Source organism: Physcomitrium patens, chromosome 22 (assembly GCF_059467195.1).
Source record: "Physcomitrium patens ecotype Gransden chromosome 22, ASM5946719v1, whole genome shotgun sequence".
NCBI lineage: Eukaryota > Viridiplantae > Streptophyta > Bryopsida > Funariales > Funariaceae > Physcomitrium > Physcomitrium patens.
In genome coordinates, this window is record NC_143431.1 from 9,339,440 (window position 1) to 9,400,387 (window position 60,948).

Genomic DNA, 60,948 nt, shown 5'->3' on the forward strand with positions numbered 1-60,948 from the left:
AACTATCTATGATTTTTACATGTATGAATTTAGTTTTTTTGATTAAAAATATTTTTATTTTTAAATAAAAAATTTATTTATAAAACATATTGAGGCTCTTGAATCTAATAATATAAAGACTTTGTAATTTTTAGGTACTAAATATACATCTATTGTAAAGCAAGATGAAAGATTTTATAAAAGAATAGGACCTTTATTTGATATTATACATGATTTCACTCGCACAATCTTTATTGTAGTTGGAAAAACATTTTTTTAATATATTATCTTTTTAAAAACTTGTGCTCTTTATTTTGTGATTGCATTGCTTCTTTGGATAATGTTAAGCAGTGTGCTTAACTTTTCTATAATATAAGCACAAATCTTCTTGATGATGTCAAGTCTTTTCCTACTTAGTGATGAATTTAAAATGTATTGTATCAATTTGAATTGATTTTGACCTTGATGAATAAATTTTTGAAAATTTAAGAGCTTTCATCATTACTTGATTTATTCTTCTCTAGCCAAGTCTTTCTTCTTGATGCCTTTTAAATAATTAATTATCACATGCAATGGCTTAAGTAATAAATTATTTTAAAGATTTTTCTTTTAATATTGTTAATAAAAAAATATTTTATATAATCCTTCAATCCATGTCAAAATTGATTAATAAGAGTTTTTTTATTCTAATCTATGTCACAAGCAAGGTGTTGAAATTCTACAGTATATATGATGGCTAACAATGAATCTTATTATAAAGATAAGAGCTTGGTCTTTGCTATTCATTCTTCATCACTTTCTTTGAATGTGGCTATAAACACCTCTAGAAATGAATTCAAATTATATAAGAGTCACAAATCTTTTTCCATCAAGGTACAAATCAAGAGAGAGCACTTTTGGATGAAAATACGTCTATAAATCTAACTTCAATAAATCCATCATGGTATTAGAAGGGATACAATTTTAGATAGAGCTTTTCTTTCTTATACTTGTAGAAACAAAAATTCATAGATTTGGTTGTGAGGTCAATCTACTTGCTTCTTTCAATTGCACAATTTCTTAATGTAGATTCTAAATTTCTTCCATAGGCATAGAAATAATACTTCCATGATTCATATTGGAAAAATATGAATTTTAGATTCTTAAAATGTTGATAAGCTTGTGAAGATCAACAATAGTTGCAAATCTATTCTCACTTCCGTTGAGAGTAGCATCTATAATCTTTTTTTCTATAGACAACTCAAATAAATCCAAAAAAATAAATTAAAGGAAGGTAATCTATAATCTCTAATATCAAATGAAAATTCTATAAAAAGAGATAATCCACTCTCTTTAAAGCAAAAATTAGTGTTAAAAAATAAGTTTATTTTTTTAAAAGTAGATAGTCTACAACCTTTAAAATACAACAATAGAAGTAGCATGATCCACTCACTTTTAAAATAAGACAAGAATAATAAAATAACACTCTTGTTAAAATATCCAAGATATGAACCTCAAAAAATTAAAATATCAATACACTCTTATATCACTTGAAAAGACTAAAAAATCACTCAAAGATGATATAGTATTAAATTAGAATGGCTATTGCCAAAGATAAGAAGATTAGAAAGTCTTGAAATAAGACTAAGGACTAAAAAGGCATTGATAAGAATAAAGAAGGCTTCAATCTTGCCTTTTTATATAGTCTTAACTATGAGCTACATGGCAATATCCTATAGGACCTCCAAAATATGTTGACTTTGCAAGACACATATATTAACTTATAAGGCAATTTTTTATATGTACGTCACATAGTTAGCTTATTTTGCAAGGTATCAACTCTTGGTTAATTTATTGATTAAGTTCCTAACCTATAAATCAACTACAAACATATATAAAGTCAAAATAACATCTATAAAGCTCTTTGGAAGCTTTTCTAAAAAATGTTATAAAAAAAATCTATTTTTACCTACTTCTACTTAATCATATAGGTAAATATTAGAATAAGTATGTATGTCTATAATATATATATATCCTATCTTTTATTTAAAATCCTATTAGAAGCTCTACTTGAATCTCTACTTACAATTCTATTTAAAGCTCTATTTGAAGTTCTTTCCATAATTCCTTCAAATTTCTTATTTTTTTTATTAAATAAAAATAAAAATAAATAAATTCCAAGACCTCCTATCTCAAGAATTCCTAGTCAATTCACTACTTTTATTGTATTATGTGCATTCTTGCTTGAGAATGTACTAGGCATCTTATTGTGGAAGAAAAATTTTAAAAATGCAATAATAAGATTTTAATAAGTCTAAAAAAATCTTGAATAAATTCAAATTAAATCTTAATAAACCTAATCAAGCTTAAACCAAATTCAAAAGAAGTTTTGAAAGAAATCATTAAAAATATATAAAGAAATTATAAATTAATATTTAAATAATAATAATATATTCTAAATAAATATTAAAAATTAAAAATTTAAAAGTAATTAAGATTATTTTTGAAATATTAAAAATAGAATCACTAAAAATAGAAATATTTAAAAAAATACTAAAAATAAATATCCTACATAAATATTAATTAAATATTAAATAACCATAATAATATTATAATTAAATCTTAATCAAAACTCTGATAAAAACCTAACAAAAACTTAATAAAATCCTGAATAAATCTAAGAAATCTCTAAATAAATCCTAATAAATTCCTATAATTATTTTAAAATTTTAATAATTCTTAAATAAACCATTGATTTTAAATTAAAATTCACATACATTTCAATCTACAAGGTATTAAAAAAAACACAAATTTTGAAGAAAATGGAACTTAGTAATTGAGAAAAAAAAACTACTAAAATACTTAGATATTGACCATCTTCCTTCTTCAACCTCATGTTGATCTTTCAATAGCAATATCTCCTTGTCAAACCATTAAATTGCTTTACAAATTGATACATGTCTAGATACCTAAGTCAAATATATCTTTGTAAAATTTGGCTTCAATCAAATAGGTGGATGTTTTAAGATTACAAAAATTCTTATTGAGCCTAAGTTTAAAATATCTGAGACTTTAATTCAATAAAACTTTCATATCCATATAGTCGTATTACCATACAATAGCATACTCTAAATATTTATTTATGATTCTTTTAATGGTATTTTGATTATTAGATCCTTATACAAAGATATGAATCAAACTTGGCTATAGATTGTATGAATTAAAAAAATAAGGTATGGATTATATTTTTATATTTTTATATCAAATTATATTTTTAGAATAAAAATAAATTAATATAAGATTTATGATTAATGGCTTAAGATTTAGAATTTATGATATAAAGCTTAAATTTGAGGTATTAGATTTAGGATATAACATTTGTACAAGATATATAAATCTTAATTATAAAATTTATATAAATTAAATAAAATTTTAAAAAAACTTATAGTCATATTATTATAAAAAATAAAATATTTTTTAAATATTTAAGTTATAAGATATTCTTTATTAAAATTAGCTAATTAGGATAAATATTTATAAGGAAAATTTGAAATTAAAAATAATTATATATAATAAAGCAATTAGAATTTGTACATACTTGTGATTATTTAGATGAATATTTTTTTAGTACTTTATATTAGTATTAGATTATTTTGATTTTGAATTGAATAATATTATTTTTAATTAATTAAAAAATATTATAATTTATTAGATAGTTACAAAATTCAACTCTACCTTTTACAACAAAAAACTTGGTGCATTTTCAAATAAGTTGACATGCTATCATGGATATACTATATAAGAGATCAAATAAAAAGTTGAATAAAAGAGTTTCAACAAGAAAACTAATAAAAACTTGATTAAATTAGATAAATATAAGAACAATATTAAGAAAAATAAGCTAAAGCTCCAAGAGATGTATTGTCAAGACTGAGGATCCTCTCAGCTTCAACTCCAATATATAATAGGTATTAAGAAGCTTCTTGAGAAGTTTTCATGTTGCTTAAAGATGAAGCAATCTTAGAAAGCTCTTCAAGAAATTTTCATGTTGTTTGAAGACAAACCAACTTTAGGAAGCTTCTTAAGATGTTTCCATATTATTTTAAGATGAAACAATGTTAAGAAGCTTCTCAAATAACTTTTCTAATCTTTTTAGAACTTTCTGGAATTTTCTAAAATATTCTAAAAATATTCTAAAAATATACTTTTGAATATACATGAAAACTAGTAGAAAATCTAGTTAATGTGCTATAAAAGATACAAGAGTTTCATCAATGTTATCTTCAAAAATCTAAATCTATTTTAAGATGACTTTTCTATAAAGCTATTAATAAGATATTGTATATAATATATAATTCTACAAGCTTGAACTTATTATTATAAGGATGCTGCTTGATATTACAAAGTAAAAAATTCTTAGCACATGTTGCATGAATTTATTCAAGAAAACTTAAATCAATAGATATAATCATAGAAATAGCACAAAGATAAAATTATTCTAGTTTCAAGAGAATGACATATTATTAATTAAATACTATCTTTTTAGCCTTTGGAGTAAGATATGATCTTCTTAATAAAGTGTCTAATAGTCCTTGCTGCTATTCTATTCCATATATAATCACAAAATCAAAACAATATAATGACATATTTCAACAAGTTTGGCAGCGATTCAAAATCCAAGCTAACATGAAATATTTCAAACTTTTGTATATATATATATATATATATATATATATATAAGATGTTTAGTGCCTTCTAATAAGTCATATTATTCTTGAAAAGAGTTTACAATTGTAAGAAGCTTTTTATTATGAATATCATAATTAATCTCCATAGCTAAAAACTTTCTAGAATAAAATGCAACTAGATGGAACTTTCTATCTTTTTTCTATTTGTGATAATACAGATTTTAATACAAAGTTGAAAATATTAGTCTCCAAAGAAAAGGCTTTTATAAAATCTAGATGGAATAAGATTGAAGCTATAGTAAAAGCTACTTTCAAATCTTAAAAGCCCTTTGTGTTTGAGATCTTCATTTCAATTTGTCTTTAGATATGAATTGAGTGAAAGAAGCAGAAATTTGAAAGTAATTCTTGATAAGTATACAAAAGAAATTAGAAAATCTAAGGAAACATTATACATCATATATTGTTGTTAGAGTTATCTACTTTTGGCTGAAGGATCAAGCTCTAGTATATCGAACTTTGTGTGGAAGTGATCATAATAAACTTCATTGCAAAAATATTTTTTTCAATGCAATATTGTATTGTAACACAAATGTATGAAAAAAGAAAAAAATATAGGTTTTATTATGGAAGAGCCTAATTGAAAGATATATTAGAAAAATATGGATAAAAGATAAAAAGATAGTAAAAAAATTTAGTATTAATTATACATTTTTATTTTTTTTAAAAAAACTTCATCTTACTTTGTATAGCCATAAAAAAGGTAAAAAAAAAAAATAGATTAAAAAAGTAAATATCATAAGCATCTTAAGAAAAGACTTAAAAATATTTTATGGCAAAAATTATCTTAAAATACAAAGAATTGATATTTGAAGAAGATTAATTGTGAATTGAGGTTAAAATGAGATCCTAAAGCACAAAATTGTACACCTACAGCATTTTTTTGTCTCTTTTTGCTAATGTAAATAAATAAATAAATAAATAAAAATAAAAAACTACAGAGAATTTTTTTAGTATTTTTTAAAAGTGATTTGAAAGATATTGAGTTTTTGAGAGCTTTTTAAAGTGAGATGATTTTAGTAATTTTGGATTTTGGATTTTGAGATATAAAAAGAGGCTTATATAATTAAGAAATTTATAAGTATTATAACAAATGTATATGTGAAATTTCATATTCATCAATGTGCTTGTCTTAAATGTATTTTAAAGATTTGAAGTCAATTTAATAGTTAAATTAAAGGATGCTGATATTTAATTGGATTAAGATCTTAAAATTTTGAATTTTAGGATTAGCAAGATTTTTTATAATCCTGAGAAATCTAATGATTGAAGCAAAAATTTGTGAAAGAATAGTAGATTTGAGTTTCTAAGCAATTGAATGGTTTAACAAGGAGTAATTATTGTTAAAGATCAACTTTTAGATTGGAAAAAGAAGACATCCAATATCCAAGAGTATAATGAGTTTTTTTTTTTTAATAATAAGTTTGACTTTCTCATACTTTGTGTTTTTGTTTTTTTCTTGAAGATTGAAATTTAAAAAAAACTTAATCAAAATCAATAATTTGAATAATTATTATTAAAATTTAAAGCTACTATAGGAATTTGATTAAGACTTATTTAAAATTTACTTAGAATTTATTTAGGATTTTATTAGGATTTTATTAGAATTAATTTATTATTTTATTATTTTATAATTTTTTTTAGGATTTTTATTTTAAAATATTTTTAGTATTTCTTTTTTTATTTCCTTAAAATTTCTTTTTGTGATATTTCTTTAAGTATTATTTATAATCTTTTTATGATTTCTTTCAAAATACTTTTATGATTTCTTTATGATTCTTTATAAAAAAAATTTAAGATTTCTTAAGAATTAATTAAAATATAATTAAGATTATTAAGATTTAATTGGAATTTATTTAAGATTCTATTGGACTTTTTTTGTTGCAATTTCCAATTTACCTTCTATAACAAAGTGCCCAATGAATTCTCAAGTAAGACAACATATAATACAACAACAATATAGAATCTCATCTTTCTTTTCTTTCTTGACAACAGTGCAGCTACAAAATTATCCACTATAACAATTAACAATAAAAATTGTGATACAAAAAATTCTTTGCAAGTGATTCACACAAATATTTAGAAAAACTCAAATGATTGCATTTCCAATGAATTTACTACTTGTCAATAAGAACTTACATAATCTAAAAATCTCTTTTTTATTCAATCACAATTTTCAAATCTACTTATTTATAAGCTAATAAGTCTTGATTTTAAAAAGAAAGATTCACCAACTACTAGTAATTTTAGCAAATGACAATCTATTATAAATAACTTAAGGAGTTAAATAGAAAAGATAAAATGACGTTTTAATTTTTTGTATACATCCTTCTTTATTTTCATTAAAAATGAAATGTTGGAGTTCATATAGCCTTAAAAAAAACATGAAATTTTGGTTGAGCAATATGTTTACTACATGCATCTATCTTTGTTTTCATCAAAAGTATTGAATAATGTGTTCAATTTCTTTGGTGATAGCATCAAAGTGGCAAGAAGGGAATTAAGCAAGAAAAAAGAGCAATGACGTTCATAATTTTGTAATTAATTTTCAAGCTCAAGAATTTCACAATTCTTTTCAAATTTGATTACGTGAAAGTATGCTTGCAATTTGATTATCAATAGGCAATGATTAATCTTTGTTTTAATATTACATTATATAATCACAAGATTTGAAGATATTAAGAATTTTTTTCTTTTTATTATACATTAAATTTCGAATGCTCCAAACAAAGGAAGCAGCATATCTATCTTATAATGAAATATATCTTTAAGATCATAAATTTTATTGAAGTTTTTATTGTTGTCAATTTCTCTAGAATTAATAGAGTAGACTTTTGACACCTACAATTGCATTGACACAGTTACTTTGTGATGTTGTATTCAGGATAATTGATGTACAAATAAGTTTTCTTACATTGAAGTTGAATAGGATCACAACCTCCTCCTGACAAGGCATGAGTTGTGAGGAAGGAGGGATAATAGGCGTTGGATTTTGTGAGGTATACATTTAATTTTAATCACTAATTGGACCAATGAAAATGCAAATGGAGATGAAGAAAGCTCTTGAAGCTACTGCAATGATTTGCTTTAAAACATAAAATCTTAAACTCCTTAGTTACAAACAAAGCTATGATAATAGCAATTTACATAAAATAATACTAAACATAGGGGTTTAGTAGCAATAGCGATCCCGCACATTGTCCTTACAACCTATCTTCATTAAATGAATACAAGAAGAACATTCCAACTTCAATCGCTAGAATTTATTTTAGAGATGCACACTTGAAGTTTGTCTCTCCAAGAACAACTTCAATTGTATTAGTTTTGTATTGTCCACTCAAAATCTAAATGATGTTTTTAGGAGTATTATGTTAGTGTAAAAAGAACTCAACAAAGTAATTTAAAATATTGTAATTTTCTTTTCTATTGATTTGAAAAATTTGAAATATTGTAAAAAGAACCAAGATCCAAGGCATCATCAAAAAACTATTTAAAAATCATAAAAAAAAGAAATGAAATCACTTAATAGAGTGATTTTACTCTATTACATAATTTTTGAGACTTTTATTATTTAGAATAAAAATAAAAATAAACTTTTACTCCTATAACATATCTCATTTAAGCTATAAGTCATTGTATTAAGTTATCAAGTGCACTCTTTTTGTAGAATTTTTTGCAACATAGAAATGTGATTGCAACAACATTATTTTGTATTATAAAAGCTTTTGTTATGTAATCTAATTAAGTCTACAACTGTTCTACTAAGAGAGCTCTAGAAACATTCTTAGGAATTTTGAAGGATAACCTCGAAATTTTAAAGATTTGTTTTTGTATTTTTAATATATTATTATAAAATAAAATGTAATAATTATAAGAATATTGTTACTATCTTTGTGAGGTTGATATGAAGAAACTGTCTTATATATTTATATTATTAAAGTATATAGAAGTGTATAATTCATTTTTTTTAAATGTTAAAAAAATTGTGATGATTAAGCTTTATTTTAATAAATATCTAAGAAGCTTCTATAACACATATTTGATATATAAGAGTTTTTGGATATGCTCCATGGCCACAAGAACAATCAGATACACTTTTGCATTTTAGAAGCCATTACAATGCAAAAACAACCCATAATTTAGACACTTGACCTTCACTCTTCACTGTTTTTAGGTTCACAATTTTTAGGAACTCTCCACATAATTATCTTCTTAATTAGTATAAAGAGTAAGACTTTGGTCATTTGTAGTCTTATTAATGTCTTTCTTACAATCTAATCTTGATTTATGATCCTCAAGTTACTTTGTAATTAGTAATAATAATGATAATACATTCTTTTTGTGTGTGTGTAAACATAGATATATATATATATATATATATATATATACATCTAAGGCAACTAATCAAATTCTTGAGATTCCATGGCCAACGGCACAGGTTTCCACTCATAGCTTCTTATTGGGTATCCTTTCTACCGGTTTTGAAAGTCCGAGCACCTTTAAGTTTGATCGAGCTGCCGCTTGTGAGATCTTTGTCTTCAGATGGTTCTTGGAGGTTCCAGGCTTCAAATTTCCGTGCTTGCAGTAGTGGCAAAAATATGTCACATAATTGCACACATTGTCTGCATTCCTCGACTTTCGCTTTCTCTTGTTTTTTGTTATGCGGACAGAACAATTCACTCCCACCTGCATGATGGACTCACATCTGCAGACAACAGTTCGTCATTAAAATGACAATTGACACCATATTGGCCAGAAACACATGATTTTCGTCCTGCCAGACTGCTGTCAAATTTCCAATCAAGAAATTATCAATTGGAGATGGCAGGATAGGGGAGGGAAAATTGCGGCACTGAATCCGATCAACAAATAATATTTATAGCTCTGGATACGGTGAGACATCTCGGTTAAAAAAATCTCTATCTCTCTCGAAACCCCAATAAAATTATGCTATGATAAAACAGAAATTAGGGTTTAGCGAAGTTGAAAGAGAAAAACCGCCGAACTACTTTATTTGTCCTAGCCATAAGTTGCAGAATCCAGGGCACACACCTTTCACAGATGGAATGAGGAGAATCGGGAAGGAGAGCAGCTGCAGCTTCGCTCAAATGGCCAAGGCGGGCGCCCAAAAGAGCGCCGAGAGAAGGAACATTGGCGCTAGCCCACGTCGCGAGTCGCAGCAGGTGCTCAGCTCGCAAGGTTGAGGGTAGCGCGCTGGGGTTTTGGGTTTGTGCCGACGCTGCTGCTGCTGCACCACCTCCTCTACCCAACTGCTCCCTCAGCGAGACAGGTTTGGCATGGAGAAGCAATCCAGGTTGATTGGGAGGGTTCTTGTTGCTGCCATATCCTCCTCCTCCACCACCGCCTTGACCACCCTTCTTCTTCCCCATGCTCCTTCAACTCCTCCTCTCAATCTCACACTCCGACCCACACAATGCTCTCACCAAAACCCAGCGAGTGCACGTCTGCGCATTGCCTCGCATGCAACCAAACTGAGCGAAAGTTGGAGCAACAGAAGCCGACCTTAGCGAACGAGAAGTCATACTATTCGTCGTTAACCAGAAGATGGTAAAATCGTTCGTCCGTTCTCTCGATGAACCCTCTGGGTGCAGTGCCTGAAGCCCTAGTATATTCAGCCGTATACAAAGAGGAGGTAAGATTGAGGTAAAATTGAGGTTGATTCAAAAACAATACGATTTTCTTCTCTAAATCTGCTTTGGTTTGAGCACAAAACTTTCTTCGGTTACATTTTAAGTTTACGGTGCCTCATTTCTACCTGTAAATGAACTAAGCTATGGCAGACATGCTCTCTGATCTTATAATCTTTCGAATAAAATTGAATGGAAAGGTAAGATTTCAGTGACGTTCTGAACGTAGAGCAACCATTAAAACCATCAACACATTAGAGTTTGCCTGCTAGAATGGACATGTGGTGACTTGGCCGAGCAAAGAAGACAGAAACTATGAGTTCATACAAATGCATAGTTAAAAGTTATTTTTCTCACAGTATTGGTTTTTTTTAACGATACAATGTTATGGGCAACTGGTAGATGCCATACCCTTTGAATTTTAGTGCAATTAAAGTACCGTCCCGGTGATCCAGCAACACTGATCCACCCCATAATGCTTGAATAGAACTATAAACAAGTAACGTTACAAAGAGGGTGAATTATCATATAGCAGGCATGATAAAAAAAAACTGTGTACGACTTGGAAAAGATGAATGCCATTTGAGTCAAGCAATTCATACTATGACAAAGCTTTTAGAGCAAAAAAAACAAAAAGAAAAAAGAAAAACCCCTCTTCGACATTTGCTTCACTACTGCAGCGAAATGCTAATTTGGAACATTCGCTAATTAATATTTGATGGACCGTTTCCAGAGTTGTCGGCCGCATACAAATCACAAGCGTTTGCCTCCACACTACACCTACGTTAGGCTCCACTTAAGGAGCTGGGCAGAGTCTCGTACAACATTTGCAGCAGTTGCCAGCTAGATCGATCAATCTATGTTCAGCTCAAAGCTCATCTAAATCGATCATACTACATGGAGTAGCTGGCTGTTTCTGGCCCTCTCTTGAAAGACTATCCTTGATAAAAACGTATACCAACGATGCTCTTTGCAACTGGGGTGGAGTCACAAAAGCACGTAAAGCACGAATAGTTTGCCAGCAGCAAACGATACTCTTCCAAGTTATCATATTCATGTTGTGGATTTCTGGGTCCTTCGATGGATGTGATGCTCAGAATTGCAGAGAGTGTAGGGAGCTGAACGTTTGGTGCAACGCGGCGGCGACCTCGTCGACGTTTAAGCGGCAATGGAGACTGATTTGCACATGGAACGAGTACAAGACTGTGTGGTGCACGGTGGTGATGTTGGTGTGCATGACGGTGAGTGCCAAGCTCTCCAGGGCCACCACGGTGCGTAGCAGCTGCCCGCTGCGCCGCGGCGCCATGATCTTCACCATAGCTTGGTCGGATCCCACCATTTTCACCTCCACACTTGCCATGTCCGACTTCGCCTCCCCCACAATCTCATTCATGCCCAGTAATGACGATGATGCGGGTGCTAGCAGCGGGATCGGTGGTGCTGGCAGCTGGCTCGGTGGAAAAAACCCCACGAGTTGTGAGTTTCTTGTATTGCTGCCGAGACTTTCTGTGGGCACTCCCAGATGAAATGGGCCTTGATCTATCAGTCTCTGCTGATCATCGGAAGGAAGTCACCATGAATAATTTAGTCAGGGGGATCTGGATGCAGTTCTTTATTCACGTGAAGGGGCATCTAACAACAACGTTCGATGTAGTAGCAGATGTTTGTGCCGCAATCCAAGAGCATTGAAGACTCAAAGGAGTGGCACCGTAGCTGGGATGGAAATAAGTTCAATGGAGGTCTGGAATTACCTGGGGACTTTGGAAAGTGAAAGGAGGCTGAATGGCGCACAGTTGATCAAGACTTGGCATTGCTATACGAGAGCTTGTGGGAATCACGGCTGTTGAAATGTCATTGTAGGCTCGCCGCCGCTTTTGTGCTTGCAGACAGTGCAGAAGATGCTCGAGCTCTTTGACGAATTCAATGGCTCCGCCAACAATGGACGCTTGATCACCCTTTAAAATGCATGACATGAACATCAGAACTATTCTGTACTTCAGATCCAATTCATTTGCAGGTTTTTGTCACACACTAGAGCATTTCGTGCTGAGCGAAATAAGGAAATTGTGCCTTTTTTTTGCTTCTACGCAGCTATTTAGATATTGAGAGTACCTTCTGAACGTAAGAGCCTGGCATGAGAGCACGAAGAGCAGCCAAATGCTCGTTCATCTGCTTTCTGCGGTTCCTTTCAACAGCGATGTGTGTCATCCGTTGGCTCTCCACTTCATCACCTTGTTTCGGCGCTCTCGACCTCTTCCTTTTCGGCCTCAAATGGTTCATGAGGCCACTCGCCTCTTGAGCTCCTAACATCGATTGTGTAGCTCCTTCACACTCAGGAGGCGTCTCCTGAAACTTGACGTTCTTGACCTCCTCGTAAGCTGAAGATGTCGATGGACCGAAGCTTTCCATGTGGTCGCTAGAGACGGGCTCCACCCCTTGTAAGACCTTGGTGATGCCTGAAATGACACTGCAGGGTGAGCCAAGAGACTCTTTGTTGGAGTTTTTCCTTTGGTCGAAAGCCATTTTCGTCTGAAATAGGGTCGATTGCCAAGAAGCTTTGGCATTGAGCTGCTTCGTCACCACTTGGATGCCAGAATCCGGGCGGCTGAAACTCGGTTGTCGCATGAGGGGTTTTAGGAATGCCTGGTAATCAGAGCCATGGCCTAAATCTTGAGCGTTGTGGGTGATGGAACTAGCTTGAGCCGACGAAGAGTTGAGAGTTCCGAATTGGTCTTGACTGTGACCGCCTCCCTGGTGATGGAGCTGAACTCGAACGTCTGCACTGGTGGAGCTCTCGAAAAACTGCGTCTGAAAAGCACTAACCTACAGAGCACCGGAACGAAACTGGGTCAGATATCAAAAACTAGGCAAATCCAAAGAACTCCGTGATGATTACCACATTCATTGCTTCTCGCCCATGTGCATCCATGGGTAAATGATTTCCAAGTATCATGCCATCATGATACACGGCAGTTTGTGGAATCTTGCTGCTTCCCTTTGAACTAGCAATCGAGCGGCTCAACTAGTAACAGGTCAACCCACACGGAGATGTTACACCCGGACAGTTCTCCAGTACTCATGAGTGCGAAGAATAGAAAAGCCTGCCAATTTGCAATGATGAAATATTTTGTATGGAACTCGGAGTACCCCTTGGACGTAGCGATCATGTCAGGACTGATATTGAATACGATGTACTTGTGATCTACGAACAGTACCTCGTCAAAGATGATGCCTACACTTTGCCTCATCTACTGCTGGAGTAGTTGCTGTTGCTGGACAATTGTACTCGGACCGGGAGGACTGTGGGCAACATACGAGTGAATAGCACAAGCTGTGCAAAAAGCTAAGGAGGTCCTCTTCTTTTTTGCTAACATCATAGAACACTTAAGGGACCACTATAGCTAGCCTGTTGACCTTTTTAATGGGCAGTGCTGTTGTACATGCGGCCGCGCAAGACCGGGAGAATGAAGAAGACCCGTTACAAGGACACACTTTAGAGATAATAAGCAAGCAGGCTGATCTTAGGCAGTACCCACTGGGGTTTTCTTGTGTAGTTATTTTTGAATCTTACCCCTTGAGCGCCATGGAAGTGTGGTGAAGATGAAAACCACGAAAACTGTGAAGAGTCGGCCGTACTACCAGCTGGAACATTGATACAATACGACTCTGTAGTTCCTCTCGATTCGCCTCCACCTTCTGGGCTCTCACCGAACATGGTCTGTTGATACGGTCTCTTGAACACCGGACTGTCGCCTCCATTGTCGCATGTGGAGCTTGTCGCTTGGAAAAGGAACGTGGAGCTGCACGAGGCTTCCAGCGGAGCCAAGGTGGAGACCAGAGTTTCGTCAAAGGGGTCAAGAGTTGGATCATGAGAATTCCAAAAAGTTCTTGAGGTTGAAAGTTGCACAGTCTCGGGGTAGTCCATTGCACTGGCTTGGGTTTCTGTCATGTGCATATGAGGACCACCTTTAGCATGTGAAGGCAGCCACAGAAGAGCATGAAGGATAAGCCTCAAGTTTGTGCACGGCCAGCTACGGCTTTTAATACATCTCAGAACACCTCGCTTTGGAAGGCCAAATGTCAATGCAGGACATACATGTGAGTTGCACGTTGAAATTAATTCGCGGGAGTCATAATCCCTACTCCAGTTCTTCGTCGCCGACACGGAGCTGATAGTTGTAATTTTAAGTATCCTGTCTGCTCCTGAAATTTTGATCTGCATTGGCAATGCCATTTGTGAATACCAGAGAGGTCAATTCACGCATATCTTACGGTCCTTATGACTCGCATTAATTCCTAAGGGCTTAGCCAATTATACTGTAGGAACCCCCTCTCATGAAGCAATTGAAAAATGAAAAAAATCACCGTGAACGTTCCTGTGCAAAAATATTTCACGGGTAAAGAAACATCGGAATTTCCTAAAGTGAAAACTTTTATCAACACTCCGGACCCTTTTTTGCTGCGCTGGCAGCAAGTTCTCCGCCGACCAAAGTTTTGATACACACAAGAATTTAATCAATCCAAGCATCGTATGATACAATCCAAACATTGCGAAATGATACGTTTCGTTACCACTGACAGTTTCTTCTGTTACCACTATCCATAGCTACATGGTGTGCTACGGATGTGTTCATGCTCGTCTCTCAATGAATTGATCTGAGTTGGGTTTCAACCTCTACTGGGATTACAACCCACGCTCGAGCTGCTTTAACAAGTTAAGTTCTAAATGCCTGACAAAACTAGAAAGGCCGTCGAGCAACTGCCATTTCCTCCGAATGCAGTAAATACCACATGTTCTCTCGGAGACGGGCCTGTTACCACCAATTTGACGATCGGTGATAGAAAATTGATGATCAGATTCTCTGCCTCAGAAACTAGAGGAACTTAGGATAAACTCGACGTGCCGAGAATGCGCAGGATGACGAGGGGATACATCTTCGTATCGCTTTCTATGAGTCCTCAAATGCTCATTAAACCAAAGGGTCAAGCGAATATTCAACCCAGTGAAAGTACCTCAATTAGGATCTCCTCAGTTGCTGTGGGCCGAAAACCAACTCTGGAATTCCAAGATATCAGACGACGCGTTACCAAGGTGAGGCTGAGAGCTGTGAGCAGTTGTCGCACCCAGGACTCATAATGCAGTCAGATCCTGCAAACTCTACGAAAAGGAGTCCAAGTTGTGTTTCGGCGAGAGCGAAAACGGATACTCACATCAAGGTCGTTAGACGATTCCCTGGAAGGACGATAAGGAGTGTTGGTGCGTCAGACGTCCAGCCTGAGGAGACAAAACGCTGCGGCACCTCTTGTTCTCATGTGCAAGCTGCGCCCACCGACGTGCTACTGTCTGGACAAGACAAGGAGCCCTAGGACCACAGATCACTATGCTAGGTTCCTCAGCTACTGCAGCAGATAGAAATGGACAAGCAACTCTTGAAACTAATGGCATCTGCACAGAGAAGATGGGGACGGGGCGCACGTTGAAGCCTAACGTCTCTTTGATAAAAATCCTGCACCTGCTCACAAGCCTACTTATTCCAAGCTGCCGGAGAGCTATGATATTGACGCAAACCAACAAGCCTAGCCGATAGCTTTTTCTGTGAAATCGATCGCGTACATTAAATTCCTGATGTAAAATACACAACTTGCGCACGGTGAGCTGGGATCCAGTAACTCTCTTGGAGCTTTCTACCGAACAATGGACTTCTTTATGTTAGCTGTTAACAACCAGATGAACGTGGCGAGTTTCACTATCAACCTAGAGAATATCGGCTTCGAGGTGACGGGGAATACCAACGCTTGGAAACTTTTCGATTGTTAATGTAATTAACCACCCGCTTTAAACACTTCTAAACAATATTCTCAACTTGAATATTGTTACTGTCCTTCTCCAACTGCGCGAGCGAAACGATTCTTGTCGCGGTCGTCGAATTATTATGCAAGTATTCTGAATCACGAGTATATTAAGTGCTAGAGATCATCCTGATAGAGTTCCCTCAAAACAGCCAGAGAAAGCAATCTGATCAGCTAGAGCCCTACCATACCGCTAAATGAATCTCTAATTCGCGAAAGATTCTCGTGAGTTCTTGCAGAATGCCCACTTGAACTACGTATTTAACGACGGAAATCAAGGGACTCAACTGTCTTAGTCATACCGAATGTGTGAAACCCTAACCAATCGATGCTCAGAAGAAATTTCACGCCATGTCTGACTTGCTAATGCCCTGCATCCGAATGTCCACACGACCTAGTCTAGCTCGCAAAATTATCCCTCGTCATAGACACTCTTGAGGTAAGTAGCAGTCTGATTACTTCCGGCGAAGCATTCCAGACCAATGCAGTTGATTCCAGATGCTCTGCAAGAGAATACTACGTACTACGGATACCAGCGACGCATTACCCTTCATTTAGCAGATTATGGAAGTGATGCAGCGGAGCTTGAATGTGGTTTATCTAGATGGGGTGATGAGACTTGCCCGGACTGGTCTGAGCTGGCAGGGGTCGCTCCAGTGTAGGTAAGTAGGGCAGAGTTCGAAGTACCGGAGTGTCACTTCGGCGTCTTGTCCATTAGCTCGTTGACATGCCCTTGCAAGGTGGGAACAGGCAGGCTTCAGACAAGCTGTTCCTCTCTGGCTTTCATACCAGGTCCTCTTCTGCAAAGTTACAGAGAAAAGTATCTGGTGTCACTGCCAGTGGAGAACCCAATCACTTACAGATTTGCACGGCTCGCTAACTTTCTGACATTGAGCACAATGGCATCGCCTCCCTGTAGCTTGAGGATTTTCGTGATCATTTACCGCTCTGCTGGAGCCGAGCCTCGGCATATCACACAGAGCTGATCTCATCCTATGGGTATCTGTCGGTTATTTTGAGCACTTGAAACCAGCCCCCACAGCATGTCCGATCTTGAACTTGCCATCTCATGTTTGACACGCAATCAGTGCACAGTTCAACGAAATTGAACAGTTTACGGCACTCATCAAACCCCCAGAGAATGAAGTATTCGCAGGAGATTGTGTTTTAGATCCAAATGATATTTTGGGACCAAGTCGTATTCTCCTACGTAAAGCGATAATACACTTCCCCATCAGCCATGAATTTAAAGGTTTTGGTGCAGTCGGTAGGTCATCTTTTAAGCCACAGAATGCCAAGGGGGGAAAAATTTTAAACCATTGAAGAGTATTAATTTTATAGTGGCTCGGTTGAAGGTGTGCTATGTTCTTTAATCGCAAATTTCAAATGTTGTGTGGTTAAATGCGTGAGCGTAATTCTATTGTTGATCATGAGAATTATTAAAAATTTGACGTGATCATCCCTTAAGATGACAGATGGTCATCTGCAGTCATGGACGTTTCTTCGAAGCAGACACAATAGAGAGAGATACATAGCTTCTAATCTGACTTAACTGGGTTAACCTCCGTACTTTAACTGGATAAAGTGGAGATCCCGCTTAAATCATCAGGCCTGATTGCTGTATGCGATGACAATCATGCAGAGAGGAAGAGTTTGAGAAGAAAAGAGTCAACGGGCAGGGTGACTGGAGGGGGGGGAGGGGGGGGGACGATGCATCTGTGAAGCAGTTTGTGTAGATTCCTGATCAACCAGCTTTTGCAGCAGAAATGGGTAGAAACCATCTTGATGGTAGAAGTCCTCACAATGAAATTGAAAGATCACTAAAGCCATTTCAATGCACCTTTTGCCCTGGAGTGGACTCGTGTCAATGTTGTTCACAAGTTCATTCACGCTCACTATTGAAGTTTGATCTTCAAATTGAAGAGGCCTCTCAGCTTCACCATAAAGAAACGTAGCTTGAGGTAGCTACCAGCATTATTTTGCTCTTTGAACCTGTAGCCCTATATTGACTGTTCACACTCTGTGTAACCAATATCTCAAAAAATTCATTTGTCTTTATCTTATTTGTCTTTCTTTTATTTGTCTTTATTGTTTTGTATTTTGTATTATTTAATTATTTATTTTTCCTTCACTTAGTTCCTTTGGTCCACTCAACCTCTCCATGTGCGCAACCTCAGCTGTCTGCACAACGTTTCATTCCCATCTACCCCCCCCACCCCCCCCAAATGAGACCTCTCTACACTTCAAACCTAACCGTCCGCCTCAGGAACTTTTTTGTTGTGAAACCCTGACTTGCAGTTGTCCATGCACGTCTAAAACAGAAGCTCCCCCCCTGAAATTCCAAATTTACTGCACACAAGCTCTCGTACTTCTACGGCTACAGGACATTTCAATGTCAAACTATTAATAGGTGGGGCTGGTTTGTTAGAAGAAAGGACTCAGTTATCAACATGTACTCATCATCCATGTGCACCGAAGAAAGCCACCCAGTAGAAAAAACCCTCCTCTGACTTACTCACTCACACACACACACACATACACACTCCATATTTCTCCTTCACTTGCTCTTTACATTACTCCCTCTAGGCCCATCCATTTCTGTCACGTAAAACCACGTTAGTTTCAGCGCACTCCTCCTAGCACCGACAAGTCCTGAAGGCTCGAAACAGAGAGAATGCAATGCTGTGCAGTGAAAGCAGGTAAACACTACGATATATTACTTGTAGTATCACAACATTGCAGGCACCATCGATACCTACTTGGGCCAGACCAGGCTGCGGGGTGAGCGAAAACTTGGGGCTAGGGCGGCGACTATGAAGCCCTGCTGATATGTACGTATGAATGTATGTATTAATGTATGTACAACCTTGCTCTGGTCAATGGAACCTTCCATGGTCTTTCCAACACTCCAGTCTGAATGCTGCCCGCCCTCTGCTCCATATGTACGTATTAATGTACGTACGTATATGTGGGAAAATGGTGGTATGGTGCCGATGGATGAGAAATGCGATTGCTACTTTGTGTGTTCATTCGCTGAAATTTCTTTTTTCTTTTATGTCTTTTTCTTTTTCTTTCTGGTACTTTCTCATTGTTTCGCGTGGGGCTCTTCTCTTTTCTTTTCTTTTCTTTTCTGTTTCTTTTTCTTTTTCTACCATCACATTTTCCATGTTTGTAGAATCTTTATTTTTTTGTGATGTTTATGTATGTAAAATAATCCCAAGAAAAATGAGCACATATATGTTGATTTTAGCTCCATTAAAAATCATTAAAAGTATTTAAAACGTACTTAACTAAACATTGCTCACCCATACTATATCATTTTCTGAATTTTTGAAAAAATTTATTATATTTTTATATATTTATGGAGAAATGAGAAAGGGCCCTATTTTATTTAAATTGTATTTGGTTATTTATTTATTAAGTTATTTAGTTATATGATGGCCATGGCCATGGCCATGTCCCTTCCCCAAGTCACTAGATTGCATGGAAGAGTACAAAAGCCTTTGTGGGGGGGGGGGGGGAGGGGGTGGGGGGATCACCATCATGGGGCACTTCCCTCATGAGCAGCATAAAGGAGGATTCCCATGGGATGGGGAACGGTGCTCCCGAAACGCTCCCCAAAAAGAGGGAACAGGATGAACGACGTTCGTCTGCCCCTGGATGTCGCCCTTAATAACCAACTTCACTACCCCTGATTGGATGATGAATCCTGCAGGCTGGTGATGGAAACCCCACCGCTTTCATTCATTGCTGGGAGGCACCCCTGTCCTGATAGCCTCTTTATTCTTTGAATCTTCGATTAAAACTGGCCAATTAATTTTATATTAACCACGATATTCTACGCAGAAAAGTACAACAGACTGAAATTTTTATCAGAAAATTTCTGAAAATTGTTTCATTTAATGTTTTAAAAATGGAGGTTTGGTTTGATTTGATGGTTATTGTCATCTTTAATCCAAAAAGAATAAAAGTTGTGATTGCTGCTTCATTAATATACATGCATCTATATATATATATATATATATATATAAATATATACATACATACAGGAATGTTAAATACACCCAAATTTTAATTACATGGATCCATTCATCCTAATCATCATTGAAATAAAAAAATAATAATAATAATAATAAAATTATAATAAATGATTTCTAAATTCATTTTTCCATTATTAGATTTGCAACCAAATAAAAGCATGGGTCTATTTAATATTCTCCTATATATATATATACACTTTATTTTTAAAGAATGTTGTTCTATTAAACATCCTATTTTAAAAAGTACTCGAGATGGCAATGTTACAAGACAATAAGAATTTTCTTATGAAGTTCCTAAGATTGGAAAAGAATAATCTTTATAAAAAAGTTTATTGAATAAGCTAAATGACTTCAAAAATATAAAGTTGCTTCATTGGAAATCTAACATAGAAATATGCTTCATTTTACAATTATAAAATATATTGTTATTTTTGAAGTTGATTCTATAAGAATTAATGTTAAGAACAAAGCTTCATTCTTAACATATTAATATTTTTTGTAAGAATTATTTTTTATAAATAAATAAATAAATCTTAGTATCAATTATTTCATCAAATATTAAGTTATTTTTATTTATTTTGAAATAATAGTCTAATTCAATAATCTAATTGCAATAAAATCAAGTATTGTGTTGACAATATAAAAATTTGACTATAGCTTATTACCAACTTTAAATGTAGGTTTTTCTTTTTAAATTAAGTTTCTTTTGGTTGCATGTTTATTATTGTGTAAGATTATAATGATTTACTTGCCAAATATTCTACTATCAGATTTCTATCTTTTAAAATATTAAAAGCATATTTTTAAAAGTTATCTTATTGGTATTAAAACCTATTAAATTAGACCATTAAAATTCTTTTAGAATAAAAAATGGCCAAAAAATTCTATATAATTGGTGCTTTATGAGCCTTTATTTAAAAACTTATGTCGTTAGATTTGTACAAATTCTTAAAGAGTTTCTTATATTTAAAGCTACAATTAATCTAAACAAATAACCTCTTAAATTTTATTGTATCCAAAATATAATATTTTTAGAAATTCTTATTATGTTTGAAGTGCAAGTAGATTGTATTTTACTTTTAGAAAGACAAAAAAATTTTAAAAAATAAATATCTCTAAAATCACTTTACTCAATTTTATGACAAAGTCAATGTTCAACTTCAAGTCTACTTCCCTAAAAAATATAAAGTAGAATTTTAATTAATGATATTTCTAACTTTTTAAATTAATATATATTAAATTGATCTACCCATTATGAAGAATATAGTAATCATGATAAATGTGGTTGGTTTTCATTGGTTTTGGATCCAATAGTAGAGAAATGAATCCAGATGTTTTTTTTTTTTTTTTTTTTCTTCTTCATCATTATGGTTAGGATGGGTGGATCAATTTAAGAAAAGCCTTGGTCTATTTAACATTCTCACACTTATATATATATATATATATATATATATTTAAAATTTAATTGTAGATATTTATTATGAATCAATTCTGGAAGCACAACATCAGTTAGTTTTTTAGTTTTCGTAACACTCACTCCCCGCGTTTGATCCACCACAGTACGCAGTCGGAGTTCACCGACACAACATTAGACGCCACAAACAACAACAGCAGCGGACATCGAGGGGCGTCTAGGCTTACGGGTGCACAAACAAAGGGAGCACCCACCCCTTCATGAAATCTAAGTAGGGCTTTACGGTTTCTCAGCCCATGTCGGCACCAGCTCTGCCGGTTCTACGCAGATTACTCGCAATCCCAGCGGTGCCGGATCCAGCGAAGGAGCTCGCACGAGCGGCGCCTGCAAACTGGATGAGAAAGTGGTGGTTGGTTGAGGGGTTTTCTGTGTCTTCTACTGTGAATTTTGCATTCTTGTGTAACGGATTGCAGAAGAATTTTCGTATGGGAATGGTGACGAAACATGTGTGACGGTCGTTAGCATTCAATGCAGGCCATTCCTATCCCGCCCACCGCCGCCGCTCCTGCAACGTGAGGGTATTCCAAAGTTGCACAATGTTCAACAAGCGTCAAAGAATGGACAAGGTCGTTTATGTCTCCAGGGTTAGGATTAGGGTTCTCCAAATTAATATTCTGAATTTTTTCAAGGGCAACAAGAGAGATGGGATATAGGTCTTGACTTGGTTTTCTTAGGTTTCTAAAGGATCATATCAAGGAATATTGTATCAAGGGGAATATATTCTTATTTGATCAATCTACCAATCTTCTTTGTTCATTCAATAGACTCCATTTTTTAGACTGCTATCTAGATGTAAACTTAATACTTTATATCTTGACAATGATCTACTAAAGATAGCTACACAAGCTTTATCAAAGTCCCTTACCTAGTGAAGAAAAACCTTGTATTAAAAGGTTGTCCTTTGATTATAGTGAGAAGTCAAAAGCACCCATAAAATAGATCAATTTGTTTTTTTAATACAAGTTTAAATATGTCAACCTATTTCTTTATATTTGTCTTAATATTTGTATTTAAAATTATATTTATTCAAATAATTATAAGAAGCATAAAACAATTATTATTATTATTTTTTAAAATAAGCTATTTGAGTATTTTTTTTTTTAATATTTATATTTAGTTTTAAAAAAATATAGAAACAACCATATATTTGAGATAGGTGCAATATAAATTTTTAAAAATATATATATTCACAATAAGTAGGAAAAAAAATATATCATACTTTATTTTCTATTCTTAAAGTCTTTGGACTTAATTTTTTGAATATAGAGCCAACTTAAGAAATCTTCTCAATTTCAAATAATCAAAAAAATTTAAAAGCTAAGGCCTCTCACCTTATCTTCTAAGTTTAAAGTGCTTCCAAGCCTACTACTTGGTATTTTGTTTGACATTGAACTTATTTCTTTTACCATTGACAATTTTAAAATTCAAATAGTCTAAAAAAAACTCAAATATTGATATTCTTCTTCACATAATTTTAGGGAGAAAATCTTAGTAGGTAGCCATGTAATCCTAGCTCCAAAAGTATACTTTAATACAAATATTTTGGAACCTTACAAGCTGTAAAAGTACCAAAAAGGCAACTATACAATTTTTCTTTGCTTGATATATGAAATAAAAAGTATAATATACAATTCAACTTATACAACCATTCTAAAGACTTAATAATACATCTTTTGATTCCCTAGATGTTTCAATTCTAAAATTTTGATTAAATTTTTAATAGCTAAATAATTAATCTAAAGCCAAGAAAAAATAAATGCTTATTTATCATATATAATGCAAAGATAAAATAATTCAATAAGATTTTTTGCTTAAGACTCAATACTTAGATTATATAAAATTGTAGTATAAAATTAAATATCTTTATAAAAATTAATTAAAACTCTAGTTGAACTTGATGGAGGAGACTCTACAAAATGGAACTAAATTGGACCTCCTTAAATAAGGCTCTATGTATATTATAAATAAATTAATAGAAATTCTTATTTTAGAATAGTGTAAAAATAAATAATTGATAAAATACATATTTTTAAATATAAATTTTGATATATTCACTTAATATATGTTTACACTTAAACATATATTTACAATTATGAAGTTGATGCAATTCTTGTCTTTTACAAAGTAAATGCATGCACAATTACATTAATTATATTAAAGGAATGAGTTATAAGTTATTAGTAGGACACATATATGTATATATATATATATAACTTAAAATTATGAAAATATTTTTGGTAATAATATAAAATGTGCAATCTATTACATCTTGTCTTATACAACAAACATAATAAGAAAATTAACTTTTTAGAATATTAAAATCATATTTTAATATATATATATATATATATATATATACATGCACATGCACACACACACAAAAACAATGAAAAATATTTAGAAAAAGGATGTGAAGGATGTATTGAATTCTTTCACATCAATAAGAAATTCCTGCATAAGATGCACAAAAAATTGAATAAGGAAAAAAAATTAGAGCATTGCTCCACTATAAGGTTTTTACAAAGATGTGTAGAAATGAACGACATCTTTGAACATGTAGTAATGTAGTGCCTTAAAATATTTCGCCTTGTTCCTTTTGTTTTTCAACAATGACAATACACACACCATATGCAGAATGATATTAAATAATATTGTATTTCGAACCATAATTCTAATTATGAAGTGATCTGACAGATCACATATTTTATGATTCTTTTTATCTTTTATTTTTTTCCTAGTATATTGGATAAAATTTAGACGTTTTGAAAATAAATCTCAGAAATGAACATTGAATAATTAAGAGAGCAGAATTCAAGAATGACAATACACACACACACTCATATATATATATATATATACATACACTTACTTGAATTTTGCGTTTATGCCTTGAAAGAAGCTACAATAAAAATAGAATCAAAATTAGGGTTGCATTGCATTGTGATATGGGAAAAGCACACAAAGAGCAGGCCACAGTTAGCACTCATATTGTTAGGTCTACTGCATCTCTTGAAAGAGATGTTGAAAGTGGGTTAGTTTTAATGCAAGTGGTGCACATAAAATTGTGGCTCATAATATTATATATTGATTCAAAACACATGTTACTATGTGGAAGTTGCTGTTGATTATAAAAGCATTGAAGAAACTGCACATGTTTCAAAATCATTTTTTTATTTTTTATTTTTTATTTTAGAGATTTATGGATATATACATTTTATTGGGCCAGTAATAAAATTGCAAGGAAAAATCACAAAATATAAAGCTCTAAAAAATAATTTATCTATTTACGTAGTTTTGTGTTATAAAGATTAAAAAATTCACATTAAATAATTTTTACTGAAATATGTAGTTTAGAGGCAACGAAGTTAGAAAGTCTTGAATCAAAATTAGAAATTAAGAATGATTTTTGATAATGGCTTTTATCTTGCCCCTCGTATACTAGCCACTGTAAAAACCATGTAAAAACTACTTAAATCCAATACGACTTGTAAGACTTGTATCCAAGTTATAGAATGTCATATAGAAGCAATTAGTTTTTTTATAACATCTCTTGATAAACTTTCATATCCATGTGTTAGAATCAAAAATAATTAGAGATCTTAATTTTATCTAAGAATCTTTTAGAATATTTTATAACATAAAAGTATAAAAATAAAAATATAAAATTTAATTTCTATTTACATCTATTATGTAATCTTATTTATGTAATGTCATAAAAAATTGTGCTAGTTAAATAGTTAAGAAATATATAAAGTACTTCAATCATTATTAAAAATACTTTTATAATTCAAAACTTCAATAATCTTATATGCATGTACTTTGGTATTATGCAACATAAACTTTGATAATTTCTAAAAAAATCTTATATTTTTTGTCATTAAAAATTATATTTGAGTTGAATTTTGATCCATAATGGAAAAAATATTTATATGTGTGTGTATGATTTAGTTATTTTAGTAGGTAAAAAATTGCAAATATGAAAGATTTATGTTGTTTAGGCATTGTAATTTTTTTTAATTGTATCAGAATAGCAAGTGTTTGTAATAACTCTAAAAACAACTACATAACATTAAATCAATTGTAGATAAATTTAATAAGGCTATTATACCCTATTCAAAATAAAAATATGAAATAAAAATAAAATTATAAAACTTATTAAGCCAAATTAATAAATATATTTAATTTAGAATAATACTATAAGTCTCTAAATGTAATTATCAATATGTAATACAAAGAAATTATTGGCAATGATTTGTATGGTGCAAAATTAGTAGTAGTTAGATGTTTATGTTAGATTTTTATTTTTTTCCTCGAGAGGACATTTATAAAATCATCATAAAAATTTATAATTTTTTGTATGGAAGTAAAATAAATTTAAGAAAAAAAATAAAGCAATTTAAATAAGAATAATAAAAGTAAAAAAGTGATATGTTTATTATAATATTGTGTTTTAAAAAATATTGTAGGTTTAATAAATTATTATTAAAGAAGACTATAATAGAACTCAAGGGCATGTAATTCAACAAATTATGTAAAGCATGGCTTTTAAAACTATGATGGAGCACTATGACGTTACAAAAGTAGAAGATTTTACTTTATATAACATAATAAATTATAAAAAAAATTATATGTGATAGTGATAAAATTATAATTTTTATATTTTATGTTATTGTATAAATTTCTTCTTATATGTTTATAGTATATAAATTAAACTTACATTTCTCTAAATTCCTTGAGTGCTTGTTATATGTAAATTTTATAAACATTTTTGTAATTTTTTCTACAATATAATCAAATATATTTTATATTTTAATTTTAATTTTTTTGTATATTTTATAATATTAAGTAATAAATTTTATTTTATTTTATTAAAAAAAGACCAAATTAAAACCAAAATCAATACCATATCAAAAATGAATAATAGTGATAAAATTCTATTATATTGCTTATATCAAATTTTTATAAAATACTAAATATTTTATATTTATATTTCTACTACATTACTATAAATTTCTTTGGTATATTTAAATTGATATTTTATATATAGATATGTTATTAATATGTATGTAAGATTTAAGTAAAAACATTGAATAAGAATTTTTCACAATTTTGAATCTAAATATACTTTTCAAAAGTCAATATTTTCATGTATAACTAAGAAATATAAAAAGAATATTAAAAATTATGTATACTTACAAAGTAAATAATATCATGATGATTAATTCTACATAAATAAATCTTAATATTTTAAAAACAAGACCATTATTAAGATAGACATTGATATGTTTAACAATGGTTTTAATTTCCTCTGTATGTTAAGTTGTATCTCCTTGTTTTATATAAAATACAATAAAATCTTAAAAAATTCTTTCTTATTACATAATATATATGGAAGTAAATTTAATATATTTTCCATAAATACTTATTATATTTTCTTCTTCTTGTTTTATACTATTATATATATCTCAATTTTAAGTAAAGTTGCCATTAATATTATTGATGAGCCATTTGTAATTTAATTTCAAATTCTTAGATAATTCTTATGTGGACTTACTAATATGATATTTGTACCTATGAGTAAAATATTCTAATTTATCTTAAATTCTTCGTTATTATATTTTATAATAAGATTTTGATGCAATTGATTTATTATGAAAATATAACTATATTATAGGATTTATTAAAAAATATTTTAAAAAATATTTATTTTTAAATCAATTTTTGATATCTCAATTTAAATAAAATTATATTTATATATATTTTTAATAATAAAGAATTTAATTTTTAATGATCTAAATTTTGATATGATCAATTGGACTTGATGTTACAACCAAGTAACCACATATTTTCACCAAATTTAAATGGAGGTCATTCTTACCAAAAGATTTTTACATTTGTCTTTTTTTTAGATTTTTTTAAATAACATTTGTAATAATCTAATATTTTTCTTGTTAAACCTTATAGTGATATATTTTTAAAATTTTTAAAATATATATAAAAAAATTTAGATAATAATGTTTGGCAAAATATCATTTTTAAAGTACAAGAATTTATTATATCACTTTATAAAAATTTATAGGATAAGAAGTTTATTTACTTATTTTGATAATAAATTTTGAGACATCAATAATATACATTTTTAAATTTAATTTAAATTTTTGAAAGACACATTGGTTTAAATATGAAAAATTGATTACAATTTCATATCTATATTCAATATTTAAATAATTGTCTTCTATAAATCTGATACAAACTAAGGTCTTTATTAGATATTATGTAATAAAAATTAAAATAATATTAATAGATAATATAAAAAAGAATTAAAACTAATAAATTTTATACAAGATATAATTTTTAAAATTCTAGGTAGAGAATCTACTATCATAAAAACAAAGTTTTAAGAATATAAGACTAAAACGTTTTTCATAAAATCTATTAGAATAGATGATTATAAATTTATATAAATAGATTTTAAAGAAAAATTCTATAGAAGTCTAAAGACCAAAAACATTTTTAAATTCATCTCTCAAAGATTTAATTGTTTATGTTTAGAAGAATGATTTTCCACTAATTATATAATTTGTTTTCTTCTGGTCTGAGATACAAGCGTCTAAATTAAATAAAAAATTATAAGTTTGGTTGTTTTTTTAATATATAGTATTGAATGCAAATCATGCCAAAACCATGATCCAATAGGCTTTGCAACAATTTAACACACATTTAAAGTACTTAGATTTTTTATGATTTTAGTATAAATTATGGTTTTACTTCAAAGCCTCTATCGGATTATAAAATTATCCTCTACAACACTATAATTGAAAATCTAAAATATTATATTAAAATACATATAAAATAAAAAATTATGAAATAAATATTATAGTCTAAAAACATTATTTAGTGTTTCTATTCTATTTTTAATAATACATATAATTTAATTTTTTTGGATTTATTTTATTTTATGATAGTTTGTGATGTTTTAGAATAATTCTGTAAATTTTTATTTAAAGTCACAGATTCTAAAAAATTAACTTGATTTGTGTAAAATACTTACAAGTATTTATTAATTTTCTTTACAAAAAATAATGATACATTCATACAAGACTTTAATTATCAAGTACATCTTTGTCAATATCTATTTTTTATAACAATGATTAATTTATTATGTTATAAGTTGTAGATTGGATTAAGTGGTAACAGAGCTCTTTTTCTACAAGTAAATTCTACAATTATTAGACAATGCATAGATTAATTTTTCCTATTATTATTTTTTAAGGACATCTTAATATTTCTTATATTTTTCAATACTTTATTTACAAGCTCTACTTAAATGAAGATTAGATTTTTACAAAAACAAAAGTAGATTTGGTTGTTTTTTTGTTTTGTTTTGTTTTTTGTTTTTTGTTTTTTTTTTTTTTTTTGTAAATTATAGTTTTGCCTATATTCTTAAAAAAATAAATTAAATTATTTTAAAAAACATTTAACATATTTTATTTTAAAAAATAATATAAATTAGATAAATCTTTTTTTAAGGTTATATTCCTCCATGCATGATAAACAAAAAATAATATGGTTTCTAAAAAAAATCAGAAGTTTAAAACACATTTAGCAATTATAACCATATATACATAGGTAACTTTATAAAAAATACTTTTAAGTAATATCATTAAAAGACAAAAATTGGCCAATTATGACTTTTATGTATATAACCTTGGATTTTTGTACAAAAAGAATTTTACATTATTTAACAAAGTTTTTTAGAAATAATACAAAAGCTTTGGAAATTAATAATGCAGAAGTAGAAATTACATAATTTGTGGATTTAAAAAATTTATACTAAAGAGAAGATCATATTTTAATGATAGAATAGGACTTTTATAAGATAATATTATTTAGAAATCTAACTACTTAGTTTCTATTATATTCAAACAAACTTTTTCTTTGACATAATTTTTTTCTATATATTATTTTTTGGTGTGTAGCATTTTAGAAACAATTGTGCAAAATATTTAGTCTCTATTCAATGAAAATAAAAATCTTTATACCAACGTGAAATAATTTTTAGTGTTATAAAAAATTTATAGTATACAGCATTAAAATGCATATTTTAAAAATTTGACTATATATTTTCATTGGTAGAAGTATTTGTTACAAAAGTCTAAATTATATCTCAGAATAACTATTATCTACCTAATATGTGTCTATTTACTTCTATTTATTTCTATAAATTTATTTTTTTGGATAATATATATAGAAATTATAATAGTATTAATTTATTAATTTTTTTAATTAATGACATAATTATAAATATACAATCTCATTTTTATCAATAATATTTAGATTTTTATAAAGATTTGATGGTACTTTTTATATCCAAAATAATATTTTAATGTGAATTATAAAATGATAAAAATAAAATAAAAACATAAAATCATACAATAGAATGTACATCTTTATATATTTAAAATTTACACAATCTAAGATAATTTCAATAACATTTAGATATCCAATTTTTACAGCAAAGAAATGTTACAACATTATTTTTTAAATTAAAAATAAGCAATCGTGTGTACTCAATGGCAAAAAATTTAGAAAAAAAATATGAGGAAAATAAAGTATTTTTATATTAACATTTTTTGATGAATTGATTTTGAAAAATAAAAATCACAAATACACAAACAAATGACAATTCATTGTTATAGGTTTTTTTTACTTGATATACTTTATAATAACTTAAATACAATTAAACATATATATATATATATATATATATATATATATTTATGCAAATGAAATTGAATAAAACTTCTCCATAAATCATACTGATTTGAATACTTCAATAAAAAGTAACTTGTGTATATCATGATTCCAAAAGATCATAAAAATATATTCCTTATAACTTATAAATCTGAATAATTTTGAATTTTTTTGTAATTATAACCTATTATTAACAAACCACTGGAAAAGTTGAATATTTCATTTTTCATTTAACATCAAATCTTAAGTATTTATGAATTTGCAATCCACTGATTGGAATATTCTCCTGGTCGCTGAAGGAAAAGAAAATCCATAAAATGCTCCCAAACATTCACTTTATTTTTCTACAAAAAAAATTACAGAAAAATCGATTGACTTTAATAGCATCATTTTCATCACTACTCTTTCATCTCTCTATTATTCTGTGGCTTTTTCAATGTTACCTTGAGTCTTATGAGGAGCAGAGGATGTTATTTTTGCTGCACAAAATTATTAAAAGCAACATATAGAAACAGTTATTTCCAAATACTTATTATTGAAAATCTTGAAAGGATAGATGACTGAAACTTAATTATTTAATTTTATTTTTTCAAATTACATAATTGATTGGAACACTGTAATGAATAAAACAAATCATGAGAACAATTCTGTTACATTTAAACAAAACTTTAATAACAAGTGCATTATCACCAACACACACTGATGTTCCAAACCTTTAAGAACTATTTCAAAACAGACGTAAATTTAACAGTTTCATATTTTCTGTTGAATCAAACAGTATGCTACAGCAATTAATTACAGACTGTGCTCAAAAGTATCATTTTATTTAAATGCCCTCTACGATGAAATCAAACAGATCTCATGAAGCGTCATTGATAACCTCCCACTATAAATAACCAATAACAGCCCATTTGTATCAATCACAAATATTAATTCCACCCTGCCATTGATATATTATGGGTTATATCCAATTGTGATGCTAACACGCAGCACAGCAGGATAACCATCCAATTGATAACCCCAACTGTCCAATCCACACCCCAACGTACCCGAAAGGGAACCAAAAGGCTTCCAAGAAGCAAAGCTTAAATAAATAGCCTAGCCCCTCACATTTGATATGCTATAACTCACACTTAAGCAAAAGCCTTTGAAGTTTGTCATAACTGCTACGAAAGCTCTCACTCCATATAATTGTTGTAATCACAGGACTAGGATGCCAGGGCCAGGAGTTCGTTAAGGGGGGCGGTCTTTGTGAGCCCCAAAACTCTCATTCAACTGCCAAAATTTGATGGTCATTGACATCAGGCTTGATACTCTTGTGCTTCAGTTAATGCTATCATTTGATTTGGCATTGGGGCTACAAGGACACAGATGACCACAGAGAGAGAGAAAGAGAGAGAGGGCCCCATCACCACCACTAAAAACAAACACCCAGCTTTAGTCATAGAGGCATTTAGCAGACTGCTTAATTTAATGAAAGATGTGAGCTTGTTTTAATGATCTGAAGGCCCCTCTATCTAGTCTTGTATTCACTGCAATGGTGACATTTCAATGTATCACCATCACCCTCTGCCACCCACTGTATGGGTTGAGATTTATTTATTTTTTGTTTTTGTTTTTGATTTTGATTTGATTTGTTTTTTTTGCTTTTTGTTTTTTTTGTTTTTTTTTTGTTTTTTGCTGCTTTTTCCACCCCCTCCTCACCTTGCAGCATTAGCCTCAAGGTTGCCATGTTTCTGCATGTCTCAGGAACATCCATCAGGTGTGGCACCAAGCCCTAAAACTAGCCAGGATTAGGGTAAGAAGGCCCAGGCTAGACTAGTTTAGACTATATTAGACTAGACTAGATTGTGCCTGCAGGTCTTGCTGGTTCCGCTGTTGGATCGATATGATTCATGGTACCCAGATGACAGATTCGGTGCTTTTTTTCCCCTTAAGATTCTTTTCCCGCGAGGGTACCAGATTTGACCTGTCTGAGAAGATGATGGGACGCGGTTGCTAAAGGCGCCGACTTCGTTAATGATCCCACCCACTCGCCATACATTGCCGAGATCGGCGATGATACTGCGGTGAAGTTAGGTCATGCAGCAGTTAAAGTTGCATCAGAACGCTACGAGCGATTTACACTGTTCCAGACCCGTGGTCTCGAAGGATATACATATAATCAGAAAAACAAACTTGCAAGCATGAAGTCGTTACTGATTCATTCCTGATCCAGACTGTGTATCTGTAGCTGGTTTCTGTTCCATATACCACTGTCTGCTGTCTGCAGGTTGAAGTCAGACGTTCAGGGAAGCAGGAGGTTCAGTGAGCTAGACGGCGGTTAGGGCTGCTGGTAGGCGCCGGTAACATACTGGTCCGTTTCCTGACAACGCTCGTCTCATGCAGATGATCGGTACTAGTTGCGATGCTAATGGATCTCAAATCAGCATGCACACAGGCGCTGCAGCTTGATTGCATTGATATTGAACCGAAGAACTGGGTTTTAGGGTGGGGTACCGATATTATTGCGCACAAGCCACTGTGAGTGTGATGGGTCGAGTGGTGCCGTGGGCGAATGAGTGGAGCTGGGCTGAGTTTGGGTTCAGTTTGCGTGCAGGGCTCGATATGCCTTTGTCAGCTATCTTCTTGTAGTTTAGTCTCTGACGAGACGATATGGTAATTAGAGGTGTAGGAGTGGCCAGGTGAGGTGATTATGTGATGGTGGGTGTAGTGGTTGGTGTTGTAAGATTGTACGTTGACCCTTGCAGGGTGGAGGTCAATTGTCATCTCCGCGGCTGGTGTTGCGGACTTAGGTCCTAACCTCTGCCACTTGCTCGTCGCCGCTGACACTGCCGGTGAAACACTTGTTGTGAGTCACTCTGTGGGACGCGGCTAATTAGAGGTTTCTCAAGTAGCTCGATTGTAGAGTGACGTTGACGACAATGGGAAACCCAAGCAGCAGTGCAGCTTTTCATTCACTCGTCTTTAACATGCTGTGAATCCTTCAGTATTGTGAATTGGTTTTTCTACGTACTGATGAATGTCTTCGCCGTGGTTGCTGCATTGCCATGTGAACCCTTTTTTGAGATTTCTGTTTCTTCAACATTAAATGATGCTCCATGAGAATTCTGCGAGTTTCTAATGATGCAATGCACTACGCAAACTGGAAGTGGCACAGCGGTTGATGTGCCGCTATGATGTTTTCTTTTTGCTAGTTTGGCATTTAAGTTCTCACTCTACCCTACGCCGTTGCAGGTGATTGAATTGCACCCGTGGCATTCGCCCAACGCCAAGTCATGGCACCTGTAGTTGTCTCCGGCGATGATAACACTAGGGTGTTGGGTCCATCAGAATATAATTGGACAAAGGCCACAGCTCTGGGTACAGGCATCGCTGTCGTGGCTGTTGCGTTGCGGCGGTTGGTGAAGTCGCACCAGGTCGCTCTAGCATGTCAAGAGGTCATGGACCAGCATGCGACATTGAGGGCTCAAGTAGTGGAGACCCCGAAAGGCAAGCTTGCATTTCATATCAAGGGTAACTCTATTGCTCCCAATGTTGAGATTTATCCATGGCCCCAGACCAGCGAAAGCTACAGTGTGGGGGATATAACCGTCGATGGAGATGACGATGGCCTCGCTGCCGCTGTCAACAAAGTGGTTCGTGATGAGCTTAACACTCCCTTCGTAATCCCCGAAGACAGCCCCAGTCCTCCTCTGAACCTATTCCAGGTGTGGATTCCATGTCTGCTGAAAGTGGTCGATATTCCAAATTTCAGTAGGTGCTCTTTGCGATTTTCCATGAAAGCATTGTTTGTTGACGAGGCTGATGGTGTTTGGTGCTGACATTATGCTTTCGTCTGCTCTTGGCAGGTTCACATGTACACTGAGTCATTTCAATCACAGACCATCATTGTCTTGCGTTTCCATAGCGGCGGCCTCGACAGGCCGTCTGCTTCCGTAGCCTTGGATCAATTTCTTACCGCATTGAACTCCATTGTGGATGGTCAACCCGTAAGTCTCCCACACAACCCTGGGAAGGATGCCATCTTGCCGACGATTGAGGAACTAGTTCCGAAGGGCAAATCCTCTAAAAACTTCTTCCAGAAAGGCTTCGACACCGTGGGATATGCATTGAGCGCCAACAGATACTCTCTTTTACCTTTTCACCCAAATTTTGCCGAACACAGGAAGGAGAAATTCAAGTCCGATGTGTTGACATACAGCCTGGGCAAAGCAGGTATATTATACACAATTAGAATTAAAAGCTCACAATGCTTGACCTCTCTTTCTTTGCCTTGATACGTGCTGATCGTATTTGTACCAGCTTTTGTGTATGCAGGCCACGAGTGTATTCATTCATGACGACTGTTGTAAGCTGCCTTTTGTGCAGGAACCGCAAGCCTTCTCGCTGCATGCAAGAAGGAGAACACGACCTTGGCAGCAGCATTGGGCACAGCGTTCTTGAAGACTGCGGCTGGCGTGAAGGAGCTCAAGGACAGAAAGAAGGATGAGTTCAGCTTCACGAGGTGCTTGGCTCAGAACCTCGGCTCCTATACCATCCTCTTTCATTTTTAAACTACTTCTCCCCACATACGAAGTATCTTAAATATCGTATCGCTATCCAGTGTAAGAAAAAATCTGACTCAAGCTTGTCAATGGCGACTGGATCCCTGTTCTATGGTAGCTTGGTGGACTGCCGCAGATTTTTCGAGCCAAGTCTAGCGGTCGACGCTATGGGGAATTTCGTTGCTGGTGTTCCTCAAGGCCAACAGGCAAAGGAAGGCTGCTCCTTCTGGGACCTGGCCCGTACCGTGTCGGCCTTAACGGCGAAGGAGCTATCCAAAAGCAAACATTTATCAGAGATCCCAGTTCCGAACATGCTCTTCTCACAGGTACTGCGAGACTTCCAACGGCACCAGGCATCGCAAAGATGTTTTCTCTGCTCCTTTGTTAGTCAAATCGAGTAACTTCAGTTGTTTCGCTACGCAGGTCCTGAAACATCCCAACGTGACGCCCCAATCCTCAATGCGAACATCGCTCTTCTCTTTGTTCGTGGACGAAGCGCCGAAGCTGCAGTGGAGAGGGTATCAGAATCTGCAGGTGGGTGTTGTGGCGGGGCCGTTCCCATCCATGCACGGCGTCGGCCCTTGCTTCGCCATCAGCGAGACGTTGCGCGAGGGGAACGACCTCTCCATCTCTTTCATTTACGCTCAACCTGTGTTCACTCGATCGCAAATGTCGGCTTATTGCGCCGCCGCTGTCGAGCTCTTGAGTCAGGTTTCCCTGGATTGCTGATCACGAGACTTGTCGGTGAGGATTTGAGCAGCTCTCGGTGGAGTCGGTGTCGGTATCTGTGTCGTGTTCTAAGTCTACGATAACTAGCTCCCTGGTTTATGTAGATACGGATGGCTGGGTGCCAAGTCTACGATAAGTTCTGTAATGTAAATAGATGAGGAGGGGTTTGGACCAAATCTATAAGTAAAAGAAAAAGATTATTAGATAGAAAAGAGAAGAGGTGTAATTTGTTGACGTTTATTGTCTTCACGTGAAATGAAAATGATCGAAACCAAACTTTCCTCCTTTGTCTCGGCGCGAAATAATTATTTATTGAGGTTTTAGTTTTATTAATGTTTTAAATGGAGTTGATGTTTCTCTAGGATATCTAGTCTACTTTTTTATCAATGACTTCATCAATAAAAAAAATCAACTGCAATCTCTACATTATGTCTCTCATGCTTTTAATATAGGCCCCCCATTGGATATCAATGTATGGCTATTGCCCTACAGAAATTGTAAGTCATATGATTTGTAAATTGAAGACAATATGCAGATTTGGTTTGACAAGCTGTTAAAACACTCTGTTACCTTAAACAGCAGAGGGCATGTTCATTCAATTTGCGTAGGTTTACATCATCACGAGTTTAATTGACTGCGTTGCAAATACCCACCTCTCCCGGCTTGTTTTTTTTTTTTGAATTGAACATTATGTACTGAAAATTGAATCTCTAATTATGATACCATGTGTCAAACCCTTCTTGTTCGCGGATAATTTTTAATGCATCCTAAATTACTACATTTATCAACTAGGGGTAGCGGATCCTGTGGCAATATGATCTGATTAGGTTATGCTAAATGACAATATTTTTCAAGTGTGACTACATACTTTTACTATTTGTATCAGTACATAATTCAATCTTTCGACAAACAATATGATTATGCTAAAATAATTATAATAGTGATAACAGTAAATGCATTTAAATAAATACTATGAAAAACATGCGCTCTTGATGCACATTCATAATGTATTCTAAATTTATTATGGCTTAATGAAAAATAATATAATATAACCACACTGGTGGTCCAGTCATCAATTTCAGGAAGGGATAGTTTTAACATTCAGATCATTCTAAACTCATTTTAAAATATGTTCTTCAGAAAAGAGGATTCTATGTATAAGTCGATTGTTATTTAGCTCCTTGTGTTTGGAAACATTGAGATGCATGAAACCTACTTGCAAGGCTTCTGCCATTCTGCAACTTGACGAAGAGATTGTAAGCTCAGCACAGCTTTTCGGTGTGGCAGTCTTTCAATTGAAAGATGTGTGTGTGTAAAGACTTTTTCTACATAGAAATGCTGCTTCCCATTCACCTCAAGCCAAATCTTCTCAGTCTCAGGATCGACTACTGGCGGTATTTCTCGTCTTATTGCTAGTGGGTTACACTTCGTTTTTGTTCAGGATATCCATCGCTATGTTGAATGTTGCACAATCCAGCGGTTTCAGCATGTCCATTGAAGTTCTACTTACCTTTCTTCGGTGGAGGTTTACTTCGCTTAACCTCTTTCTTCTCTTTGCTCGTGGTGGAGTCAGCAGATCCTTTCGACTTCTCTGAATCTGTTGCTTTTGCATCCTTACGAGGAGTGGGTTGCTTCGCCTTGTTCTTGTTGGATTTGTCAGAGCTACCCTCGCTCTCCGGTTTGGCTTTCTCGGGTGGTGTGACCTACACTCGGCCATTCATGTGCTATTTCTACAAATTAGTCTTTGATGCCACTCTGAGATGCAGGATATGGCACATTTCAACACCAGTGGTTTTGCAATTTTTTTAAAAAACTGAGCCTCATGTCAATGCAGGTCTGCTGAGTAGAATATTGCTCCCTACTTCAACATCACATCTATCTGCATCGTATCAGCAACAGAACCCCCCACCGACATTCTCTCGATCTACTATCATTTCTCAAGTGATGACGATTCACAATATTCGTTCTGATAAAATAGGAAAACCATCCTCTCAGTAGCAAAACTGTGGTTCTCTCACTAGGCTTCAAGGAAACCAATCAACTGATCAGAATAGGTGTAAATTTCAAGCACATATCCGCACATCGGAGAGTCTGACAAAAGCATGTGACAACCAAAACCATCAGATGTGACCGAAGAGGAATTTCAACGACCCAAGCAGGGAATTGCAACTTCACTCAATTCAGGATCGGATTCTCATCGACCCACATGAAAAAATGGCAAAGCAATTACTTTAGGTTTTTTCTGAGCAAACCACCGTCGGAGTATGCTCTGGGCTGGTCCCGCTGGCAGCGCAGGAATTGCGAGCCGAAGACGCGAATCAGGCATAAAGATCCGTGCCATCTGCATCATTAAGCGGAACATGGCATCACAAACCTGCACGTCTTCCTGTGGATGTGCACGACAATCCCCTAGCCTGTTGCGAACATATAGGAAGACAACCCTCACAAGCACATTAAAACGCATGCAGCAAATGCCATATCCTCCTGCGACAATGCCGAACATCCCCCTGACAGAATTGTCGCTCGAGCATCACACAAGCATTTGCCGAAACAGTACCTGGGAAGCGCCGCTGATCCGATCCAACATTCCCCGCACGGTGCCCATGGCTTCTTTCCCCAATTTCCAACCCCAACAATGGCATCCCGTGATCAACCATGTCCGTTTTTTCAATACGAAACGTTCACCGACAAGGTGTGCATTCGTACGGAATTCACCGACACATGCTCGTGCGTAACCGTCGCCGGTTGCTGCTGGCCACCGACACGTACCAGCCCTAAAAAGCACTCTTTTCCTTCATGGAGTAGGTTATTTCAATCCTCTTGTTGTTCCAAACGTGTGAAATGATCTGGAAATTCTACTTTTTTGTAAGTGGATTAAGTCAAGTTTAAATTTTTTAACTCATCTACATTGGAATGGTAACCTATACAATGAGTTATGAAAAAATAACACTTGCTTCAAAACAATACATTTAAAGAAGGATCCAAAGTAATAAAAGATTTAGAATGTTACATTACAATTAGTTCTAACAGATTGGGGTGTTTATTGTTATCTAAAATTAAATCCCAATACTTTCTAAAATAATCTCTAAAATTAAACCATGCCAATTAACTTTTGATTCTTAGGTTTTTCTTTCAAAATATTTGGATTATTGTGCATCAATTGCATCTAAGTTTAAATATAGTAGGTGTCATACACATACAATAGAAGAAGATTCTAGAAGGTTCTTGATGGTTCGTAATAATTTTAAGAAGTCCCTAATAGATTCTAATATATTCTAAGAAGCTTCTAAAAGGCCTTAGAAGATTCTAAAGATCTTAGATAGTTGTAGAAAGTTCTTGGAGGCTTACTTCACTTCAAAACATCAAAGAAACTTTTGAAGGAGGTTCCTTATACCTAATATATATAGAAGTCAAGGTTGAGGGGATCTTCAATCTCAACAATACAATCCTTGTGACTAAGCTTGAACTTTTTGATCTTATTCTTGTGCCTTATTGTAACTCCTTATTTGTGATATAAAAGAAATATCTTTTGTTTCATTTCTTTGAACTCTTTGAATCTTGTCTAATCAAAGTGGTGTATCCATAATAGTACATTAAACTTGATCTTTTTGGATAAGAGCAGATTATCCATCTTCTTGAAAGTACTATAGTGCCTTAGAAGTTTCAGATTATGCTTTTCTAGACTAATGTTGTTCTTCATTTCTTCTATCTATTTCTTCTTATTTTATTTTTATAGCATGATATGAAGAATTCAATAAAATAAATTCTAAAGAAGCCAAATTAAATTTGATTATAAATACTCTTGAAGCATTGAAAGTCAAGACAAAAACCTTATCTAAGCAAAATAAAGTACTTTATATGACCATTCATATTGTTTAAAGAATAGAAATATCTTAGCCACTATTACAAGTCACCTTAGAAATTCCATCAATAAAGTCTACTTCATGTATGTATTTAAAATAATATATGTATTTAAAATAATAATTTAATATCAATAATAAAAGAACTAAGAATTAACCTTTGAGAGAAATTTAATAGAACTTGTTTAAAGTTTTGTAGCTTCATAATTCAAGTACAACTTATAACTTTGCTCCATCCTTAGAGGTATTCTTCAAAAGTATTTTGTATTGGTCTAGGTCGAACTTTGCTTTCATGTCAAGCTTTGTCTTTATTTGTTCTATTATTCAAGAAGAATTCTTCCATAATGTATAAATTTGAGACATTTTTGGGAATATTTGAAGAAGCTTTTTATCAATATAATAAGATTTGTTTTGCAACAACCTAAATTTAAAACTTTTTAAAAGAACATGTTTTACATTGCTTTGTATCTTCAATTTTTGGCTATTAATATGTGATATAAATTGAGAAGAAGATTTAGCAATAAGTTAATTTTACTAGAAATAGAAGACAATGTGAAGGACCTATTGTTGTCTATGTTTGATCCTTAATCACTCAATAAAGCCATCAATCAAGTTGTGAAGTACAATAATCAACTTTTTTAATGCCAATAAGTTGAATGTCTATTATATGTGCTAAAATTTTATTCAAAATATTCTACATTCTTTAATTCTAACAAACATTAGAAAATAGAAGATATCTAGATTGATGAAATTTATTTCAAACTTCTTTGTAAATAAGAAAAGAAGCATAGAAGAAAATAAGGCTTGCATTTATATTATATAAAGTATGGCAGAAGGTAGATAATTGCCACAAAAATCATTGTCATACATATTAGTTGAGAAGTATAATTACATTATTAAATGCTTTTCAAGAAAATTAAGATATCTAACCACAATAGGAATTATTTGACTAGATTCTACTACTCCACAAATAATAAAAAGTCATATATTATCATCTAATTTTTTTTTTATTGTTTTACCATATTAATATGTTTTGATATTCAAAAATTCAAAACTCTTGCTTTAATAGATTCTAAAGTCTCTACTTGATCTATTGATTTGAAATATTTAAAAATTCATATAATTCTTATAATTAACAAATCAAGGTTGTATATGTAGAGGCCATAAGTATTTGATTCTTATACTTAAGAGATGTTATTCATGAAATCAATCCATTAGAAATAATATCAAAGAATTATTGTGGTTAAGTTATATTTAATATCATTAGATCTCCATCTGATTCTATTATTTAAAGATTTTTTTTGATAGAAAGACATAATTGTTATATAGATTGGATATCTTGTAAAATAGGATTTTTTAAAAAACCACAATCTATTATCACTAAACTTGATAGAAAATTCCATATACCTTTGAGATCTAAAATCATAAAGTCTTATTTTTATTGGAACCAAAGTTTTTATAAGAGAAATCAATATATATATATATATATATATATATATATTATTTATCCAATTCCAACATATAAAGTGGAAAATATTCCTAGAACCCTTCTGAAAGAATTGTGAAGAATTTCATGATAAATTTAAGAAGAAGAATGCAAACACCTTGTAAGAATATTGTCTATATGACTTTACTATTGATCTTTAAGATGGCATTCAACTACCTTTTGGTCCAATTTATAACTTGTTATGAAACAAGTTTACAGCATTAAAGGAGAATATTAATGAAAATTTAACAAAGAATTTTATTCAATATTTCAAATCTCCTATTAATGTATTTGTATTTTTTGTACAAAAAAAATATGGATCTTTGTGATTATGTATTAATTATTGAAGTATCAATATAATAAGGATAAAAAATATTATCCTTTATTATTGATATTTAAGATTTTTAAAAAATTGAATCAAACTAAAATCTATATCAAAATAAATCTCACAAGAGCCTATAATCTAGTATGTATGTATATATATATATATATATATATATATATAAAGAAAAATAGAAGAGTAATTTTTTTATAAGCTATGGTCACTTCAAGTACAATGTCATGTATTTTGGCCTTATAAATGTACCAACTATTTTCCAATATTTGATAAAAAACATATTTTAAGAATTACTTAATGGCTTTATATGTTATTTGAATAACATTTTGATTTATTTTAAGATTCTAGAAGAGCATAAACAACATATCCATCTTATCTAAAAAAAATTATAAGATAGTGGATTACATGCCAAATTAAAAAAATACATGTTTTGTGAATTTCAAGTAGATTAACTTAGCTATATAATATTAAATAAAGATTTAATGATGGATCCAAAGAAGATTAAGATTATTAAGAACTAAGCAACTATAAAATTAATAAATAATATTTAATACTTTTTTAGATTTTTAAACTTCTATAGAATCTTTATCAATAATTATTTTCAAACATATATTCTACTTATATAATTGATATATAAAGATAAGCTCAAATGAAGATCTTAAGCTGAGAAAGTCTTTGAATGCTTAAAGGCAATATTCACCACAATTCTTGTTTTGATTCATCCACTCTTTTTTAAGTCATTTTTCATAAAAACTAAATATTTAGAAGCTCCAACCATAAAAATAATATAAAGTAAGAAGAAACTATGACATTTATTAGATTTATAAAATTTTTATTGATATATTTATAATTACAAAGTTATCAATTTTTATCTTAGTTTATATAATTATCACATATATTACTATTAATATTATTATTTAAAATTTTAATAGATATTATTTATAATTTTTTATACTACTTTTTAATTTTTTTATAAAAATATTTTCTTAAGATAGAAAAAATAAAAACAATCTAGAGAATCACACTATTTATACTACATAGGAATAAAGTTCATTCTACTTCATCTTTTAGCGGCTTCTAAACTAATTTTTTTAAACATAAAAGGAAATCCAAATAAATCTTTTCAATTTCTACCAATCTTTAAAAGTTACAACTTCTTGTCTTCTTATCCAAGGATAAAGACCATGTAATTAATTACATACACTATATTATTACCTTACTTTAAAACACTATCATCATTCTATTGTTCCATTAAAACTTTATTCCATGGTTCTTATGTATAAATTGAAAACATTTAGTTGATACCATTTTGTTAAGTAATATTAATATTTAGAGTAAGACAAGATTATAATAATGTTGTTGTATAGTAACATAGCCATTAGGTGAAAGAGGAAGAAAAGTATTTTATTATAGAAGAGCCTAATTAAAAATATATAGTAAAACAATATAGATAAATAATAGACATGTAATAAAATCTAGTAGTATTAGAATTTCTTTTTATGCAAATGGATTCTATTTTCTTTGTAGAACCATAAATAAGACAAAACAAGGTAGATTAGAAAAATAAAGGATATAGACAAATGTAGGAGAGAGTTAGGAGTTGATTTTAGCAAAAATTACCTTACGAAGATAAGAATTGATATGTGGAAAGGACCAATTGCTAATCATGGTCAAAATCAGACCATGAGGCACAAAAACGAGCACCTATAGCAACTCTAGGGTTCTTTTATAAATCGAAGCAAACTAGAGAGAAGATTTTTGAGTGTTGGTTTCATATCATTTGGATTAATGTTGAGATTTTGAGTTATTTTCAAAGTTAATAATATACTTGGTGGATTTAGATTTTAAGAAGTAAAAATTTGTTTACAAATTTGATAATTTCTTGAGTTTTACAGCATATGTATATGTGAAAATTGGATAATTTGTTGTTGTGATTGTTGTTAATATGTGTGAAAAATTAGAAGTCAATGAAGCAATTAGATTGAAGCATTTAAGGGTTTTTGTGGATTATGGTCTTAGAAATTTGAGATTTAGTATCAGTGAGTGATTCCAAGATTTAATAATATTTGTTAGTTGGATTGAAGGGAAATTTAGTGAGAGAAATTAAGACTTGAATACCTACACATAATCCAATTTTTGGAGCAATTGAATTATTCAACAAAGAGAAATTGGTGTTAAAAGATCAACATTGAAGCTAGAGAAAGAAGGCAACCAATGACTGAGAGATTTTGAGAGCTTTTCTTGCAATTGGTAAGTCTAATTTTTCTCAAATTTTGCATGCTTGTTAATTGCTTGTTGGTTGAAGTCTAGGTAAAATTTTAGTGAAGATCTACTGTTCAATTAATATTTATTGAGGTTTCAAATAGCTATAGTAGTTGATTAAAATTTACTTGAGATTTTCTTGGAGTTGTTTAGGGCTTAGGATTTCATTAGGGTTTGGTCTAGGATTAAGATTTAGGATTTGATTAGGATTTATCTACGATTTGATTAAGATTCAATTATGATTTCTATTTTTGATATTTCTTTAAGATTTCTTAATAATGACCTTGCCAAAAACTGCCATCGTACAAATCCAAAATAAACCATTCTTCATATAAAAAAATTCTAAGCCCATTCCAAACCCACCAATAATTGGCAAACTTTACAAGGATGAAGTTAGTAGTTTAGTGTGATGGAGGTAGTTGTTTAATATGTTTTTATAGATAGTTTTGGCCAAGTCTATGTATTGGTTTAAGAGCTCAAAGTATGAAAGTCTTTGAAATTTTATATCAATTAAACCTCTACGATTTTTGTAATTTTTTCTTTTGGAGCACATCAAAACCTTATTTCTCTACCACCAAACAAACAAACAACAAACAAAAAAAAAAAATCCAAAAAAAAATCCAAAAAAAGCCTCCGGGATAAACCTGAAGTTGTTGGTTTAAGGTATTCCGACGTTAATCGAAGGCTCTTGGTAGAAACCCTAACGTGGAGGAAAAATAAAAAGGAAAGGAAGACCCAAGTTCCACGAAAACATTGGTTTACTTGGACTTGCCATGTTTTTACGAGGTTTTGAAGCATGGAATGAACAGTGTCGTCGCCATATCTAAATGCGCTGGAGGCAAGCAAGCTATGGCGGGATAAGGTTTGATTCCAATTCTGCCAAGGAATCGAAACGGAATGGATTGTGGAGCGATGTGGTAGCAGCGGCAACTCGTGCAGTGAACAGGAGCGAGGAGGAGGAGGAGGTAATGGATTTCAGAGGTCTTCAAGGTCGAGGGGTGATGGCCGCAGAAGCAGTCTCTCGCGTGGCAGCTCTGGAGGTGCATTCGTGACGGTAGGGACTACCACCATTCGGAACGTGACCTCCACACTTTGAAGAAACCATTAGCACTCATCAAATCTCTTGGTTAAGCCCCTTCATTGTATCGTGCTCCTCTTGCATGTGCGTTAACGCGATTCCTGGTTGCGGAACACGCCGGCGGCCTCTGCTCCGGTGAGACTTTGCTCTTCTCCTTTTTGTGAAAGCTACCTTCTCTGTGCGTGGCTGGTAGGGATCGAAGCAATGCGTGGGCGTGATCTCTGCATCTTGTGTGCTTGCCGTCGTGTTTGTTTTGATTGTGTGAACGATGCCCCGAAGTCATTGCGCCTGATGGTTTTATCTAAGAATTTGTTTCATTAATTGGAATTTAGTCGTAGTTTTAGATCTCTCTTTCTTTCTTTTTTTTTTTTTTTTTTTTTTAAAACTCTCAGCCGGGATTGCATTTCTTGAAGTCGCACGTGATTAGACGCTGGGATTCTAGCGTCATTTATCAGCGATGTTTCTGAACGTTTCACATAGTACAGGTGAATTCGTTGTATGAGGTACTGGTTGAAAATTTTGATGAAATTTGTCTGAAGCATCTTGGTTGGTTACGGACATCGTGTTTGCGTGAACACGAGTCCAGTTCTCCAGTCTTTGAAAAATCAAAGTCAAAATCATAATCTTATTTTTCGGGTGTTTTTATGATCGAGGTAGAGTAGGACGCATTGGAAGTAGGACGCATTGGAAGCTGTTACTATTGTATCCTTGGGGCGAAATGTCGTGGACGGCATGGGGTGTGCCGGTGATGGTGATCGGCGTGCTCGCTTTGGCCATCGCAGCGCTCTTGGCGTATCTAAGTTGGTCTTCTTTGAAACTGGTCTCCATTCCCCTCAAGGGAAGGCACGTGGTCATCACAGGTGGCTCTAGTGGAATCGGTTTGGAAGTTGCGAAGTTGGCAGCTGCTGAGGGCGCGCGGATATCGCTCGTAGCAAGGGACTTGAGTAAACTTGCCGATGCGAAAAGCATTGTCACTGAGTACTGTCGTCAGAATCTCCAAGGTGAAGAGAAGGTATGTCTAGGAGGTTGCACAGTTGTCTCTCTTCTGGTTTGTATAATTAGTTTTCAAGTCAAAGATGTCTGACTATGTTTAGTTCGTTTTTGGTGTACGTACCCTGAGAGCAATGTCACTTCAGGTATCTCACAAATGTATTCATTAGGTTCATTATGGATTGGTGATACATTTTGTAATTGAAATTGAGCTTCACCAATGTTTTATTATTCGGAGAATGAATGTTATGACAACGACCTAGTAGGTTGTGAACTCGGTAAGTTTTGACAAGTGGATTTTGTTAAGTCGTATCCTCAGGCATTGCTACACATCTTTATAGTGCTGCAGAATTCTGGTCATTTTTAAGTTTCATGCATTTTTCTTATTCATTTTTCTCACCAAGAGCTTTATCGGCTATCAGATCAATACGTACAGTGCCGACGTCAAAAGTTTTGAAAGCACAAGGTTGGCCATTGCGGCTGCGGTTGGTCACTCTGGCCCAATTGAGGTGTTGTTACTTAGTCATGGAGTCTCTAGAGTCCTTACATTTGATGACTCAACTATTGAGGACTTTGATCACATCCTTGACACTAATTTGAAGGGAAACATTCACACTATTAAGGCTGCTCTACCCCATATCAAATCCAGCAAGGCAGTTCCGGCAGCAATATCTATTTTCTCTTCTCAAGCTGGTCTGGTATGATTTCTCTCATTTTATGCTATTCTGTAGTCTACACTGAAGCCCCTTAAGATGTGAAAGTTAGTGACTAAATTCACTTACCAATAATGTTCAATTTCGCGACGCAAAATGCATGGATAGTTCGATGAATGTGCTTCTTTGGTTCTTGCAAATGAGATCCCTTTGATTTACTATTCTTTGTATTCAATAGAAATGATTACTTGCGGCTGCAGGTTGGAGTATATGGTTATGCAGCTTATTCTGCCAGTAAGTTTGCACTGCGGGGCCTGGCGGAGTGTCTGCAACAAGAGCTTGTGGATCGTAATATTCGCTTGTCTCTCGTGTACCCTCCCGACACCATGACTCCAGGCTACATGGAAGGTGCTTCGTCTTCTCCTGTCTCGTATTTTTTGCATGTGCAAATTGATAATGTCTCTCTGGCTGTCAACAATTATGCAGGAGATAGAAAGTGAGTGTATTTGTTAATCTTTTTTTCCCTACAAAAAACTAAGTTTTTAGTCCAAGCACGAATTTGTGACAGGAAGAATTTATGACTAGTTTTTCTGTGGAACTTTTTATCATATTCAGGAGTCGCAAGTCACTTCAATGGTCACTCAATCATTAAAACGTCCGATGATATTAGTTTTAAGTATTATTTAAGTCAATTAGGTTGAATAGAACGAGATACGAATATATGGATTAGTATGGTGACTGATTGGCTTCTCGAATCTGGTAACTTCAGATCAGAAGACCATGCCAGAGATAACAAGGATATTATCACAGGCAACAACGCCAATGGATCCCGTTTCCGTTGCTCGTTCCGCATTAACAGGTTTGAAGGCTGGCCACTTCCACATTGATTGCAACTTCGAAGGAGCTGCTTTGAGTCTTGTATGTGCAGGAATGTCTCCACAGCCTTCGTTTTTGAGAGCCTTGACAGAGATTTTGTCCATGGGAATACTTCGTGTTGTTGCACTCTTCGTCCAGAAGAGTTGGTATGATACCATTCTTCAAGCAAAACAGAAGGAATGTCAACCCAAGAAGTAAGTCTTACACCATGTGCTGATAGATCCATGGGGGAATTGCTTTTGCGGGTCACTTTACGAGGAGTGATATGACACAGTTTTTCTGTAATTTATCATGGTAAAAGAATTATTCGTTTTAATGGCAGCCCACGCTCAAAGCATTTCTCACTTTTTCAAGCTGTCCTGATTTTGGTAACGAGTGAGTGGTATAACCTATAGTGACAAAACAATTCTCTGGACCATTTTCAGGACACAGTAGGCATGTTGGAGCTGGGCAAGTGTATCTATTTTAGTTCTCGTTCTCTTTCGCCTTGTGTGGTATTGTCCCCGATTTTCACAACTTATACGGTTTATTAACTGTAAAGTTTTCGGGTGTTGCATTCTTCCAGCAATGAGGTTAGCAATAGATGTTCACATCGTAGAAGTAGGCAGGGGGATTAAAGGAGAAAGTGGTTCACCAGATTCGCAGATTTTATCTGGACAGCACGAACAGTGCACCAGCAGACCTAAATTGTACTCACTGTTTAGTTTAATCCCGTTTGCTTCTCGAACCATTAGTTCTGATATATTGAGTACCGATTCAAAGTGAAGCGAGACTGCGGTGCTCTGGCTGTGAATCGTCTTCGTACGATCATCAAAAAGAATGTTCAAACGATGTCACGGATATTCCTATAAATCCAAGTGATATTCCAAGGCTACATTTGGGTGACCCGCAGACTCTGCTAACCCTTGTTAGCTGGATAAAAGGATGATGCAGTCACGAAGGAATGAGTTGGAGGAGACGCGTCCTGTGTGGATTAAAGAACTAACAGAGGAACGGTTTTATATCATATTATAATGACAAATCCGTTGTATTAATCATGAACAAATATTTTGATACACGGAACCGTCCACAAACTATTCTTAATTATAATATTATCCATTTGTTTAGTATGAAAAACTAGGCATATGACAGGTCTTATTTGTTGCACTTAATCATACAAGTTGGATCTTGATTTATCAGATTTGTTTGAAATATTTTGGTTTTCCGTATCTTCTTGGTAAGTGAATGAACATTGTTTTTTTTCACTTGGTTTTGTCTAGTTGTTTTTAATTTATTAATAGAATCTCTTGTTGTGAATCCTTAATTATTAATTTGGTTATTTCTAAAAATATCTTATTTTGAAATAATTTGCTTGCATTATAAAAAGTTTGCCACATCTTTTACACAGTTTTCTAAAATACAATGATATGTTAAAATCACAATTTTGTTATTCATTTGTCTGTGAACCTTCCTAGTTTATTAATTTCAATACAAACTGAAATACAAGAAAGTGTAACAAACAAAAATAAGTTAAAGGTTAGGTGTAAAATTTTGAAAGACATGCATTAATAATAAATAACAAAACAATGCTAGTTTAATGTTGTGAGAGATACTAAGCATTTGAAGTGCCTATCATAGAGTGGAATAGTAAGCAAGACAATGTTCACATGTTTGAAATCAAATCGATTGAATAAAAAATCAACAAGGTATTTAAAAGATGATGTTGTTTGTTATTTAATGTTCCATAATTTGAGAAAATTGTAGCACTTTAGTAGTGAAAAAAAAACCAATCATTCACATCCTTCTACTTTGAGAATTCTACATGAATTAATATCATGCATTTAAAATCATAATGCTAATGTACCAATATCTTTCATTTATTTAATGTCATTGAATTTCTAAGATCACAAACCATAATCAATTAATTCACAAAACTATAAAATTAACACCAAAAAATATTATTACTTGTTACTTCCAAAAGTCATATATATTGTAAGAAAGAAAATAAAACAATCTCTTGATTTTCTATCTATTATAATAGTTGTTTATATTCTATGTTCTACATGCTCTCTCACCATATAAGAATAATGGTAATACATGAATCAACAATTAATCATGGTGCTCACAATGAACAATATTAAATGACAAGAACTTAAGAAATGCCAAGAAAAAGGAGAAAAATGATAAACAAAAAACAGATAGCTTGCATACATTATTTTATAGAAGAATGAAAAAAACAAGAATGTATTAGTGGCTGTAAGAATTGGAAGATTGTTGGTATGAAAAGAGGTTGGAGAAATGCAAAGGTTGTGAGCAGCCTTGAAGTAGATTAGTTGATACATAAAGACAAGACTTGCAAAAGTACAGCATGAGAATATGATTGCAAAACTTATTAATATCTAAATTGTATTTAATTCAATAATTTAAAAATAAAATTTTATTATTTTATTATTTTAAAATCATAAAAAATACTAAAATTTATATTTTAATAAATAATTTATTAAACATCAAATCTTAATTTTATGTAAAAGTTAAGAAAATTCAGCTATATAAATTGCGTTGTTCCTTTTCTTATATTTAAAAAAAATCAAAAAAAAAAAAAAAAAAATCTAGGATACACCACATTTTTATATACCAAGTAGTTGTATTACCTAATGCATATTACATTTTTAGGACTAGAAAAATATTATTGATGAAATTCTTTTATCTTATGCAACACATTTACTAAATTTGAAGCTAGACATCATGTACACTTATTAATGTTGAAATTGCATCAATGCACAAAGTATTCAAGGTGCCTTTGTCTTAGCAACAAATCAAATATTTCTTCTATCTTAAGTTCTTCAAGGTTATCTACTTCAATACAAAGCAGTAATGGTTGTACTCTTTTTGATATGTTTGATTTTTTATAAGCTTCAAAGTAACTTGGATATTAGCTATTTGGCTTGAAAAGTTATTTGCTGCCAGATTTTGAATCTATCAACAGATAATATATCTAATTTTGGATACCAACCATGATCAAAGTAAAATAGAATTTATTGAATAAATGTGTCAATTGTATTGTAGAAATTTTTTGCTAGAGACAAATAAGATGTCTAATTGTCTTATTGATAATTGATGGTACATCTCAAGTACTATTCTAAGATTTGGTTGATTTACTCTATTTGGCCATTAGTTTATGGATGAAATGTTGAAAAAATCTTGATATTTATTTGAAGAATTTCAAAAAGTAACTTCCAAAACTTGGTTATAAAGTATGGTCTTTAATCTGATATAATATCATGTGGTAATCCATAGTATCAATAGAAATTATTAATAAAGAGTTTAGCCATTTCTTTATAAATAATTATTATCTTACTAGAGACAAATGTACATTTTTTGTAAATAGGTTGTCAATTATATGTATGGTATCAAAGAAATTTGATAGTGGAAGGTCCAAAAAAAGTCAAAAGAGCTAGAAGATCATGGTTGCTTCAAAACTAATAATGGTTGAAGAAGTCAAAATGAATAATGTCAAGGATTCTTTGATCTAAAATATAAATTGCAAAAGATAATAAAATTCCTTGAAAACTTTCTATATTTGAAACAACTAAAAATTTCTAGAAATAAGTTCTAATTTCTTGTTGAATTCAAAATATTTTGGTTGAATAGTCATGACATATTTGGAAAATATGAAGGCACAATGGCATTTTTTGGAATATACAAATATTTTTAAAGTAAAAAAGATCCTTTTTAAACTTAAAATTACTTGAAATAATGTGGATTTCATTGGAACAATGTTTAATATTGAAAAAAAAAGAAGATTTTGGAATTAAGGTTGTATGAATTTAATCGAGAAATAAAAAATCTATAAGAATTTATATAGAAGTTTCTTAAATACAAGATTTTTTGGATTTCAATAGTATTATCTATTAATAATTGAATATTACTTTTCTTTCTTTTGGTACAAGATATGATTTTTTTTATAAAACATGTGACAATCTTTATTGTTTGTTAGGTTGATATATAAAGTTGAAACATAATGAAGATATGTTTTAATAAGCTTAAAGATAATTTAAAATATAAGCTAACATGAAATACTTAAGGTTCTTGTGATTTATACATATAGTCATTAGATTTGAAGTGCCTTCAAGAAAATGGTACCATTCTTAGAAAGAATTTACAATAGTATAAAGTTCTTTGTAATAATAATAAACAACTTCACTTCTTAATATTAAACTTAATATAAGTTTAAAGAAAGAAGATTTTATATGTTGTTTGGGAAAAATATGAAAAAAATAATGCACTCTATCTTGTGTTTTCTCTCATAACTTCTTAATTTTTTAAAATATAAAGCAAACCTAAGAAGGTTTTTTTAGTTCAATTTATTACAAACTTTAAACGTTGTAACTTTTTTCTTTCTTTTCTAGAGCATAAAGATCTTTTAATGTTGCTTTTGAATCACAATCTAATAGAAGAAATAAAAGTTCACAAAAAAAAATTCTACATATACGTATATATATATATATATATATATACTTCTTAGAGTTTAGAATTTTTACATAAACATCTAAATTATATTAAAACTATAAAAATTTAGATATTTTTAAATATTTACCATATATATTTTTTTAATAGTTAATATGTTAATATTATAAAAATAAACTTAAAATGTTTATAATAATAAAGATCAAGTCGTGTCATTTCTTTGTGTATGGTAAGTTGTTTACTTTCCATGCTTTGTGATGTCTGACAGTTTGGCACTCGACATGTTGCAGAAACTACTCCTGGTGCACTACGCCATATTGTCCAATGCGGAAGCGCGTGGAGCGCTCCACAGAGGACTCCGACCTGGTGATAACTACCCTACGAGGGTAGACACGCGCACCAGTCACTCAGTTTCCTCAAAGGTTTGCCAGAGTACCCGAGCGAGTCATTGGGGTTTTTGGGTGCCCTCCACCAACATCACAGTCTAGCTTGCAACCACCATGTGCTTTCTGTTCATGCCAAGTATGGCTCTTCCTGACAGTCGCTGCTCTCTTTCCCTCAGCTGCAAATTCTGAATTGCATCGACGACGTCCTCTTCTTCAAATTTTGTGAGATGCCTCTGCTAGCGAAGGTATCCTTGGTTACAGTGTGATTGAAGTGGGACTTGAGTGCTGCGACTTTACTGGAGAAATACTTGACCAGAGAGTGCCGAAGCTGTATCCGTAAGAGCAGACTTATCTGAGGTTATCTGAGCATACTTATTTGAGGTTATCCTTAAGAGCAGATTTATCTAATGAGAATATTTTGACCCTGAAGTTTTATTGAAAATATTTGATTATATAGTTGGTATTTGGGCGGTTTGTGAATAACTTTATATTTTCTTCAAGTAAGTTGATTGGTAAGCAATGTTCTAAACATTGGTGTTGAGAAAAAATCAATGGTAATACTTCCTATCTTTTGGCTTTCTAATTTTTGTACAATTGTTTGGAGTTGTTGTTTTATGTAATTGTTGTCTATGTTTGTGTATTTGTTGAATTCAATTTGAATTTAGAACATTGTGTGGTCATCTTTGATATTGGTGATGATACTTTTGTTAGCACAACATCCAAAGTTATTAATAAGACAAAGACATCTAAGATAAAGATATACATTTTTTGATTAAAGCAATTATTGGAGATTCTTTGTTAGAGAAATATTTTTTGTTTTAGTCATATGTAAAGCTTTGAGAGTTGGAAGATGCATAGAAATCAAAAACTAGAAGTAGATGAATATACATGTAGTATAGTATGTAGTTAGAATATATAGGATATTTAAGTAAAAAAATGAGTGCATATATAGTACCTCATTGTATATAGGATGTAGGTCATTTCTCTTAGTACTAATTAAACACTATTGTTATGAAACCATTATTGGTTAATTATACTTTTATAATAAAATTATATGCGATTCAATTATAAAATTTGTATTGCATCATGAAAAAATATTATATGATTATATTTATTCTAGAAGTATATGTAATTTTTAAGATAAAGTTTATAAATAAATATATGTTATCATAAATAATATTTAAATTATCCCTTACATTCTATTTCATTTAGAATTTATGAATCTATCAATGTAGTTCTTTTATAATAATGGTTTTTTTTAATTTATTGGTGTGATTTGGATTTTAAAAAGCATAAAAAGGTTTTATTAGCAAACATGAATTAGCAAGAGTGATTTAGAAGTGGAATTTATTATTATCAAAATATATTAGTATTAAAAAGTATTATTATCAAAAGATATTATCAAAACATGAATTTTTGGCTCTCTTGACAACCAACATATCGATTGCCAATGATTAAGCTATTCCACAACAAAGACAAAGAATACACAAACATGATGAGCGATATGTGCCAATACATGAAGAACAATGAAGAAGAAGTTTACATGTTCTAAACAGTCATAGAAATGACATAAATAATGATGTGCTTATATGCAATCCTCATGCAATTGGCTAATTAAGACAAAGGGTATGTGAACATGGTGAATTACATGGAAAGAAAAATGAACAAGAGATAGAAGAACATCGTGCTATGATTAATGAAAATGATGGTCATAATAGAAAAATAGCTTAGTCTATGAATATTTGGAAAAGGACACATGAACAAGCAATTTTAAATGCATGACAAGAAGAAGAAACAAGGAAATATGATATAGCGGAAAAAATTGATGAATAATTAGAACAAATTTATGATGAAAATCACATTGAAAGAAAAAAATTGAAAGGATGTCACAATGTTCAAAATATGAATGCTCAATGCCCACATTGTAGGCACTCCATTAGATGGATGAGCAAATTATACTATTGAGAAAATTAAATCCACATTTTGATATATGTTGTTTTTATGAAAAGGTTAAACTTGTGCTTCATAAAAATCTCCATTGTTAATTAGCCAAATACTGATGGATAAGATAAACAAAGCAAGGAGTTTTGGAAGATTATTCAGCAATAAAATTTTGCACATCCATTTACATTTTTTGGTGCAAAAGTTGATAATATTATAGTACTAAGATATGGTCTATATAGCTTTTGCATACATTGAGAGTTTTGGCATCAAATGAGTATTCTTTTACTAGAGCAAGGTGTAGAGGCAAGTTATATGCAACTTTATATTTATGATTCCAATATTGCATATAAAGCAAGGATGATACGTAACAAAAATTTATTATTTTAGACTATGTGGGAGCTTTAAAAATATTTAAGTGAACATCATATATTCTTTTCACTTTGTCATCAAATTCATGAAATATTGTCCAAGGCAAGGAAAAGAAGAAAAAGTAGTGATGATATATGTATACATCTTTATTTCACTAAAGATGTCAATAAAAGACGTTATAATTTTTTAACTTCTAATGAGGTTGTTGTTATTATATCAAACAATGGAACAAGAAAAGAAGGCATTAGAGACATAGTCATTTGATGGAGAGGAGGTACATTGCAACAAATTCATGAAGGTCATTGTGCATACTTGCTACTCCATTATCTTTTTCTTTTTTTTTTGTTTTTTTATTTCCTCCAAGGAGAACTTAGGTGGCATGACCAAATGAGATGTAGAGATATGAATGCCAATAAAGATAGAGATAATAATACATGGATTGCATATATTATTCAAATAGAATTTTTTTTCATATCAATTATTTTCACAATATAATAAGTAGTCAAGTATCTTATGAGGTAGAAAGTTGTTATAAGAATTTATTATAGATGCTTGGATAGCAACAAAACAAAATTAGTTGAAATATTTTAGTATAAATTAAGATAGATTATGTGTATATGTATATCAAGAATTAGTAGATATTATTGAAGATGTGCAAGATTAAGAAATTAATATGTAAAATTTAAGGCCAAGAATAATTCTTCTATTGTTTCATATTAAAATACAAGAAACTTATTTGAGATTTTTGAAGATTCTATAGCCATTATCCAATATTTTCAACATCCATACATATTTGGTACAACGACAATAAATTTGCGAAGGCCAAAGATCTTAAGTGTACTACTTCCAAGATAATAACTTGAAGATCATCTTCACTTGATAGCAAAAGTATTTAAACTCAAGTGTCATGTATTCATTAAAGACCTTTATCATCATCATATTTTAGGACATGTACTTGCAAAAATACATACTATTGAGTTTCAAAAATAAGATCTTCCAAACATTTATTTTTTATTTTCTTTTGATTAAAATAATAAAATAAGAGATCTAACCAATGTTAATAAGATTAATTTTATAAATTTTTTTAATAAAAAAAAATGATCCACTATTATTTGAAGCAATCATCACTTGCATGGTTCATAGTCCATGTAATCTTTAAAATATGTAAGTTTCATGTATAAAAGATAGAATATACCAAAAAAATATTTAAAAGATTATTAAAAAATAACATCAATGGATGGTGATGGATATCCTCAATATTATAGAAAAAGTAATAGAAGGACCTTCAATATTAGCAATCATGTTATACACAATCAAGATGTTGTTCCATATAATCCGACTCTTAGTAAAAAGTATAACTACCATATCAATATTGAGGTTTGTACTTTAGTTCATCTTATGAAATATATTTATAAGTATATTTACAAAGGGCATGATGGTACAACAATGCAAATTAAAAATGAGCAAGATGAGATTAAGTAATATATTAATGCATGGTATATTCGAACTCTTGAAGTAACATGGCATTTGTTTGGAATGAAAATGTATGACAAAGTTCTAAATGTGGTTTAATTGGCATTACATCTTCTTAGAATGTATCAAATAATTCTCTTATTCAAATGATAATACAGTTGAAATCTTAGCATGTGAATAGCAACAAAAACTAACTTTGATGGTATTTTTTAAAATGTGTGAATTTATGGAGATTGCTTTATAATAAAAATATAAAAAAATTTCATAATATTTTGTGAGGAACAAGATCTCAAAGACATGGATATTAAAATAATATAGATTTATAATTAGAAGATTATATTTTATATATCATATTGATATCACAAACATATATATTTATTCTAATAATTACCTATATGATTAAGTAGAAATAGATAAAAGTAGATTAATTTTACAATAACTTTTAGTGAAACTTCTTAGAAGCTTCATAAATATGGTTTATAGATTAGAAACTTCATCAATAACTTAGCCACATGTCATACTTATTGATAGCTTGTGGAATAAGTTAACTATGTGGTGCACATATAGAAAACTTACATTGTAAGTTAAGACATGTATCTTATAATTTGGACATGTGTTGGAGGTACTATAGGACATTGTTGTATTATGTGAAGTTTTGTTTGAGAATGTATTGAACACCTAGCTGTGGGAGAGGGAAAAAAATGCAACAAATTCTAATAATTCTAATAAAATCATATATAAATTATAATTAAAGCTTAACAAATATAATCAAATATTAATCAAACTCAATTAAATTTTTCAATAAATAATAAAAAATATATATTTTTTAAAGATAAACCCTTATTAATCTTAATCAAATTTTAGAAAAATCCTTAAAAAATCCTAAAAAAACTCTAATTAAATTCTAATCTTTGTAAAGATCTTTGTTTGGCTAAGTTGATCAAAAAGTCTAGATATCAATGGCAATAGATATCGATTTTTTATTGTGATTTTATTAAAATTGTGATAATTGATGAACATCTGTAAAGTTCCATCTTTCTTCTTTATAAATAATATCAGAGCACCAACTGAAAACTTGGAATGCCAAATAAATTTTTGAGCCACATTTTCTTCAATTTATTCCTTTAAAGTTGTAAGCTTATTTTGGAATAAATTGTAATTGGATCCAAACGGTGGTTGAACACTTTCTTGAAGGTCAATTGCACAATCGTAAGGACAATGCTTTGGCACATTGTCTACATTTTTCTTTTCAAATACATTTGTAAAATCCTTATATGTCTTTGAAATTATTGTTGTAGCAAACACAAGTTACAACTATGGATTTGCATAGACAACAAACATAGTGCCATGTTTGACTACCCTTATAAATGTTCTAATTCTAATAAATAAATGTTGTTTAAGTTTTCACTTGTTAGGTGTTAGAAGCTTTTTCATAGCTCTGGGAATTCTATAATCTACTAGAAGAAATTTTAACTTTTGAGATACCCAATCTATCCATGGATTATATTTTTTAAGCCATGAGAGTCCTAAAATGACTAGACTTAATGGTGATCTAATGACGTTGAATACTACTTCGCTGTTATAATTGTCAAAGATTATTTCTAATGGAATTATTTCATTAGTGATATATCTTGAGGATAAAAGTCAACCATCTATTACTTCTATATGTACGGCTTTGGATTTTTTGACCATACAGATTTTATGTGATTTAAAAAAAAATTATCAATAAAACATCCAGAGGCTTCCAAGTCAAGTAAAGCATGACACTCTAGTTTTATGACTCTTAACTGTATAGATACAGTAAAACAATGGAAAAGGCTAGTAAAGAGTACAAAACCTTTTTTGATTTGTAATAATAAAGAATCTAGTTATTTAATCCCTACTATGGCTGAAAGCTATTATTTTCTTGCAAAGTTTTTTTATGATGTGGCTGCATTCTTCATTTGATATGTATGCTGGCATTACTTTGAACAATTATTAACCTTTTCGACAGGTTTTCTACAATATAATTATAGGCCAAGTTTCCTTCAATGTTTTTTTTCTTATTCAAAAAGAGGTTTGAAGCGAACTGCATCAATCTGCATATCTTTTACTTTCAAATGTTCATTAGAAGTAGATGGTGAAGAAGCTGTAGAATAATCAATGTATATATGTGGTATAATTGAAGAACATTTATCTTGTCATCATTGAAATAAACGGTTATCACACTTCACACCTTGAGTAATGGATTTATTCAATGTTTGAGGATCATAGACAATAACAAGTTCTTAATATTATCTCTTAATCTCCAATAAAATTGGCTCATCAATGCATCTTCTCCCCAATTTATATCACATGCTAATTATTAAAAATCTGAAGCATACATTGATACAAAACACGTTCTTTGTTGAAGGCTTTGAATTTCAGTTGTTGAAGAACAAACCTCATCATGTTCACCAAATGCTTCCACAAATGCTGCCAAAACTATTTCAAAATTGTACAATATAGAAGATTTTTTTTCAAATAATAGAGCAAATTAACATAAAGTTTAATCTAAGAGTAAGGTTCCAACCAAACCAACATGAGATGTTTCAGTGGAATATTGTTGAAGTTGAAGCAAGGTGATTAGTTGTACTTGGTTTATAAAGCCATGAAATTTTGAGTGCGTGCCATCAAACTTTTTTGGAAAGCTGATCCTTAATTCTTTTGCTGTTATTGTTGTCAGATCATTGCCTTGAGTGGATGCACCTCCCATGTTTGTTGAAGTAGACATAGTCATTTGAGAATTTGGAACCTCTATTGCCATTCGATGTGGTAGTTGAGGCACTTTGGCTCTTTGACCTTATATATGGTCATATATAGTTTTTCATTCTACTTCAACAAAGTCTCTATTCTGATTCTCAAAATTTAAAGAACATTAATCATAGAATCTAACTTAATCTCTTTAGAATTTTTCATATTGAATTTTCCACCTTCTGCCATAAAAAATCAAAGAAACACACGCATTCAAAGGAAAAAAAAAAGATCTATGGTATGAAGAAAAAAACCAAAAGAATATCAAGAATAGAAAAATATTAGTCTATGAGAGGATAATCCACAACCTCTAGAATGCTATAGTACTTTCAAGAAGAGAGGTAATCCACTTTCTATCAAGAAAGACTAAGCTTCTAATATTATCTTATGACAGTCTTGACAAACTATTAAGGACCATATATAAGACAAAGATTCAAGATCAAGAAATGGAATTAGCTCAATATTGAAACAATAATTGAATACAAGATAAGAAGATTTTACCTAGACCACAAGAAGTGAATTGTCGAGACTGAGGATTTTCTTAGCCTCGACTTCTATATATACTAAGTCCTAGAAAGCTTCTTGAAAAGTTTTCATAAGGCTTGAAAACAAAACAAGCCTAAGATCCTTCTTTGGCAACTTCTTAAATCATCTAAAGCCTCCTAGAACCTTCTAAGATCTCCTATGATCTTCTAGAACTTTCTTAAAATCTACTAGAACCTTTTAGAACCTTCAAGAACCTTCTTAGAATCTACTGAAACCTTTAGGAACCTTCTAGGATCTACAAGAATCTTCTTAGAATCTTCTAAAATCTTCTAAAACCTTTTCAAACCTTCTTCAATTGTATGTCCATGACATTAGTAAGTCGACTAATTTATCACCTAACACCAAAAGAACTTGAAGAGCTCCGAAAGACATTAGACAAACTTTTGGAAAAAAAACCTCATTTGAGAGAGCACATCACTATGGAGAGCACATGTACTCTTTGCACCTAAAAAAGATGGTGGACTTTGTCTTTACATCGACTATTGAGGTCTCAGTAAGAAAACTATTAAAAATGCATATCCACTTTCACGCGTGGATGATCTTCTTGACTAATTTTGAGGTACAATCATCTTTAGTAAATTAGATCTTCGGAGTGGATATTGGCAAACACCTATTGCAAAAGATGATGTAACAAAGACGATATTTTATATGCACTATGGACATTTCAAATGGCTGATTTTATCCTTTGGTCTCACCAATGCTCCATCATCTTTCATCGGTCACATGAATAAATTGTTTTGAGACTTTTTAGACAAATATATAGTCATCTTCATTAATGATATCCTTGTATATAGTAAAATCCTTGAAAAGCATAAGCAACACCTATGAGAGTTGTTGCACCGACTATAAGATAGTTGCTTTTATTCCAAGCAATTAAAATGTAAACTTTGGAAGTCAAAAGTCATCTTTTTGGGACATGTGGTGTCCTTTGAAGGTATACGTATGGAGCAAGATAAGATAAAAGCAGTGGAGGATTGGCCAACCCCTAAGGATGCTTTTGAAGTTTGCACATTTTTAGGCCTTATTGGATACTATTGTTGTTTTATTTGACAATTTATTCACATTGTTGTCTCATTGACAAACCTATTGGAGAAAGATGTCCTATTTTAATGAAAACTATAGTGGCAAAATACCTTTGACAAGTTAAAAGAGGCACTTATTACTGCTCCAATATTGCAACTGTATGATCTTAATCTCTCTTGTATGCTTAACATTGATGCTTTCAAGTTTGCTATTGGAGCAGTCTTTTAACAAGACTTTGGTAGGGGCCTTCAACCTATAGCATATGAATCATGCAAGCTCAAAAGGGTTGAGTGCAATTACTCTATATATGATTAGGAGCAATTAGTGATTGTACATACTATAAAGATGTGGCAAAACTATCTATTGAGAAAGCCTATATTTGTTCAGACTAACCATTGATCCTTATTATATGATTTGTATCTAGAAAATATGAAATTATGCCATTATTGTTGGAAATAACAATTATAACTTTTTGATATGTAACTTGAGTACAAATAAGGGCGACAACATACTGTGCTAGATAGTTTATCACAAAGACTACACTTAAAAGATAAATCAAAAGATAAGGAAGAAGTCGCTACTATTAGTACCATCATTTTAGATCTAATCAAAGAGGCAGAATAGAAGGAAGCTATACGACGAAATACTTATTTCAAGGTGATTAGTAATCAATTGAGGGTGAACAATAAACAATATCAAGAT

General features: G+C 31.9%; 5 protein-coding genes across 12 annotated transcripts; 2 read left to right on the top strand and 3 right to left on the bottom strand.

Annotated features, from left to right (window-relative positions):
- Positions 1-8,983: 8,983 nt before the first annotated feature.
- On the bottom strand, positions 8,984-10,198 carry LOC112274865 (uncharacterized). Its single transcript, XM_024504689.3, has 2 exons — positions 9,756-10,198; positions 8,984-9,408 (listed from the first exon to the last, which is right to left on the bottom strand). Exons 1-2 carry the CDS (start codon positions 10,091-10,093, stop codon positions 9,150-9,152), a joined length of 597 nt encoding a protein of 198 aa, XP_024360457.1. The 5' UTR covers positions 10,094-10,198; the 3' UTR covers positions 8,984-9,149.
- Positions 10,199-11,026: 828 nt separating this feature from the next.
- LOC112274909 (uncharacterized) lies at positions 11,027-15,838 on the bottom strand. 2 transcript variants are annotated; one of them, XM_024504762.3, is made up of 6 exons: positions 15,365-15,838; positions 14,448-14,567; positions 13,923-14,293; positions 12,464-13,174; positions 12,103-12,306; positions 11,027-11,900 (listed from the first exon to the last, which is right to left on the bottom strand). In XM_024504762.3, the coding sequence occupies exons 3-6, from the start codon at positions 14,274-14,276 to the stop codon at positions 11,445-11,447; spliced, it is 1,725 nt and encodes a 574-aa protein (XP_024360530.1). In that variant the 5' UTR covers positions 14,277-14,293; positions 14,448-14,567; positions 15,365-15,838; the 3' UTR covers positions 11,027-11,444. The 2 variants fall into 2 exon arrangements, with proteins under 2 accessions (XP_024360530.1, XP_024360529.1); XM_024504761.3 differs by having other exon boundaries at positions 11,297-11,903; positions 15,365-15,501.
- A 16,634-nt stretch (positions 15,839-32,472) lies between these two features.
- LOC112274874 (uncharacterized) lies at positions 32,473-36,032 on the top strand. 6 transcript variants are annotated; one of them, XM_073530079.2, is made up of 6 exons: positions 32,473-32,825; positions 33,707-34,179; positions 34,321-34,687; positions 34,841-34,976; positions 35,135-35,342; positions 35,424-36,032. In XM_073530079.2, exons 2-6 carry the CDS (start codon positions 33,748-33,750, stop codon positions 35,826-35,828), a joined length of 1,548 nt encoding a protein of 515 aa, XP_073386180.1. In that variant the 5' UTR covers positions 32,473-32,825; positions 33,707-33,747; the 3' UTR covers positions 35,829-36,032. The 6 variants fall into 6 exon arrangements, with proteins under 6 accessions (XP_073386180.1, XP_073386181.1, XP_090102395.1 ...); XM_073530080.2 differs by having other exon boundaries at positions 32,473-32,804; XM_090246269.1 differs by lacking the exon at positions 32,473-32,825 and adding an exon at positions 32,879-33,153.
- Positions 36,033-36,740: 708 nt separating this feature from the next.
- On the bottom strand, positions 36,741-38,525 carry LOC112274903 (uncharacterized). The gene is made up of 3 exons (XM_073530073.2): positions 38,303-38,525; positions 37,976-38,086; positions 36,741-37,448 (listed from the first exon to the last, which is right to left on the bottom strand). The coding sequence occupies exons 1-3, from the start codon at positions 38,348-38,350 to the stop codon at positions 37,248-37,250; spliced, it is 360 nt and encodes a 119-aa protein (XP_073386174.1). The 5' UTR covers positions 38,351-38,525; the 3' UTR covers positions 36,741-37,247.
- A 5,934-nt stretch (positions 38,526-44,459) lies between these two features.
- On the top strand, positions 44,460-48,161 carry LOC112275381 (3-dehydrosphinganine reductase TSC10A). Of its 2 annotated transcripts, none has more exons than XM_024505722.3 (6): positions 44,460-44,903; positions 45,426-45,780; positions 46,181-46,456; positions 46,672-46,819; positions 47,181-47,481; positions 47,713-48,161. In XM_024505722.3, the coding sequence occupies exons 1-6, from the start codon at positions 44,851-44,853 to the stop codon at positions 47,720-47,722; spliced, it is 1,143 nt and encodes a 380-aa protein (XP_024361490.1). In that variant the 5' UTR covers positions 44,460-44,850; the 3' UTR covers positions 47,723-48,161. The 2 variants fall into 2 exon arrangements, with proteins under 2 accessions (XP_024361490.1, XP_024361491.1); XM_024505723.3 differs by having other exon boundaries at positions 45,431-45,780.
- The last annotated feature ends 12,787 nt before the right edge of the window (positions 48,162-60,948 follow it).

What these genes read in the sequence shown, in the direction of transcription:
- LOC112274865 (XM_024504689.3), bottom strand. Translation starts at nt 10,093, where the DNA reads ATGGGGAAGAAGAAGGGTGGTCAAGGCGGTGGTGGAGGAGGAGGATAT. An exon ending in CCTCATTCCATCTGTGAAAG is followed by an intron (nt 9,409 to 9,755) that starts GTGTGTGCCCTG and finishes TGTTGTCTGCAG; the next exon opens with ATGTGAGTCCATCATGCAGG.
- LOC112274909 (XM_024504761.3), bottom strand. Translation starts at nt 14,276, where the DNA reads ATGGACTACCCCGAGACTGTGCAACTTTCAACCTCAAGAACTTTTTGG. An exon ending in ACTTCCATGGCGCTCAAGGG is followed by an intron (nt 13,175 to 13,922) that starts GTAAGATTCAAA and finishes GGTGCTCTGTAG; the next exon opens with GTTAGTGCTTTTCAGACGCA. An exon ending in CAGGCTCTTACGTTCAGAAG is followed by an intron (nt 12,307 to 12,463) that starts GTACTCTCAATA and finishes TGCATTTTAAAG; the next exon opens with GGTGATCAAGCGTCCATTGT.
- LOC112274874 (XM_073530079.2), top strand. Translation starts at nt 33,748, where the DNA reads ATGGCACCTGTAGTTGTCTCCGGCGATGATAACACTAGGGTGTTGGGT. An exon ending in CTCCTCTGAACCTATTCCAG is followed by an intron (nt 34,180 to 34,320) that starts GTGTGGATTCCA and finishes TGCTCTTGGCAG; the next exon opens with GTTCACATGTACACTGAGTC. An exon ending in ATACAGCCTGGGCAAAGCAG is followed by an intron (nt 34,688 to 34,840) that starts GTATATTATACA and finishes CCTTTTGTGCAG; the next exon opens with GAACCGCAAGCCTTCTCGCT.
- LOC112274903 (XM_073530073.2), bottom strand. Translation starts at nt 38,350, where the DNA reads ATGGGCACCGTGCGGGGAATGTTGGATCGGATCAGCGGCGCTTCCCAG. An exon ending in GGATCAGCGGCGCTTCCCAG is followed by an intron (nt 38,087 to 38,302) that starts GTACTGTTTCGG and finishes TTAATGATGCAG; the next exon opens with ATGGCACGGATCTTTATGCC. An exon ending in TTGCTCAGAAAAAACCTAAA is followed by an intron (nt 37,449 to 37,975) that starts GTAATTGCTTTG and finishes GGCCGAGTGTAG; the next exon opens with GTCACACCACCCGAGAAAGC.
- LOC112275381 (XM_024505722.3), top strand. Translation starts at nt 44,851, where the DNA reads ATGTGCGTTAACGCGATTCCTGGTTGCGGAACACGCCGGCGGCCTCTG. An exon ending in ATCTCCAAGGTGAAGAGAAG is followed by an intron (nt 45,781 to 46,180) that starts GTATGTCTAGGA and finishes ATCGGCTATCAG; the next exon opens with ATCAATACGTACAGTGCCGA. An exon ending in TCTCTTCTCAAGCTGGTCTG is followed by an intron (nt 46,457 to 46,671) that starts GTATGATTTCTC and finishes TTGCGGCTGCAG; the next exon opens with GTTGGAGTATATGGTTATGC.